Source organism: Erythrolamprus reginae, chromosome 8 (genome assembly GCF_031021105.1).
Source record: "Erythrolamprus reginae isolate rEryReg1 chromosome 8, rEryReg1.hap1, whole genome shotgun sequence".
NCBI lineage: Eukaryota > Metazoa > Chordata > Lepidosauria > Squamata > Dipsadidae > Erythrolamprus > Erythrolamprus reginae.
The window spans coordinates 4,133,932-4,191,677 of record NC_091957.1 but is presented as its reverse complement, the minus strand read 5'-3'; the positions used below and the strand labels follow the sequence as shown (position 1 = coordinate 4,191,677).

At 44.5% G+C, this 57,746-nt stretch overlaps 1 protein-coding gene across 1 annotated transcript; it reads right to left on the bottom strand.

Moving 5' to 3' along the window:
• Positions 1-2,039: 2,039 nt before the first annotated feature.
• On the bottom strand, positions 2,040-46,007 carry SCAI (suppressor of cancer cell invasion). The gene is made up of 15 exons (XM_070759564.1): positions 45,911-46,007; positions 29,940-30,072; positions 27,003-27,098; positions 26,443-26,529; positions 25,034-25,132; positions 22,344-22,440; positions 22,150-22,248; positions 21,276-21,428; positions 19,994-20,095; positions 17,113-17,229; positions 14,829-14,907; positions 7,751-7,850; positions 6,144-6,225; positions 2,954-3,026; positions 2,040-2,083 (listed from the first exon to the last, which is right to left on the bottom strand). Exons 2-15 carry the CDS (start codon positions 30,044-30,046, stop codon positions 2,040-2,042), a joined length of 1,335 nt encoding a protein of 444 aa, XP_070615665.1. The 5' UTR covers positions 30,047-30,072; positions 45,911-46,007.
• Between the last annotated feature and the right edge of the window lie 11,739 nt (positions 46,008-57,746).

Sequence of the window (57,746 nt, the reverse complement as noted above, 5' to 3'; positions counted from 1 at the left end):
CTTGAAACAAAACAGCTGTTAATACATGGCGCAACCCGCTTGTATATCCAATTTTCCCCCCCAATGACATCATCACTAAATGAACTATGTAAGTTGAGGACTGTGTGTAACCAGGATTTTGCTTTTTTTCCCTTCTTTCCAGCAAGTTTTGATAAGAGGACCTCGCAGTTTTTAAATTCTAACCCTGTCTCTAATTTTTAAAAAACCCTCATTGGAGAGGCCTGGAAAACTACATGCCAAGGGAAAATTTATGGGACTCCCCTTCCAAATTAAGCTACATTCCTGGGCTCCATCCAAGTGTTTCTTCTTAGTTTTCTCTCCTCCTGTCTGATTAGAAGTCTCCAGGAATTGTGCAACAGGCAGAGGGTTTTGCAGCTGTGCAATTTTTCCAGGCGAAAGGAATTTTTAATCATCGTCAGAATACACTAAGAATCCAGCCGACTTCTTTCGGGCTTCCTTGTTCCTGAAACAGACGACATGCCTTAAATTCCAAAACCCCACGGGATGGGAGCTGTTGGCAGGTCACACTGCACTCAAATGCTTGTGTGTTTTCCAAAAGCTCTGTCCTATACAACCGCAGAAACAACAGGTCGCTTGTAGGCGGTGCTGTTCTCCTGCCTAACTGGGTTTATCCACCTTTCTTCAGCCAGCAAAAAAAGATGCTCCTTTGCATGATTATTGCTCGTTCCTTTTTAAAAATTTATCCTGATATCCTGGTCTCTTTAATGCAACATCAGCCCTTCATGGCGCCGGACCAGAATATCTGCGAGACCGCCTTCTGCCTCACAAATCCCAAGTTCCGTCTAGAAGACTGACGGCAGAAAAAGACCTCATGGTCCATCTAGTCTGCCCTTATACTATTTCCTGTATTTTATCTTAGGATGGATCTATGTTTATCCAGGCATGTTTAAATTCAGTTACTGTGGATTTACCAACCACGTCTGCTGGAAGTTTGTTCCAAGGATCTACTACTCTTTCAGTGAAATAATATTTTCTCACGTTGCTTTTGATCTTTCCCCCAACTAACTTCAGATTGTGTCCCCTTGTTTTTGTGTTCACTTTCCTATTAAAAACACTTCCCTCCTGAACCTTATTTAACCCTTTAACTTATTTAAATGTTTCGATCATGTCCCCCCTTTTCCTTCTGTCCTCCAGACTATACAGATTGAGTTCATTAAGTCTTTCCTGATACGTTTTATGCTTAAGACCTTCCACCATTCTTGTAGCCCGTCTTTGGACCGTTCAATTTTGTCAATATCTTTTTGTAGGTGAGGTCACAGAACTGAACACAGTACTCCAAATGTGGTCTCACCAGCGCTCTATATAAGGGGATCACAATCTCCCTCTTCCTGCTTGTTATACCTCTAGCTATGCAGCCAAGCATCCTACTTGCTTTTCCTACTGCCCAACCACACTGCTCATCCATTTTGAGACTGTCAGAATCACTACCCCTAAATCCTTCTCTTCTGAAGTTTTGCTAACACAGAACTGCCAATGCAATACTCAGATTGAGGATTCCTTTTCCCCAAGTGCATTATTTTACATTTGGAAACATTAAACTGCAGTTTCCATTGCTTTGACCATTTATCTAGTAAAGCTAAATCATTTACCATATTACAGACCCTCCAGGAATATCAACCCTATTGCACACTTTAGAATCATCGGCAAATAGGCAAACCTTCCCTACAAACCTTCCCCTATGTCACTCACAAACATATTAAAAAGAATAGGACCCAGAACAGACATAAGTGAGTCTAATACAATTTTACTAGTAGCTGATACCCATGCTTCGCTACAAACTGAACTCCTTAGAATGAAGTAGAATGTCCTAGTCTAGATGAGCCACACCACTGGCAGTGGAACAGAGTTATTTTCAGGTGGGGAGAGGGAGTAGAACATCTAACTCCTTAGCCTCAGAGCGTGTTAATAATAATATAAGAAATAACTAATGATCTAATGATCATTTTAGAAAAATCCTTTCTTAGCGAGGACCTAAGAAGCCAAGAGGAACACATTTGACAAATTTCAAGTTTGTAGGTTTACGATTCTGGAGATTTTGTGATTAACGTGTGAATGGTTTTGTCTTTTATGTAGAGAGAGAAAATAAGGGATCAGGCTTGAGTATATTTGTACAGACTCAGCGTTTATTCTTCATGCCGAGCTGAGCGGCTGGCTTGCCGACGTTTCGTTGCCTGACAGGGAAACGTCATCAGTGCACTTACAAATAGTCCCAGACTTACAACAGTCATGAGCCGTGCCTGATTTTACAACCTTAGTAAGTGAGCATGACGGTCGTTAGGCAAATTCATTGTCCACAATGGATTTTTTGGGTGGGAGGGGGCAGAAACCAGAAGTACAGGTAGTCCTCTACTTACGACCACAATGAAGCCAACAATTGTTGCGAGGCGAGAAAGTTGTTAAGGGAGTTGAGTCCCATTTTGCAACCTTTCTTTGTGAATCCCTTAAGTCAGTGTTTCCCAACTTTGGCAACTTGAAGATATCTGGACTTCAACTCCCAGAATTCCCCAGCCAGCATTCGTTGGCTGGGGAATTCTGGGAGTTGAAGTTCAAATATCTTCAAGTTGCCAAAGTTGGGAAACACTGCCTTAAGTGAATCCTGAAACTTGGTCATTAAGCGAATCTGGCTTTCCTGTTTGACTTCGCTGGTCAGACGGTCACCAAAGAGGCTCACGTGACCACCACTCCCCCCCCCCCCCAGAGACACTGCGACCCGTCGTAAACAGAAGTCCATGGCCAAGCGTGACTAGGAAGCAGCTGCAACAGCCGTCAGTTTGAAGAAACCGCTCCCAAGTCCCGTTTCTTTCAGTGCCGTTGTAACTTCAAACAGTCGCTAAATGAACCGTCATATGTCGAGGACCGTCTGCAAACACCTTCCCAACGGGGGGGGGGGAGAGGGGGGGAAATAAAACCTCGCAATCTTGTGACTGCCTACCTTGCAACGCTTTGGGATACGTGGTCGGAGAAAGCAAGCAGACCAGCGGCTGACCGAACAAATTGGTGAAATTCTAGAAGGGAAGAAGAAAAAGACATCTGGGAGACAGTTCCAATAATAATAATGATGGTGATGATGATGATGATGATGATGATAAGGAAGAGGAGGAGGAGAAGCAGAAGAAGGAGAAGAATGAGGAGGAGGAGGAGGAGAAGAAAGAAGAAGAGGAAGGAAGAGGAGGAGGAGAATGAGGAGGAGAAGAAGGAGGACAAGAAGAAAGAAGAAGGAGGAGGAGGAGGAGAAGAAGAAGAGGAAGGAGAAGGAGAAGGGGAAGAAGAAGGAGGAGGAGGAGGAGAAAGAAGAAGAGTAAAGAAGAGGAGGAGGAGAATGAGGAGGAGGAGAAGGAGGACAAGAAGAAAGAAGAAGGAGGAGGAGAAGGGGAAGAAGAAGGAGGAGGAGGAGGAGAAGAAAGAAGAAGAGGAAGGAAGAGGAGGAGGAGAATGAGGAGAAGAAGGAGGACAAGAAGAAAGAAGAAGGAGGAGGAGAAGAAGAAGGAGAAGGGGAAGAAGAAGGAGGAGGAGGAGGAGGAGAAGGAAGACAAGAAGAAAGAATAAGAAAGAGGAGGAGGAGGAAGAGGAGAATGAGGAGGAGGAGGAGAAGAAGAAGAAGAAGAAGAAGAAGCAGAAGAAGGAGAAGAATGAGGAGGAGGAGGAGGAGAAAGAAGAAGAGGAAGGAGAAGGGGAAGAAGAAGGAGGAGGAGAATGAGGAGGAGAAGAAGGAGGACAAGAAGAAAGAAGAAGGAGGAGGAGGAGAAAAAGAAGAGGAAGGAGAAGGGGAAGAAGAAGGAGGAGGAGAAGGAAGACAAGAAGAAAGAATAAGAAAGAGGAGGAGGAGGAGGAGGAAGAGGAGAATGAGGAGGAGGAGGAGGAGGAGGAGGAGAAGGAAGACAAGAAGAAAGAATAAGAAAGAGGAGGAGGAGGAGGAGGAAGAGGAGAATGAGGAGGAGGAGGAGGAGGAGGAGGAGGAGGAGGAGGAGGAGAAGGAAGACAAGAAGAAAGAATAAGAAAGAGGAGGAGGAGGAGGAGGAGGAGGAGGAGAAGAAGGAGAAGAAGAAGAAGAAGAAGAAGAAGAAGAAGAAGAAGAAGAAGAAGAAGAAGAAGAAGAAGAAGAAGAAGAAGAAAGCACAGCAGACAAAGAATCAACTTTGCAAGAAAAATGCTCCATTGGAACCGGTGCCACAACTGCCACCTACCAGTGGTAAAGAACTGGTGGGACCATAAACCTGAGAAAGCAGTTGAAAACAAGCATGCCAAAAGACTTTGGGACTTTTGAATCCAAACTGGCAAGGATTTGGAACACAATACAGCAGACCTCACAATTGTGGAAAAGAGAAAAGTGTGAACTGTTGATGTCACCATGCCAGGTGACAGCCCAATGGATGAAAAACAACAAGGAAAAGTTAGGAGGAGGAGGAGGAGGCATCTGTAATCAAATCCACGCCACCAGTTCCATACGAGAAACATGTGTTTTCCGTACGAGAAACATGTGTTCAATCAGTTGGACCCAGGAATCCCAAAACAGGAGTTTACGTTGTGCATCAGGAAATCATATGGACGACACAACGGGGTATTTCTCCCAGCGTGGAAGGTCCTGCTGAGAAGCAAAATTGCTTTTTTTCCCCCTTGCCAAAGAAGATTTTCTTCTTCTTATCATATTCCTCGCGACGGGAATGATGGGGGAGGAGGCTGTGAATTTTAGCAGAGGGTAAATGGGGGGGGGGGAGGGGGAGAGACAGAGGTAGTCCCCGACTTACGACCGCGCTTGAATTTAGGCCACCTGAAAAACAGCCAATTTTAGCAGTAACTTCAAACAGTCAACTAAAAGAATGGTTGTTAAGTCGAGGGCTACCTGGGTACCGGCAACTGCACTGGGTTTGCACTTCCTGCCTAATATTGAGGAACTAACCTATAAAACAACAATTCCTTTCCAATATGTTTCGTGAAACTAAGCCCTCCTAAAGGGATTTATTAAAAACCAGCAGTGTTTAGTCAGAATAATACTAATCTCCCCAGCCCGGCATCCTCTCTCTCTCTCATTCCCCCTCCCTCTTTCTCTCTTTTCTTTCTCTCTCTCCCTCTTTCTTTCTCTCTCTCTCTTTTCTCTTTATTTTCTCTCTTCTGTCTTATTTTTCTCTCTCGCTTTCTTTCTCTTTCTCTTCTTTCTTTCTCTCTCCCTTTCTTTTCTTTTTCTTTCTCGCTGCCCTCTCTTTCTCCCTTTCTCTTTTCTTTCTCTCTTTCTTTTCTTTCTACTCTCTTATTCCCTCTCTCCCTTTCTATTTCTCTCTCTCCTATCTTTCTTTTCTTTTTATCTTTCTTTTTTATCTTTCTTTTCTCTTTACTTCTCTCTCTTCTAACTTATTTTTCTCTCCCTTTTTTTCTCTTTTCTTTCTTTCTACTCTCTCTCTTCTCTCTTCTTTCTTTCTCTTTTCTCTCTTTCTCTATTCTTTCTCTCCCCCCTTTCTTTCTCCCTTTCTCTTTTCTTTCTCTTTTCTTTCTCCTCTCTCTTATTCCCTCTCTCTTTCTCTCTCTTTTTTCTTTCTTTCTCTCCTATCTTTCTTTTTTCTCTCCCCCTTTCTTTCTATTTTCTGTCTATTTTCTCTCTTCTCTCTTTCTCTTCTCTTTCTTTCTCTCCCTTTCTCTTTCTTTCTTTTCTTTCTTCTCTTTCTCTTTCCTTCTCCCGTTCTTTCTCTTTTCTCTTTCTCTCTCTTTTCTCTTTCTTTCTTCCTCAGTCTTTCAGCAATGTGCTGATTAAGCACAATGGCCCTGTCTGAGACTAGAGGCAGCTCAAGCAGATTTATGAGTTGAAAAGCTTAGGGGTGGGGGTGGGGGGAATTTCCTGTCTGCAGGTTTGTGCAAAACAGCAGCCAGGGCAGAGTTGCTGGCCTTAGCGAAAAAGGAAGAAAATATATGAACCACGTGGTAGAAATAAATAAGGAATAGCTGCCAAAAAGTGCTCCAGCCAGCTCCATTGGCCAGCTTCAGCAATTCGCAACAGGCCAATCTATCAAGCAGGCTTTGTGAATGAGAAGAAGTTAGGCTAACTTCCTCCTCTTCCTTCCATTCCATACGTAAGCCCGATATTATCCCTGGATATTATGCTCAAGAGGACTAGTAACTCTAAACAGGCTTACCTTGTAGGCGACGCTGTTCGATGAATCCACTATGACAAACAGAGGCTTCCTGGTGAAAGGATAGAGGTCACCAGGGTGCAAGCTGTGGGGGGAAAAGGAGAAAAATTTATACCCCCCCTAAAAAGAATGTGTAAGAAAGAGACTGTCAGGCCGAAGCCAACGTGGACTTGGAGACTTTGGCCCCGCCACTCTTTATAGAAACATAGAAGATTGACGGCAGAAAAAGACCTCCTGGTCCATCTAGTCTGCCCTTATACTATTTTCTGTATTTTATCTTAGGATGGATCTATGTTTATCCCAGGCACGTTTGAATTCAGTTACTGTGGATTTACCAACCACATCTGCTGAAAGTTTGTTCCAAACATCTACTCTCTTTCAGTAAAATAATATTTTCTCACGTTGCTTCTGATTTTTTGCCCAACTAACCTCAGATTGTGCCCCCCTTATTGTTGTGTTCACTTTCCTGTTAAAAAAACCCCACTTCCCTCCTGAACCTTATTTAACCCTTTAACATATTTAAATATTTTGATCATGCCCCTCCCTTTCCCTTCTGTCCTCCAGACTATACAGATTGAATTCATGAAGTCTTTCACTACCCCACTGCGGGAGGGAGACTGTGGGAGATTGTGATCCCGCTGTATAGAGCGCTGGTGAGACCACATTTGGAATACTGTGTTCAGTTCTGGAGACCTCACCTACAAAAAGATATGGATAAAATTGAACCGGTCCAAAGACGGGCGACAAAAATGGTGGAAGGTCTTAGGCATAAAACGTATCAGGAAAGACTTCATGAATTCAATCTGTATGTCTGAAGGACAGAAGGGAAAGGGGGGACACGATCAAAACATTTAAATATGTGAAAGGGTTAAATAAGGTTCAGGAACGGATGTTTTTAATAGGAAAGTGAACACAAGAACAAGGGGGTTAGTTGGGGGAAAGATCAGAAGCAACGTGAGAAAATATTATTTTACTGAAAGAGCAGTAGATGCTTGGTACAAACTTCCAGCAGGCGTGGTTGGTAAATCCACAGCAACTGAATTTAAACGTGCCTGGAATAAACATATACAGTACTGCTAAAAAAAAATAAAGGGAACACTTAAACAACACAACGTAACTCCAAGTAAATCAAACTCCTTTGAAATCAAACTGTCCACTTAGGAAGCAACACTGATTGACAATCAATTTCACATGTTGTCAGCACATTCAACTTTGTACAGAACAAAGTTTTCAAGGAGAACATTTCATTCATTCAGATGTAGGATGTGTTCTTTGAGGTTTCCCTTTATTTTTTTCCGAGCAGTGTATATCCATCGTAAAATAAAATACAGGAAATAGTATAAGGGCAGACTAGATGGACCGTGAGGTCTTTTTCTGCTGTCAATCTTCTATGTTTCTATGTTTACTATATAATTTGACATCTACGGCCCTCAGTCTTGTAGAACAACCTTGGCAACTTAGAGATATCTGGACTTCAACTCCCAGAATTCCCCAGCCAGCGTTTGCTGGCTGGGGAATTCTGGGAGTTGAAGTCCAGATATCTTCAAGTTGCCAAGGTTGGGAAACACTGTTGTAGAGGACAACCGTTTTCCCAGGAGCAAACAACTCACCAATGCATTTCCTTGTACAACTGGTTCCGTTTGTGGATTCCGTCTCCATTTATGATATCCCGGTTGCTATTCGTCAAGACACCCCCAAAATCGTAGGGACCTGCAGGGAGTAAATAGGAGGTAAGGACAGCAGCTGGCTTGGCGATGAGCTAAACACCAGAATAGAAGGACCCCAAAAATCCCAGGAGGAAGAGCCAACAGTAGTTGAAAAGAGTTAAGAGATGACTAGCTGGACAACAAATCTTGGGTTGCAATCAGGGGTGGTCTTCTGCCCAGGCGGTGGGGATGGGACACAGTGGGGTAGCAAAAATGGAGCTCCACCCCAGAGCACCCAATTTGCACAGAAAGATGTTGAAAGAAAATGTATGGTGTCCTCTTTGGGCAGCCTCTGCGTTCTTCTCGAAAGCGTTTAAAAACCCCAAAGCTGGCGATTCTGCTACAAAAAAGATTGTCTAGGAAAATTATCAGGAGATAAGATCTGGGATTAATTCTATGTGATCTGGGTTTCTACCTCTCCCTCCTTTCCGAATGGCTATACAGTGATATTATTATTATTATTATTATTATTATTATTATTATTATTATTATTATTATTAATTGGATTTGTATGCCGCCCCTCTCCGCAGACTCGGGGCGGCTAACAACAGTGGTAAAACAACATGAACAATCCAATTAATAAAAACAACTAAAAAACCCTTATTATAAAAAACCAAACATACACACAAACATACCATGCATAACTTGTAATGGCCTAGGGGAAGGAGTATCCTAACTCCCCCATGCCTGGCGACAAAGGTGGGTCTTAAGTAGTTTGCAAAAGACAAGGAGGGTGTGGGCAGTTCTAATCTCTGGGGGGAGTTGGTTCCAGAGGGCTGGGGCCGCCACAGAGAAGACTCTTCCCCGGGGCCCACCAAACGACATTGTTTGGTCTACGGAACCCGGAGAAGGCCAACTCTGTGGGACCTTATCGGCCGCTGGGATTCGTGCAGTAGAAGGCGGTTCCGGATGTATTCTGGCCCAATGCCATGTAGGGCTTTAAAGGTCATTACCAACACTTTGAATTGTGACCGGAAACCGATCGGCAGCCAGTGCAGGCCGGGGAGTGTTGCAGAAACGTGGGCGAATCTAGGAAGCCCCACGATGGCTCTCGCGGCCGCATTCTGCACGATCTGAAGTTTCCGAACACTTTTCAGAGGTAGCCCCATGTAGAGAGCATTGCAGTAATCCAACCTCGAGGTGATGAGGGCATGAGTGTGACCAATGACTCCCTGTTCAAACAGGGCCGCAACTGGTGCACCAGGCGAACCTGGGCAAACGCCCCCCTCGCCACAGCCGAAAGATGATGTTCCAATGTCAGCTGTGGATCGAGGAGGACACCCAAGTTGCGGACCCTCTCTGACGAGATGAATTGGTTCCAGGACGAGGTTTGTAAGGTGAAAAGTTTGTAAGATGAAACAATGTTTCCCATAGGAATCAATGGAAAAGCGATTAATGCATGCAAACCCAAAACTCAACCCTTTTGCCAGCCAAAGAGCCCGTTTTTGCGCTACTGGGATTCCCCTGAGGCTCCCCTCCATGGGAAACCCCACCTCTGGACTTCTGTGTTTTTGCGATGCTGCAGGGGCAACGGAAGTCCGGAGGTGGGGTTTCCCAGCGAAGGGAGCCTCGGAAATTGCAGCATCGCAAAAACACGGAAGTCCTCGAAACCCCACCTTTGGACTTCCGTGTTTTTGCGATGCTGCGATTTCGCTGAGGGCTCCCCTCGCTGGGAAACCCCATCTCAGGGGAATCCCAGTAGCGCAAAAACGGGCGCTTCGGCTGGCGAAAGGGGTGAGTTTTGGGCTTGCACGCATTAATCGCTTTTCCATTGATTCCTATGGGAAACATTGCTTCATCTTACAAACTTTTCACCTTATGAACCTCGTCCCGGCAACAAAAGTCCGGAGACCTGGGAATCCCAGTGGCGGCGGCTTGGGTTTGTAAGGTGAAAATAGTTTGGAAGAAGAGGCAAAAAAATCTTAAACCCCGGGTTTGTATCTCGAAAAGTTTGTATGACGAGGGGTTTGTATCACTGTATAGTATTCCCTAGAACAGAGGTCTTCATAGCTGGCTGGAGAATTCTGGGAGTTGAATTTCAATTCACGAGTCTTAAAGTTGCCAAGTTTGGGGAATCCCTGCTCTAGAAAAATAAAATGAATAATACTTGAAACTTAAATGTTTTGCCAGGAACCTTGATTTTGTTTGGTTAGTCTGCAGGAAGGAGGGTGAATACTGTTATGTGGAATGGAGCATTTTGAGATGTTCACAGGGTAAAGTCCCATTATTTGAATGATAGACAGCATTATGCCCTCATCACCTCGAGGTTCGACTACTGTAATGCTCTCTACATGGGGCTACCTTTGAAAAGTGTTCGGAAACTTCAGATCGTGCAGAATGCAGCTGCGAGAGCAGTCATGGGTTTCCCCAGGTATGCCCATGTTTCACCATCACTCCGCAGTCTGCATTGGTTGCCGATCAACTTCTGGTCACAATTCAAAGTGTTGGTTATGACCTTTAAAGCCCTTCATGGCACTGGACCAGAATATCTCCGAGACCGCCTGCTGCCGCATGAATCCCAGCGACCGATTAGGTCCCACAGAGTGGGCCTTCTCCGAGTCCCGTCAACTAAACAATGTCGGTTGGCGGGCCCCAGGGGAAGAGCCTTCTCTGTGGCGGCCCCGACCCCCTGGAACCAACTCCCCCCGGAGATTAGAACTGCCCCTACCCTCCTTGCCTTTGGTAAGCTCCTTAAGACCCACCTTTGTCGTCAGGCATGGGGGAACTGAGACATCTTCCCCGGGCATATACAATTTATGAATGGTATGTTTGTAAGTATGTGTGTTTAGAAAATGGGGTCTTTTAAATATTTTTAAATAGTAATTTAGATTTGTTGTAAATTGTTTTCACTTTGTTGTGAGCCGCCCCGAGTCTGCGGAGAGGGGCGGCATACAAATCTAAATAATAAATAATAAATTATTTGTCCAGGAGCATAGTAACATTTTAAGGTTGTGTACTGAACCCACAAGTCTCGGTATGAAAACCGATTAGGCAAGTAGCTCGATTTTCTTGAATTGCTATAAAAGTTAAAAGTTCTAGATCACGATTAAATCATTTAGGGGTAAAAACATACTATTTAATTATTTCCTGTTTTAAAAGCAACCAAGGATCATACTAAGGTTCTAGGGAAGGAAGGACAATCAAAAAACTATTAAGTGAATAGTGTTTCTTTTTTTCCTTTCCTTCCTGGGTTTTAAAGAGAAGTAAATTTGGATATTTCTTTTGTTTAGGGCAGCTACGATAAAATGAGGGTTTTTAAATAAAAGCAGGAATGAGTTTAGTAAGAAGGCTACAAATGGACTGAAGAACGATGGCATAGTTATGAAAAACAGCATAAAACCTAGCCGGCCGAAACGTGGACTCCAGGAAGGACATCTTTGTGACGTCAAAGCTCCGCCCCTGGAATTCCCTATTGGGATTCCCCACCTCCGTTTGAGCCTCCCGACCGGCCGACAGCTCCATGGATCTTCTGCAAAGGTGACAGCCGGGCAGTGGCGCTTATCGGCGGCCTCCCGAACCCAAACGCCGAACCCGAACTTTTGCCGAACTTCTGGGTTCGGCGTTCGGGAGAACGCCGAAAAGCGCCTGGCTGTTTCAAAAGGTGACAGACGGGCAGCGGCGCTTCTCGGCGGCCTCCCGAACCCAAACTTTTGCCAAACCTCCAGGTTCAGCATTCGGGAAAATGCCGAGAAGCCCCCCGGCTGTTTCGGGAGGTGACAGACAGGCGCCACCGCTTCTCGGCGGCCTCCCGAACCCGAACTTAGACCGAACTTCCGGGTTCGGGTGAACACCGAGAAGCACCCGGCTGTTTCAAAAGGTGACAGCCGGGCGATGGCGCCCAGCGGAGCACCGTTTTTGCGATTGTTTTTTTTTTGCTTGCACCCATTAATCGGTTTTACATTGTTTCCTATGGGAAACATTGTTTTGTCTTACGAGCTTTTCGCCTTACAAACCTCCTCCTGGAACCAATTAAGTTCGTAAGACGAGGTATCACTGTATATGGAAAGGAGGTAGCACAGGATGAATGATATATACCAGAATAAATTGGATAAATAATGAGAAAAATTTGATTAATTTGACTAAGAATTTGGCATCTGATATTATATTGTGTTATATTTTAATTTGAGGTATGTCAATTGGAATCTCTGTAAGGTGGGAAAAACAATACCCCAAAACCCCCACCTATTAAGTGTTGTGTTTGGGCCTGAGAGACGCGGCACAAAGTGAATGCGAAAGTCTGGCATGGCAGACAGCCAGGAGGACGAGGCCACTGGGACGCAGGATTCAGCAGACAGCCCAGGGGATTTAGCCTGCAGTCCCTCAGACAGTCTTTCATCCCTGGGTTCTTCTGCAGATCAATATATTGATCTGCGTAGCCGAAGAGCTATGCAAAGAAGGGATCGCTTTAAGGAGTATTACAAGTCATTATAGGAGCACCTGGGCTGGGTGTGGTTCTTATACTGAGGGCTGGGTGTAGTTCCCTTAATGAGGGCTAAAGGGAATAAAGGCCAAGGCAAACTGTGGCTGTTTATCTGTGTTATTTTGTGGTTCCTTCTCTGAAGTTTCTGTTCCGTGCCGTTGGAGTTTTCAACCCAGCTATTTCAGACACTCTGGGACTTGCTGTTTGCTCCAAAGATTCAAAAGGACTCCTGAAACGTCTTTGCTCATTCCAGGTTGTCTTTGTTTGTTTTTTCCTGTGTTTTTGTATGCGGCTGAAGTAAGCCTTGCACTCTCATTGTTTTCGGACACTAAGAACTATTTTTGAGTAACCCTTTTTTGTTTATCTAATACAAGTTTGCTGATTAGCAGAGCACGTGTGTGTTTGATTTCTTTTCCTTGGACTGTTACGCATTGCCTGAGCCCAGTCAGGCAGAACATTAAGTATTCAATAAATAGTGCATAAAATTACTACCACCACTGTGCTCCGGCCACCCCTGTGGGGACAGCAGCCCATCACTGGTAAGGTGGACATTTCAAAGACATTCCCAAAAGCTAGAGGTAGAAAGTATCAACTAGCAGAAGACAGGATCTCACAAAACATAGACGACAAGAGAACAGAAATCGGAAGGGACCTTGGAGGTCTTCTAGCTAGCCCAGTGTTTCCCAACCTTGGCAACTTGAAGGTATTTGGACTGCGAATGCTGGCTGGGGAATTCTGGGAGTTGAAGTCCAGATATCTCCAAGTTGCCAAGGTTGGGAAACACTGTTGTAGCCCAACCTCTTGCTCTAGCTAGCAGGACGAGGCAAAACAAAAAACGACCCAGCACACATAAAAATATCACACATTGCAAATCTTGTTAACAGCTTTTCCAAAGCTATTTTGCGGGGGAAGGATGGGAGGGGAGGGGACAGGACCCACAATCTTTACATCTTATTATTTCATAGGGGAGAAAATGAGTTGAGGAAGACTCTGGAAAAGTTTATGATTCGTGCAAGGAGGATGCTGACAAGCATGCGTTTTTATAAAGGAATGCAAATCTCAAATGGGATGGAATGAAGTGGGTACAACGGTCAAGTGTCCAGCAGGGGTTGGGGTGATTCCACCTAATTTTCTCCAAGGATTCAGAAGCAATTTTTTTTTTTTTTAAATGGAGGGTGGGTGGGTGAAGGAGAGGCTGGGAGGGGAAGGGGTGAGCAACGGATAGTCCTTGAGCCATGGAAGGACACACAGAGGTGAGAATTGAAGGAGGGGAACTACAGAGGTCATGAAAAAGGCTTGAATTGTCACCAAGGGAACAGCCACCACGTTCACCCCAAGCCCAAGTTGGAAAGCTGTCAAAGGGCTGGTTTTTTTAAAAAAAGATAGAAGAAAAAACAGGAAAAACATTAGAATTTGAGACAATTTCCAGGATCGACAATGGTCCACCTCTGCAACCTCTACTGGTTGTTCTCCATAAGAAGCCCTGGAGCAGTGATGGCGAAGCTATGGCATGGGGGCCACTGGTGGCACGCGGAGCCATATCTGCTGGCACGCGAGCCGTTGCCCAAGCTCAGCTCCAACGTTCATGTGTGTGTGCCGGCCAACTGAATTTTGGCTTGTACAGAAAGCCTCCTTCCTTCTTGTACTCCCTCCCTCCCTCTTTCTTTCTTTCCTTCTTTCTTCTTTCCTGTTCACCGTTTCTTTCTTCTTCCTGTTCTTCCTTCCTTTTTTCCTTCTTGTTCTCCTTCCCTCCCTCTCTTCCTTCCTTCCCTCTCTCCTTTCCTTCCTCCCTCCCTCCTTTCCTTCCTTCCTTCCTCCCTCCTTTCCTTTCCTCCCTCCCTCCTTTCCATTCCCCCTCCCTCCTTTCCTTTCCTCCCTCCCTCCTTTCCTTCCTCCCTTCCTCCTTTCCTCCCTCCCTCCCTCCTTTCCTTCCTCCCTTCCTCCTTTCCTCCCTCCTTTCCTTCCTTCCTCCCTCCCTCCCTTCTTCCGTTCCTTCTTTCCTTTGGAGCCTGGGGAGGGCAAAACACGAGCCTACTGGGCCCACCGGAAGTTGGGAAACAGGCCGTTTCCGGCCTCCAGAGGGCCTCCGGGGGTAGGGGAAGCTGTTTTTGCCCTCTTCTGGCATTGAATTATGGGTGTGGGCACTTGTACATGCGCGATAGCGCGCATGCATGCTTTTTCGGCACCTGAAGGAAAAAAGGTTCGCCATCACTGCCCTGGAGCATCTCAGTGGCTTCTTCAACCCGTTTTCTCCCAATTTTACACGTCCCTGGTTGACGGGACCCGATCAGTGGTAGGGTAAAAAAAGGTTCCAGCTGAGGTCTTCGCCCCACACACAAAAAGTTTTGTTGGAACCGGGAAGGACCAGAATTAAGTCGTGCTCTTTCGTGGCTCTGGATGGTGCGGCCCAGAGAGTGGGAGACCCACCTGAGACCCAAATGAAGGAGAACCTCAGCTTCCCTGGAGAGCAGGCTTGGGGTTAGGGTGGAGGCTGCTCTTGACCTAACCGTAAAGAGAGAATTCAAGCCCTGTTCACGCCCAGAAGCATTCCTTTATTTGTACCTTCACTATCCGAACGACCTGAAGGGAAGACCCCGGTGGCTGACAGGTAGATCAACAGCACGCTATTGGCAGGCAGCTCCTGAAAAGGAGACCGGGAGAGAGAGAGAGAGAGAGAGAGGGAGAAGGAGGGAGGGAAGAGAGGAGGGAAGGAGGCAGGAAGGAAGGGGAAGAGGGAGGCAGGCAGGATTTGGGAGGGAGGCAGGAAGGAAGGAAGGAAGGAAGGAAGGAAGGAAGGAAGGAAGGAAGGAAAGAAAGAAGGGGAAGAGGGAGGGAGGAAGATAGGAAAGAAGGAAGGAAGGAAGGTAGAAGGAAGGAGGGAGGGAAGGAGGGAAGAAAGGAAGGAAGGTGGAAGGAAGGAAGGAGGGAAGGAAGGAAGGGAGGGAGGAAGAAAGGAAGGAAGGAGGAATGAAGGAAGGAAGGGAAAGAGGGAGGCAGGGAGGCAGGACAAGAGAGGGAGGAAGAAAGGAAGGAAGGTGGAAGGAAGGAAGGAGGGAAGGAAGGAAGGAGGGAAGGAAGGTGGAAGGAAGGAAGGAGGGAGGGAGGGAGGGAGGAAGGATGGTAGATGTATTTGGGAAGAGAGACATGTTTGAAGAGCTGTTGTCACAGGTTAACCAAAACCCAAACAGATAAATTCTAGGGGAGAACAAACAACATCAAACCCAAAGCTAATTCTCTCAAGTGAAAACAATTCTTTCTGTAAAACAAAGTGAAACCTTCATAGAGAGTTATATATGCTGACTCTGCAAACGGCTTAGAGAGGGCTGTAAAACACTGTGAAGTGGTATATAAGTCTAAGTGCTACTGCTAGAGTCTGTTTGTACCCACAGAGGAAAACTTTTTGCAGCTCAGGGTTGAACTGTGGGGTCCTTGGTACTTTTCTGAGCTTGGCTGTTTGCAGATGTTTCATGATCCAAGTACATAATACAGTGGGACCTCTACCTACGAACGCCTCTACTTACGGACTTTTCTAGATAAGAACTGGGTGTTCAAGATTTTTTCCCCTCTTCTCAAGAACCATTTTCCACTTACAAATCCGACCCTCCCAAACTGTAACTGGAAATGGCAGGGAGAAGCCTCCGTGGGGCCTCTCTAGGAATCTCCTGGGAGGAAACAGGGCCGGAAAAGGCGGGGAGAAGCCTCTTTGGGGCCTCTCTAGGAATCTCCTGGGAGGAAACAGGGCCGGAAAAGGCAGGGAGAAGCCTCCGTGGGGTCTCTCTAGGAATCCCCTGGGAGGAAACAGGGCCGGAAAAGGCAGGGAGAAGCCTCCGTGGGGCCTCTCTAGGAATCCCCTGGGAGGAAACAGGGCCGAAAAAGGCAGGGAGAAGCCTCCGTTGGGCCTCTCTAGGAATTTCCTGGGAGGAAACAGGGCCGGAAAAGGCAGGGAGAAGCCTCCGTGGGGCCTCTCTAGGAATTTCCTGGGAGGAAACAGGGCCGGAAAAGGCGGGGAGAAGCCTCTGTGGGGCCTCTTTAGGAATCTCCTGGGAGGAAACAGGGCTGGAAAAGGCGGGGAGAAGCCTCCGTGGGGCCTCTCTAGGAATCCCCTGGGAGGAAACAGGGCCGAAAAAGGCAGGGAGAAGCCTCCGTGGGGCCTCTCTAGGAATCTCCTGGGAGAAACAGGGCTGGAAATGGCAGGGAGAAGCCTCCGTGGGGCCTCTCTAGGAATTTCCTGGGAGGAAACAGGGCCGGAAAAGGCAGGGAGAAGCCTCCATGGGGCCTCTCTAGGAATCTCCTGGGAGGAAGTTATAACCAGAAAAGGCAGGGAGAAGCCTCCATGGGGCCTCTCTAGGAATCTCCTGGGGAAAAACATGGCCGGAAAAAGTAAGGAGAAGCCTCCGTGAGGCCTCCCTAGGAATCTCCTGGGAGGAAGTTATAACCAGAAAAGGCAGGGAGAAGCCTCCATGGGGCCTCTCTAGGAATCTCCTGGGGAAAAACAGGGCCGGAAAAAGTAAGGAGAAGCCTCCGTGAGGCCTCTCTAGGAATCTCTGGGAGGAAACAGGGCCTCCACCCTTCCTGTGGTTTCCCCAATCGCACACATTATTTGCTTTTACATCGATTCCTATGGGGAGAATTGCTTCTCCTTACAAACTTTTTCTACTTAGGAACCTGGTCACGGAAGGAATTAAGTTCGTAAGTAGAGGTACCACTGTATCATCCATCCGTCCGTTTCCCTATCCAGGGTTGCCCTCACCTGCCCTGGGTGACACCTTGATCTCACTTAGGACGGCTGCCTCCAGTCGGGACGGGTGAGAGTGAACCTCCTACCAGAAGATGGGCCCAGCCTCACCTCTGCTTCACAAACCTTAAATGAGGCTGCGAGGAAGGTGTAGAGCTGGCTGAAAGTTGGCTTGTACAACAGGTATTTGTGGGGGTTTTCTCTTCTGGCTGGTTTTTCGGTGCTCTCCTGCAGAAAGACAGAGAAGACGTCCCCTTAAAGAAGGGCCACGTTGTTGCGGTGGCTGTTTTCCAAACAACAGAGCAAATGGCAAACTGCAGTTTAACGTTTCCAAATGTAAAATAATGCACTTGGGGAAAAGGAATCCTCAATCTGAGTATTGCATTGGCAGTTCTGTGTTAGCAAAAACTTCAGAAGAGAAGGATTTAGGGGTAGTGATTTCTGACAGTCTCAAAATGGGTGAGCAGTGTGGTTGGGCGGTAGGAAAAGCAAGTAGGATGCTTGGCTGCATAGCTAGAGGTATCACAAGCAGGAAGAGGGAGATTGTGATCCGCTTATATAGAGCGCTGGTGAGACCACATTTGGAGTACTGTGTTCAGTTCTGGAGACCTCACCTACAAAAAGATATTGACAAAATTGAATGGGTCCAAAGACGGGCTACAAGAATGGTGGAAGGTCTTAAGCATAAACCGTATCAGGAAAGACTTCATGACCTCAATCTGTATAGTCTGGAGGACAGAAGGAAAAGGGGGGACATGATCGAAACATTTAAATATGTTAAAGGGTTAAATAAGGTCCAGGAGGGAAGTGTTTTTAATAGGAAAGTGAACACAAGAACAAGAGGACACAATCTGAAGTTAGTTGGGGGAAGGATCCAAAGCAACATGAGAAAATATTATTTCACTGAAAGAGTAGTAGATCCTTGGAACAAACTTCCAGCAGACGTGGTTGGTAAATCCACAGTCGCTGAATTTAAACATGCCTGGGATAAATATATATCCATCCTAAGATAAAACACAGGAAATAGTATCAGGGCAGACTAGATGGACCATGAGGTCTTTTTCTGCCGTCAGTCTTCTATGTTTCTATGGCTTTCTTTGATCTGGTTTCATGCAGATTCGTAGTTTCTTCTCTTGTTATTTTTTTAAAGATTTATTTATAGTTTTCAACGACATAAAAGAAAAAGCATCTTGATAGTCTTTTACAGATCGTGTCCCGTTTCAAATACAATTTATATAAATATTTACTATTCAATATAGAATATAATCATTTCAATATGAAAAAGATAGAAAGAGAAGAGACGTAAGTGAATTTATGTATATATATACGTCACTTTTTTTGCTGAATTTGAAAATTAAGGGAGACTAGGATAGATCTATTTCGGCCTTATTTTGGCCTCATCAGCTAGCCATACCCACTGGGACTTGAACCTGCAAACCTTTGCCTTGTAAGGCACAGAATTATCCTCTAGGCTACAGTATCCAATCCCTTAAGGTCTGCTGAAAAAAATATATATTTTCACAAAAATGACACAATTATATATCTCAATATACCAGGGTGATTCGACACAAGTAACATGTAACCCTTCCTGGTACAGAGCTGAAGGGATTGGATACTGTAGCTTAGAGGTTGATTCTCTGCCTTACAAGGCAAAGGTTGCAAGTTCAAGTCCCAGTGAGGGTATGGCTAGCTGATGAGGCCAAAATAAGGCCGAAATAGATCTATCCTAGTCTCCCTTAATTTTCAAATTCAGCAAAAACATGTGTCATACACACACACACACATATATACACACACAAATTATTTTCTTCTTTTGTTAATTTCTTTGTTCAAACAAATGTATGTGGCTGCCCAAGTCACATATAGAATACAATCCCATAACATTTTTTTTTAAAAAGATAAAAAAACCACCACTCTCTCTCTCACACACACACACTGCATGGTCACAGCACGACCATCAAAGAGAGCCTGGGTGGCTCAGTGGTTAGAGTGCAGCACTGCAGGCTATTTCAGCTAACTGCCAGCTGTAGTTCAGTGGTTCAGATCTCACCACCGGCTCAAGGTTGACTCAGCCTTCCATCCTTCGGAGGTGGGTCAAATGAGGACCCAGATTGTTGGGGGCAAGAGGCTGATTCTGTAAACTGCTTAGAGAGGGCTGCAAAAGCACTACGAAGCAGTATATAAGTCTAAGGGCTATATGCTATCAAATCAACCACGTGATCATGTCCAGCATGGACCACAACAGCATTGAGAAAAATCACATCTTTTGGGGAAAGAAAGGAAGGAAGGAAGGAGAGAGGGAGGAAGGAGGGAGGGAGGGAAGAGAGAGAAAGAAAGAAAGAGGAAGTAAGGAAGGAAAGAAGGAGGGAGGGAAGGAAGGAAGGAAGGAGGAGGGAGGAAGAAATGAGGGAGGGAGGGAGGAAAGCGAGAGAGAGAAAGAAAGAAAAAGAAGGAAGGAAGGAAGGAAAGAAAGAGGAAGGAAGGGAGGAAAGAAGGAGGGGGGGAGGGAAGGAAAGAGGGAGGGAGGAAAGCGAGAGAGAGAAAGAAACAAAGAAAGTAAGAAAAAGAAAAAGAAGGAAGGAAGGAAAGAAAGAAGGAAGGAAGGAAGGAAGGAAGAAAGAAAGAAAGAAAGAAAGAAAGAGGAAGGAAAGAAGGAGGAAGGGAGGGAGGGAAGGAAGGAGGAGGGAGGAAGAAAGGAAGGAGGGAGGGAGGGAAGCGAGAGAGAAAGAAACAAAGAAAGTAAGAAAGAAAAAGAAGGAAGGAAGGAAGGAAGAGAGAGAGAGAGAGAAAGAAAGAAAGAAAGACCTCCAGGGGTGCCCAACACTGAGAATCCCTGGAGTAATTGCAGGATGTGTAAATTCGGAGTAAGACAGGACGTTGGGAGAGGAATAACTACAAGCCTCGGGATGAGAGCTCTAAAAGCGCCTGCCACGCCGCTGACCCCAATTCCAAGGAAAGCCAAAACCCTGACAACGTTACACGGAAGACTTGCCTGCAGCCCCGGCTTGTTCATTTGCGTCGCGAGGTTCATGGGCTCCCGTTCCAGCGCCTGCAGCATCCGGAACATGTCGATTGTCAGTTCACTGAACTTCACCTAGCAAAGAACCAAAGGGGGCACCTTTAAACTGGGTTGGAGAAGCTCGCGAAGGCTTGACGCCCGGAAATTTAGCCCCGCTGCTTGAGACGTTGCTCTCCCACAAAATGTGAGAGGAGCTTAAGACTGAAAGAAGATTCGGAATACAGCGGTACCTCTACTTACGAACTTAATTCGTTCCACGACCAGGTTGTTAAGTAGAAAAGTTTGTAAGAAGAAGCCATTTTTCCCATAGGAATCAATGTAAAAGCAAATAATGCGTGCAGTTGGGGAAACCACAGGGAGGGTGGAGGCCCTGTTTCCTCCCAGGAGATTCCTAGAGAGGCCCCACAGAGGCTTCTCCCTGCCTTTTCCAGCCCTGTTTCCTCCCAGGAGATTCCTAGAGAGGCCCCACAGAGGCTTCTCCCTGCCTTTTCTGGCCCTGTTTCCTCCCAGGAGATTCCTAGAGAGGTCCCACGGAGGCTTCTCCTTGCCTGTTCCAGCCCTCTTTCCTCCCATGAGATTCCTAGAGAGGCCCCACGGAGGCTTCTCCCTGCTTTTTCTAGCCCTCTTTCCTCCCACGAGATTCCTAGAGAGGCCCCATGGAGGCTTCTCCCTGCCTTTTTCGGCCCTGTTTCCTCCCAGGATATTCCTAGAGGCCCCACGGAGGCTTCTCCCTGCCTTTTCCAGCCCTCTTTCCTCCCACGAGATTCCTAGAGAGGCCCCACGGAGGCTTCTCCCTGCTTTTTCCGGCCCTCTTTCCTCCCAGATTTCTAGAGAGGCCCCACGGAGGCTTCTCCCCGCCTGTTCCGGTTAGCTCGGGTTTGTAAGTGGAAAATGGTTCTTGAGAAGAGGCTAAAAAAATCTTGAACACCCGGTTTTTATCTAGAAAAGTTCATAAGTAGAGGCACTCTTAGGCAGAGGTACCACTGTACTTAAAACCATGACATTATTTACTACTGACACATTTATATTATTACTTATCAGTTACGTTACATTGTTAAATTCTGTATGGTATTCTTTTTTCTAACCATTTCTCCCATACTTTATAATACTCTGTTTCCCCCCTTTTTTTCCACCCAACTTTGAACATTCACTAAACAGAACGGTTGTTAAGTCGAAGACCGGGTGTACACCAGCTAATGTCATGGTGTCATATGCAGGCACGTATGGGAGCACGTGGAGGGAGAGAGAAACCCACCTGATTGTTGCAATTGCCGATAATGAGAACGTCGGCCAGCGTTAACTGCCCCACGATCATGCCTTGTTCGAGCAGAGGGGCCCCTGTATCAGACAGGCGGTTGGACAGGATAACCAGGGTGTTGTCATCGTTCAAGACCATGACTGGGTCTGCCTAGAAAGAAGACCGAGAAGGTGAAGAGCAGTTCAAGGCCATCCTAGGCCCACCCACCTGGGCGGAAGCGGAAGGAGGACTGGCACAAGCTGAGTGGGCAACATGACAAGGTTGTGGGTGGGAGGTGGACAAGAGAGGTGAACGTTCAACGGAGTGGGAAACTCAGGCTTCCCAGTGTAGGTGCCAGGACGGCTCCGGAAATAAATTGGAGCTTTGAGGAGTACCGTATTTTTCGGTGTATAAGACGCACCCGTTTCCTCCCTAAAAGAGGCTGATAATTAGGGTGTGTCTTATAGGGTGTGCCTTCTCTGTGGCGGCCCCGGCCCTCTGGAACCAATTCCCCCCCCCGGAGATTAGAACGGCCCCCACCCTCTTTGTCTTTCGCAAGTTACTCAAGACCCACCTATATTGCCAGGCATGGGGGAACTAAGACATCTCCCCCAGGGTAGAACAAGAAGCAATGGGTGGAAACTAAACAAGGAGAGAAGCAACTTAGAACTAAGGGGAAATTTCCTGAGAGTCAGAACAGTTAATTAGTGGAACAGAAGTTGCCTCCAGAAGTTGTGAATGCCCCAACACTGGAAGTTTTTAAGATGATATTGGATAACCGTCTGTCTGAAGTAGTGTAGGGTTTCCTGTTTAAGCAGGGGGTTGGACTAGAAGACCTCCAAGGTCCCTTCCAACTCTGTTGTTATTATTAACAACAATTCTGGGATCTTACCTCAATGAAAGCGGCCACTTCTTGTAGGACCAGGTTCCACTCGACTTGATCTTCGGTGTTGAAACGGTGGGTGTAATCTTCAATCTCATCCGATAGTTCCTGCGCAAAGAACCAGGCGTGACTTGCAAAAGGTCTTCTCTGAGACCGCCACCAGCAGTCAACCCAGAAGGTGGTCACCCCAAGAGGAGACTCACCTTTACAAGATCCTTGACCACAACCATTTTGTTGAGCAAGAGGCAAACCACGATGAACCGGGCGTAATAACGCAGTTTCTTAACTACCAGCTCAGGCCTATGAAAAGAGGAAAACGGATGGGAGAACTATTTAACTCTATATACAGTATATATATCTTATACTCCAAAAATACGGTAAATATGGTGTTTATTTATTTTATTTATTTTATTAATCAGATTTGTATGCCGCCCCTCTCCGCAGACTCGGGGCGGCTCACAGCAATAATAATACAATGTAAACAAATCTAATATTTAAGTTAATTTAAAAAACCCCAATTTAGAAACCAATCATACATACTAACATACCATGCATAAATTTTATAAGCCTAGGGGGAGGGAAAGTCTCAATTCCCCCATGCCTGACGACAGAGGTGGGTTTTAAGGAGCTTACGAAAGGCAAGGAGGGTGGGGGCAACTCTGATATCTGGGGGAAGTTGGTTCCAAAGGGTCGGGGCCGCCACAGAGAAGGCTCTTCCCCTGGGTCCCGCCAAACGACACTGTTTAGTTGACGGAGAAGGGCAACTCTGTGGGACCTAACTGGTCGCTGGGATTTGTGCAGCAGAAGGCGGTCCCGGAGATATTCTGGTCCGGTGCCATGAAGGGCTTTATAGGTCATAACCAACACTTTGAATTGTGACCGGAAACTCATCGGCAACCAATGCAGACTGCGGAGTGTTGGTGTGACATGGGCGTATTTAGGAATGTGTTCCTCAACATTCCTCTCTAGAAGCAATATATATATTGCTTGTTTTTGCTGAATTTTTAAAATTAAGGGAGACTAGGATAGCACTATTTCGGCCTTGTTCTGGCCTCATCAGCTAGCCATACCTTTACTGGGATTTGATCCGGCAGTTTCTGCCTTGTAAGGCAGAGAATTAACCTCTATATATATGTGTGTGTGTGCGTGTGTGTGTGTAGACTGTTCTGAGTTCGGGTTTTGCCCTGTGTAATATTTTGAGTGTCTATGTGACGTTTCGGTGAAATCACATTCACCATCATCAGGCTGACGTTGTTAGCTTTGTGCTGCTGTAAATATAGTTTATATTTATATAGTTTATATATTTACTATACAGTGTAGTCCCTCACCTATCGCTGGTGTTACGTTCCAGACCCAGCCGCGATAGGTGAAATCCGCGATGGGGAATTTCTCCTCCTTCCCAGCTCTTTCTACAACCCCAAGCACACCGCCGCCGCCGCCAACCACTAAGCGCGCCTCCAAAGACTGCCTTCTCGGCACTGGCGAGGCGGGTTGAACGAGGGGACGGGCTTTCGCCGGAGCTCAGTCCCTGCCCCGCTCATCATTCGCCCAGCCGCGGGCTGCTTGGCTTGTCCTGCCCTTCCAAACTTCTAAGCGCCGTATCTGTGCCAACGCTGACTTCAAAACCCGCGATGAAGTGAAGCCGTGGTGGGTGAAGCACGATATAGTGAGGGACTACTGTATTTACAGCAGCACGAAACTAACAACGTCAGCCTGATGATGGTGAATGTGATTTCACTGAAACGTCGCATAGACACTCAAAATATTACACGGGGCAAAACCCGAACTTAGAACAATCTACATACATATACCCGTGAAAATCTACGAAAACATATATATATATACATTTATATATTTATACAGTGGTACCTCTACCTAAGAATGCCTCTACTTACGAACTTTTCTAGATAAGAACCAGGTGTTCAAGATTATTTTGCCTCTTCTTAAGAACCATTTTCTACTTAAAAACCTGAGCCCGGAAAAATTTCCCAAGAAATTTGAGAGCGGCACGAAGGCCCGGCCAGTTTCCTGCCATCCCCCCTTTAATCCCGGCCATCTCGGGCTACAAGAATGGTGGAAGGTCTTAAGCATAAAACGCATCAGGAAAGACTTCATGAACTCAATCTGTAGAGTCTGGAGGACAGAAGGAAAAGTGAGGACATGATCGAAACATTTAAATATGTGAAAGGGTTACATAAGGTCCAGGAGGGAAGTGTTTTTAATAGGAAAGTGAACACAAGAACAAGGGGACACAATCCGAAGTTAGTTGGGGGAAAGATCAAAAGCAACATGAGAAAATATTATTTTACTGAAAGAGTAGTAGATCCTTGGAGCAAACTTCCAGCAGACGTGGTTGGTAAATCCACAGTAACTGAATTTAAACATGCCTGGGATAAACATATATCCATTGTAAGATAAAATACAGGAAATAGTGTAAGGGCAGACTAGATGGACCATCTGGTCTTTTTCTGCCGTCAGTCTTCTATGTTTCTATGTTTCTATCTCGGGCTTTTCTGGGCTGCCAGAGGAGCCTTTTGGTGGTGCTTAAGGAGGCTTTGGCAGCCCAGAGCGAACAGGGGGAGGCGTTTGCTCCACCTCGCTGTCTCAGAGTCCCTCGGTTTTTTTTTAAAGCCTTAAAGTTTTGATTTTGATTCTGTCCTCCTCCTCCTCTTCTTCCTCCTCCTCCCACCCAAATTCCGAGCTTTTATTTCTTTCCTAATGGGTTTGCACACATTATTTGCTTTTACATTGATTCCTATGGGAAAAATTGCTTCCTCTTAAGAATGGTCACGGAACGAATGAAGTTCTTAAGTAGAGGTAAGTAAGTAGAGGTACCCCTGTAGTGACAATCCAACACTTTTCAAATAAATAAAAGTAAACTCACAAGCCTGACCTGTCTTCCTTGTTGACCTGAGAGTAGTAGGATCTCTGGCGGATCGCAGAATAGAAGGAGAAGGCTTCGTTCAGATAGCTGGTTTCAGAGGTGCGAAGGCTGTGGAGTAAAGAGGTGTGAAATAGACCTCCCTGCTTCAACTTCAAACAATTTCTCCTCTGGGCGCAATCTGGAGAGATTATTGCCACTATTGTATTCCTTTCTGTTCTGAGATTATTACCACTATTCCTTTCTGTTCTGATCAGATAAGAGAAATGCCTGGGATAAACATAGATCCATCCTAAGATAAAATAGAGGAAATAGTATAAGGGCAGACTAGATGGACCAGGAGGTCTTTTTCTGCCGCTAATCTTCTATGTAAGTGTGCACTACTATTACTACTATTTTTTTCTCATCGTTCTTATCACCCATCTCCTCCCACTTATGACTATATGACTGTAACTTGTTGCTTTTACCCTTAGGATTTTTATTAATATTGATTGTTTTCTGATTGCTTATTTGACCCCTGTGACAATCATTAAGTGTTGGACCTCATGATTCTTGACACATGTACACTGAGAGCATCTGCACTGAAGACAAATTCCTTGTGTGTCCAATCACCCTTGGCCAGTAAAGAATTCTATTCTATTTTATTTATTTTATTTTATTACTTGGATTTGTATGCCGCCCCTCTCCGAAGACTCGAAGACTCCGAAGACTATTCTATTCTATTCTACTCCTATTCTATATTCTGTTCTGTTCTATTCTATTCTATTCTACTCTACTCTACTCCTATTCTATATTCTGTTCTGTTCTATTCTATTCTACTGTACTCTACTCCTATTCTATATTCTGTTCTGTTCTATTCTATTCTACTCTACTCCTATTCTATATTCTGTTCTGTTCTATTCTATTCTACTGTACTCTACTCCTATTCTATATTCTGTTCTGTTCTATTCTATTCTATTCTACTCCTATTCTATATTCTGTTCTGTTCTATTCTATTCTACTGTACTCTACTCCTATTCTATATTCTGTTCTGTTCTATTCTATTCTATTCTACTCTACTCCTATTCTATATTCTGTTCTGTTCTATTCTATTCTACTGTACTCTACTCCTATTCTATATTCTGTTCTGTTCTGTTCTATTCTATTCTACTCTACTCCTATTCTATATTCTGTTCTGTTCTATTCTATTCTATTCTACTCTACTCCTATTCTATATTCTGTTCTGTTCTGTTCTATTCTACTCTACTCTATTCTATTCTTCAGGTGCTTTGGAAAATAGGTACCAGGTATCTAGTAGATATCCAGGGACTAAGGGACTAAGACTGAACCCACGCATTTGCAAAAATGGGAATTTCTGCTTTTGTTAGCTTTTCCCCCCCTTCCCACCGCAAACCTTCTCTTTCACATATGTAATTACTTACTAGTAGTGGTAATAAAGCTGCCCGATCTTGGAGGCGATCTCTCCGATCTGCCAGCGCTTCAGGCCGTACCGATTGTCCAGAACTTGTCTTCGTTGGTGACCAAAAAAAGAAAGAAAACAAAACCGCGGGTCAGACTTATCTTCAATGTACAACCGCCGTACTTTAAGTCTTTCGGATTTTACTGCGTATTTTCTCATTGATATGATTTTTGTGGTATTTGTAATATTTTTTAAAGATGTAGCAACATTTCTGAGAAATACTTCAAAATTAACAAAAAATATTGATACATTGTGTTATTGTTATTTCTTTATTGATTTTTTCAAACTTTAAAAATCACAATAAATCTTTCAGCAATTCTAAAAAAAAAAAAAAAAAAATCTGCTGAACAAAACTCCACATCGGTGACAGGAAGGGCAATGGGCAAGTAAAACACTCTACTAGCTCCATTCAGTTCCCCAGACTCCACCCCGCCAAGGAATTATTGTTAAATGATGATGATGATAATGATGATGGTGATGATGATGGAGAGGATTTTTAGCTGCTGGAAACAGTTCTCTTACCGATGCTGCTGTTGGAATTTCCAGAGCTTGGTGTAAACGTCAAAGGTCCTGCCGAAATAAGATTGCCACTGCTTCTGCCCATATTGGGGCAAATCTCTGTAAAATAGCAAAATTATATATTTTAAAAAAAATACCTTTACCCACCAGGAAGAAGAGAAGTGACAGCCGGAGGGACATCATTGTTCTGATGAAGCTGAAGTGAAGGCTTTGATTTGCAAACTAGTGTTGTGGTTAGCTGTGGCCCAGCTCCTGCCCCAAGGACTGTGGATGTGGGGGAGACATCCACATGCTGCAGGCCTGTTTTGCCCCCGGTGGAATCTGCTGATGAAGGCTCCTCTGACCAAGAAGACATGAATGACAGGGAGGAGGAGAGTGTGGCAGACAGCTCAGAAGGAGATCAATTCTCTAGCTCCTCCTTGGATTCAGAACAAGATTTAATGATACAGCCACGCATGCGGAGAGCGATGCATAGGCAGCAACAACTGAGAGATTATTATCAAAGAAAATGAGGCCACCTATGGTTGGGTGGGGCTGTGGTCATTAGTGAGGCTGCTATAAAGAGCAGCCTGTGGGTTTGGCCATTGTGGAGGATTATCTGATCGTGGTGTTTCGTGCCTGCTTTACTGACTTTGACCTTTTGTGTGCTGATTTTTCCCCGCTTTGAAACTAAACCAGAGCAAAGTGTGTGTCACTTTGTGAAAGAAGAAGGACTGTGAATTGCCTCACAGCTGCAAGCTAAGTATCACCGAACTGATCAGGGACTTGTACAAATTACCAGTTTGTTTGGAGACGAGTGCTCTTGGCTATACCAAAAGAGGGCTTGGTTTAAGGGAATTTTCATTATAAAGAACATTGTTTTGAATTTTCAAACGTGTGTGTGTCTGAAATTTGTACCTGTGAATTTGTGGGAGGAGTCTACCAGAGAGCCCGACAGAACAACTAGTAAATCTTTATTTCTCTTCTTACACTGGGAAGATTATCAGGGTTACAATGCTGCTATGTGAAAAGCACCTTCCAAATCTAACGAGCTGAGTTTGCAAAGCTATAAATCCATTTTAATGAGCTGAGGAGGACCCTCCTGGCTAACTGCTTATCTCTGAATCGTTTCAAGTCTAAATTGGTACAGTTTATCATAATTATATCAAAAGCTTACTTCTCGGAAGCGAGGAACGCCGCCCATATTTCAACACGCAGTTTGCACGAAAGCCGCTTCATTTCCGCTACCTTTCACGACATGACGCATTGGTTCATTTACAAAGTTCCAAACTGCAGATTCAAAACTTTTTCCCAAACAATACAGTGTTCCCTCGATTTTAACGGGGGATGCGTTCCGACACCGCCCGCGAAAGTTGAATTTCCGCGAAGTAGAGATGCGAAAGTAAATACACCATTTTTGGCTATGGACAGTATCACAAGCCATCCCGTAACACTTTAAACCCCTAAATTACCATTTCCCATTCCCTTAACAACCATTTACTCACCATTATTACTGGTACTCACCATTGAATAAGACACTTAGTGATCCTGATATTTATAAACATAATTATTTATTAACAATAATTATTTTTTTTGTTATTTATTTGCAAAAATTATTCGTTTGGCGATGACGTATGACGTCGTCGGACGGGAAAAACCATGGTATAGAAAAAAAAACCGCAAAGTATTTTTTAATTAATATTTTTTGAAAAACCTGGTATAGGCCATTTGCGAAGTTCGAACCCGCGAAAATTGAGGGAACACTGTAATCAGAGATGCTTCAATTATAAGAAGCCAGCGAGCCTTATGAGAAGCTAGAATAACAGGGTTGGAAGGGACCTTGGAGGTCTTCTAGTCTCACCTCCTGTTTAAGTAGGAGACCCTGTTGATGTATGAGCAGAGCAATCCTTGCTTATATGGAGGATCAGTTGTGAATAAGTCCTCAGCCACACACAGATGTGCTAACTTGAATTAAAGTTTTATTTGAGAAATAACAGATCCACAATTGGAAAATGACAAAATCAGTGTCTCTAAAAGAAAACCAAATTAAAATGTTTTATAGGTGGCATCTCCCACCAAATAGGATAGCAAAAATGTTTCCCAAAACCTCTCCGTTATGTTGGAAATGCAAGAAGGAAATAGGGTCCTATTACCATCAATGGTGGACGTGCAGCAAAGCTAGACTCTATTGGAAAATGATAGAAAAAATAATAAAAGGAATAGTAATGCAAGATATAGAAACAACCCCGGAATTTTATTTATTAGGAATTACTAACCAGACCTATAAGAAAGAAATTTTATATTTAGTTATACATATTTTAACTGCGGCTAGGATAATATTTGCGCAAAATTGGAAAGGGGAGAATATCCCCAAAGAGGAAGAAGTTATTACAAAAATATTAGACTGCGCTGAAATGGATATGATGACAAGACGCTTAAATGATCAAGAAGATACGGAATTTTATGATACATGGAACAAAGTTTATATATGGATAAATAGGAAGAAACAATAGAAGGTTAAGAAAACAATTAAATAAATGAGTGAATTGTTTCGGCAAAGATAAGATTTATGTGTTACAATAGAATTAGTTAGAATATGTTTGTTTTTAGAAATATATTAGAATTAGTTTATATATGAAGAATTATTATGAGATGAATTTTGAATTTATATTAGAATAAGCTTAAATATGAAAAATTATAATGAGAAGTTTAACAAATTATTTCTCAACATTTATAATAATGAACTGTATTTAAATGTGTATTCTTTTTTCTGTATTCAAATTTATACTTTTGAGATAAGCGGGGAAATACAACCCCAATTTTGTGTTAAATGTATGTGTGTCTGTTCGTCTATTTTATGAAAATTTAATAAAAATATTTTAAAAAAAGAAAAAGAGAAATAACAGATGAACAATCTAAAGTCATACACATAATAAGTTCGAATAACAATCCAAATACAACCTTAAGCCATTGAAAAGCTGTTTCGATTTATCCAGCAGGTAACAAAAATCCGTAACGGTTTTCCTCTCCCCCTGTGGAATGTCGTCATCAATCCCACACGTTGACATGGTCTCCGATCGAAATAAACTCCGTACTGCGGGGTGGGTGGGAAATAAAATAAAGAGACTTACAATCTACAGGCCGACTTAAGAATACCTCCGGAATCGCCTTCTACCGCACGAATCCCAGCGGCCGATAAGGTCCCACAGAGTTGGCCTTCTCCGGGTCCCGTCGACCAAGCAATGTCGTTTGGCGGGCCCCAGGGGAACAGCCTTCTCTGTGGCGGCCCCAGCCCTCTGGAATCAACTCCCCCCCGGAGATTAGAACGGCCCACACCCTCCTTGTCTTTCGCAAGTTACTCAAGACCCACCTTTGTCGCCAGGCATGGGGGAGTTAGGATATTCCTTCCCCTAGGCCATTAGAAGTTATGCATGGTATGTTTGTGTGTATATTTGGGTTTTATAATAAGGGTTTTTAGTTGTTTTATTAAATTGGATTGTTACATGTTGTTTTTTATCATTGTTGTTAGCCGCCCAGAGTCTGCGGAGAGGGGCGGCATACAAATCCAATAAATAATAATAATATTAAAAACTCTAATAAGATTTAAAATCATTCATTTTTATCTTTCCCTGCCACACTCCTGGAGAAGTTCAGAGGTTTTGCAACCACACCCCGGTGCGAGGGTGATGAAGACTCTGTTGTGCTCTAATTACCGAGACCCAACGGGCTAATAATTATTTTCCTCTCGTCACCCCCGTGGAAAATTGCAATGTGTACGAGAGGAAGCGTTGGCCTTCTCTGGGTCCCGTCGACCAAGCAATGTCGTTCGGCGGGCCCCAGGGGAAGAGCCTTCTCTGTGGCGGCCCCAGCCCTCTGGAATCAACTCCCCCCGGAGATTAGAAGGGCCCCCACCCTCCTTGTCTTTCGCAAGTTACTCAAGACCCACCTATATCGCCAGGCATGGGGGAATTAAGACATCTCCCCCAGACTTTCTTATATTTTATGTTTGGTATGTATGTGTTGTATGGTTTTTAAATTGTTGGGGTTTTTTAATGTAATTTTATTATTAGATTTGTTCCATGGTTATACTGTTTTTATTGTTGTTGTGAGCCGCCCCGAGTCTTCGGAGAGGGGCGGCATACAAATCTAATAAATTGAATTGAATTGAATTAACGACCGTAATTAAGCCCCCCCCCCCCCCCCCCCCAATTTAAGCGACACGTTTTGCTAAGTCATTTTTTGGCTTCATTTTAAGACTTTTCTTGCCACGGTGGTAACGAAGCAGATCGCTGCGGTTCTTAAGTTTATTAACCTGTTTTTGGCCCAGCATTTCTTTTGACCGTGTTTTAATAGTCGTTTTATAATTCCTTTCCCAAAGTTGCTGCCATTTCCCCAATTCTATCGTGTGCCCAACGTGTCTCATCCGTCTTATCATAGTCTCTTTCATCTGTTCAAATTCTAGATCAACGCTAAGTAGATTAGAAGTAACGTGAGAAAATATTATGTTACTGAAGGAGTAGTAGATACTTGGAACAAACTTCCAGCAGACGTGGTTGGTAAATCCACAGTAACTGAATTTAAACATGCCTAGGATAAACATACAGTGTTCCCTCAATTTTCGCGGGGGATGTGTTCCGATACTGCCCGCGAAAGTTGAATTTCCGCAAAGTAGAGATGCGGAAGTAAATACACTATTTTTGGCTATGAACAGTATCACAAGCCTTCCCTTAACACTTTAAACCCCTAAATTGCAATTTCCCATTCCCTTAGCAACTATTTAAGATTATTACTCAACATGTTTATTTATTAAAGTTTATTAAAAATATTTATGAAAGGCAGACGAAAGTTGGGCGACGACATATGACGTCATCGGGCGGGGAAAACCGTGGTATAGGGGGGAAACCCGCGAAGTATTTTTTAATTAATATTTTTGAAAAACCGTGGTATGGACTTTTCGCGAAGTTTGAACCCGCGAAAATCGAGGGAACACTGTATATCCATCCTAAGATAAAATACAGGGAATAGTATAAGGGCAGACTAGATGGACCATGAGGTCTTTTTCTGCCGTCAATCTTCTATGTTTCTATAATCATAGTTTCTTTATCAATTTTTCATTTTTCCCTAATAAGATTTCATCTAGTTCAGTCGCTTCTAGATTAATACCTTCTACTTTTTGCTCCCTATCTAATCTCGATTAGTTTATACATATTTTAATTCAACATTCTTTGTTAAAATGTCCTTACACCTTGAGACATAATAACCTGGTTGTTAAGGGAATCGGGGTTCCCTTGTGAGGAGGTGGCAAACAGGTTATCGCATGACCTTGGAGACGTTGCAGTGATCATAAATATGAACCGGTGGCCAAGCATAGGCATCTGGACATGGGGGGTGCTAGGGGGGGGACATAACTGTGAAAAACTGATTCTAAGTCTCACTTTTTCACTACCATTGTAACTTTGAATGGTCACTAAACAAACTGTTGTAAGTCAAGGACTTCATATATATATATTGGTCAACTGTCTCATTTGCCTCCCAACTCCAGGGGGAAGGATACTGCAAAATCCCCATTCCATTATTTCCTTCCATTCTATTCTATTCTATTCTATTCTATTCTATTCTATTCCATTCCATACAAATCCAATAAATAATAATAAAATAATAATAATTCCATTCCAGTCCAGTCCACTCCACTCTATTAATTCCAATATTCGATTCCTTTTTCCCCACAGGTGTCGAAAAAGTGTGTGCATGCGCTATTGCGCATGCGCGAGTGCCCACGCCCATAATTCAAGGCCTGGGAAGGGCGACAACAGCTTCCCCTGCCGCCCGGATGCTCCCTCTGGAGGCTGGAAACGGCCTGTATCCCAACTTCTGGTGGACCCAGTAGGCTCGTGTTTTCCTTCCCCAGGCTCCATTCCACGGAGGTTCTCTGGAAGCCAAAACTGCCCTTCCAGAGCCTCTGTGCCAGCCAAAATTCAGCTGGCTGGCACACACATTGGAGCTGAGCTAGGGCAACGGCTCACGTGCCAGCAGATATTCTATTCTATATTCTATTCTATATTCTATTCTATTCTATATTCTATTCTATTCTTTATTCTATTCTAGTCTATATTCTATTCTAGTCTATATTCTATTCTATATTCTATTCTATCCTAGTTTATTCTATTCTATTCTATTCTAGTTTATTCTATTCTATTCTAGATTATTCTAGTTTATACTATTCTATTCTATTCTATTCTATTTTATTCTAGTCTGGTCTATTATTCTATTCTATTCTAGTCTATGCTAGTCTATTCTAGTCTAGTTTATTCTATTCTATTGTAGTCTATTCTATTCTAGTCTATTCTAGTCTATATTCTAGTTTATTCTATTCTATTCTATTCTAGTTTATTCTAGTCTGGTCTAATCTATTCTATTCTATTCTAGTTTATTCTAGTCTAGTCTACTCTATTCTATTGTAGTCTAGTCTATTCTAGCCTAGCCTAGCCTAATGACCCAAGACATCGGCCTCCTCTTCCAGCCTCCTGGATCTCAAGGCCTCGTGCACCGAGAGGCGAAGGAGGCCAGGTGAACCACCCCACCGGATTGAGTGAGCAAGTAAACAAGGTGGTGTGTGCGGGAGGCATGAAAGCGGAAAACAGATGGAGAGCGTGCAAGGCAGAATACACAGGACTGAAAAATGAGCAAGCTGAGAAAATGCCAGTCTGGCTTCAGACGGATAAAAAAAAATTTGAGGAGTGGGAAGGAGAGAGAGGGAGAGAGAGAGAGAAGGAGACGGGCTAAAAATACCCAGACGCAGCCAAGGGAAGTGGGAGGACGGTGAAAAAAACACAAAAAAAGGTAGAAAGGATTATTATTATTATTTATTTATTTTAATAGCGCAGAGGAACGATTTTGCAGAGCGACGGTTAAAAAGGAAGAGGCAGAACCTGCATTTAAGACCCATTAGCGGCAAACGTTTTGATCTACGGTTGTAAGCTTCGCTTGCATACAATGGGGATGGTTTTTTTTTTAAAGGCAAGGCATTAATAAAAGGGCATTTCCTCCTGTCTTTACATCGTCAAACTTTAAAAACGTGAGGTTTATTTTTTTTAAAGAGATTGGACAGCCCTTTGTCAAGAAGGAAGGAAGGGAGGGAGGGGAAGGGGTGGGAGCAAATGGAAAGGAGGGAGGGAAGGGAAGGAGAGGGGAGAGGAGAGAAGGAAGAAGGAAAGGACAGGGAGGAAGGGAACAGAAGGAAAAGAAAGGAAAGGAAGGGAAGGGAAGGAAGGGAAGGGAAGGAAGGAAGGGAATGGAGGAAAGAAGAAAGGAAGGAAGGATGCAAGGAAGAGGAAGGGGTGAGAGTAAATGGAAAGAAGGGAGGGAAGGAAAGGGGAGAGAAGAGGAGAAGGAAGGAAGAAGGAAAGAACAGGGAGGAAGGGAATGGAAGGAAAAGAAAGGAACAGAAAGGAAAAGAAAGCAAATGAAGGGAAGGGAAGGAGGGAGGGAGGGAAGGAAGGAAAGGAAGGGAGGAAAGAAGAAAGAAAGGAAGGAAGGATGAAAGGAAGAGGAAGGGGTGAGAGTAAATGGAAAGAAGGGAGGGAAGGAAAGGGGAGAGAAGAGGAGAAGGAAGGAAGAAGGGAAGGACAGGGAGGAAGGGAATGGAAGGAAAAGAAAGGAATAGAAAGGAAAAGAAAGCAAATGAAGGGAAGGGAAGGAGGGAAGGGAAGGAAGGAAAGGAAGGGAGGAAAGAAGAAAGAAAGGAAGGAAGGATGAAAGGAAGAGGAAGGGGTGAGAGTAAATGGAAAGAAGGGAGGGAAGGAAAGGGAAGAGGACAGGAGAAGGAAGGAAGAAGGGAAGGACAGGGAGGAAGGGAACGGAAGGAAAAGAAAGGAATAGAAAGGAAAAGAATGGAAGGGAAGGAAGGAAGGAAGGGAAGGAAGGGAATGGAGGAAAGAAGAAAGGAAGGAAGGATGCAAGGAAGAGGAAGGGGTGAGAGTAAATGGAAAGAAGGGAGGGAAGGAAAGGGGAGAGAAGAGGAGAAGGAAGGAAGAAGGGAAGGACAGGGAGGAAGGGAATGGAAAGAAAGGGAAGGGAGGGAGGAAGAAAAGGGGAAGGAGTGAGAGTAAATGAAAGAAGGGATGGAGGGAGGGAAAGGAAAGGAGATGGGAGAGGAGAAGGAAGGGAGGGAAGAAAGAAAGAAGAGGGAGGAAGGGAAGGAAAAGAAAAGAAAGGAAGAGAAAGGGAAGGGAAGGAGGAAGGAAGGAACTATCATAGCAATTATTTCTTTTCAAAAGCCTTACATAAATCCGAACAATAACATTCTCCCGCCTGTCTTCCTTGAGATCATCAGATACACAGATTAGCTCTCACCCGCCAGGGACCGAGTTCTCTAATTGCTATTAACAAACAAATTAGGATTTAAAGGCAGGGGAGAGCCACATGGGCCGATCGGATGGACCGCGCCAGGTCTTGCACGCTACGCTAACTTTGACCGAGAGCCTAGATTTGAACCCTCCTGCCTTAATTCCATTCCACAGTCTAGTTTAGTCTACTCTACTCTTATTCTATTCTTATTATTTATATTCTATTCCAGATTCTACTCTGTTCTTCCAACCCATTCTCCACCCAGCCAAGGAGGAATAAATCAATCCATTAGGAGGGATTAACACCCTCCTAATCCAAGGAGTAAATTCTCTGGCAGATTGATTGACAGATTAAAAGAACCCCAAAGCCCCCTTGTCCTTTGATGTCCAGAAAAATAAATAATGACACTCTGCATATCACAGGAAGAAACAGACTTTTTCACTCATTTTCTTTTCTTTCCCTGGTTTAATTAGCAGGCAAATTATGTCCCCAAGTTCCGGTCAAGATTTGGACAGCGATAAGGGCTGAAGCAAAACAATCAGGTTTTGATCCTCAACTAAAATTAGAAAAAAGTCCAATTAAATGCAAAACCTCCCAGTTTTCTCCAGCAGTTTTAATTGCTTTGCTTCTTGGCTTACCTTTTAATAATCTGCTGGAACATCCGCGCGAGAGAACAACAATTCTGAAGAGAGGTGACGAGTGGTTTAGTTAGACCTGTAAGATCACAAACGGTCCCAGAGGAACAGGAAGAGTTTCCAGACCGATGAGGAGCAGATGTTTGAATGTACCTCTACCTAAGAAGGCCTCTACTTACGAACTTTTCTAGATAAGAACTGGGTGTTCGAGATTTTTTTTTGCCTCTTCTCAAAAACCATTTTCCACTTGCAAACCTGAGCCTCCAAAACTGTAACCGGAAAAGGCAGGGAGGAGCCTCCGTGGGGCCTCTATAGGAATCTCCTGGGAGGAAACAGGGCCGGAAAAGGCAGGGAGAAGCCTCCGTAGGGCCTCTCTAGGAATCTGAAAGGAAACAGGGCTGGAAAAGGCGGGGAGAAGCCTCTGTGGGGCCTCTCTAGGAATCTCATGGGAGGAAACTATAACCAGAAAAGGCAGGGAGAAGCCTCCATGGGGCCTCTCTAGGAATCTCCTGGGAGGAAGCTATAACCAGAAAAGGCAGGGAGAATCCTCCATGGGGCCTCTCTAGGAATATCCTGGGAGGAAACAGGGCCGGAAAAGGTGGGGAGAAGCCTCTGTGGGGCCTCTCTAGGAATCTCCTGGGAGGAAACAGGGCCTCCACCCACCCTGTGGTTTCCCCAATCGCACACATTATTTGCTTTTACATTGATTCCTATGGGGAAAGAAGAAGAGGAAGAGGAAGAGGAAGAGGAAGAGGAAGAAGAAGAAGAAGAAGAAGAAGAAGAAGAAGAAGAAGAAGAAGAAGAAGAAGAAGAAGAAGAAGAAGAAAGAAGAAGTTGAAGTCCACAAGTCATAGAAGAGCCAACTTTGCCTACCCTTGATTTGGGGCATGTTGACTGGGGAATTCTGGGAGTCGAAGTCCACCCATCTTAACGTTGATAGCATTGAGCCTTTAGATCAGATGACAAAACTCTGTTGTACAGAGACAAACAAGGGCGCCGAAGCCTATCACACCAAAAAACACTCTCCCAGGTGGGTACTGAAAGCAAACCATCATCAACATGCCTTCGAGGCTTTGTGACGGGTCCACGGGAGCTTCAGCCAATCCCAGCCCAGAAGGGACTCTTCCCAAGAGGTCGCCGAAAAAAGAAAGGGAAAATTTGCCAGGCGACAATCCCAAAAGAGTTGCCTGGGAGCGAGACACAAAAGGCACACAAGGGGAGAGAAATTAAAGAGCCAAGGCCTGGGGATGCGTGAACAAAAGCGAAATGAAATCCTTGTTATTTTGGGATTGGTGGGGCTGGGTGAAAATAGCAGAACCCAATTAAGACAGCAAGGGCAAATCCAAGGTTTAGCCCAACTTTTAGAAACAACTGTTAGGCCTACCTTGAGGAGGGGGGGGGGGCTGGAGGAGCTTTTAATTCTATACTTGTCAAAAAAAAAAAAGGGGAACACTTAAACAACACAATATAACTCCAAGTCAATCAAACTTCTGCGAAATCAAACTGTCCATTTAGGAAGCAACGCTGATTAACAATCAATTGTTATGCTCTCTACATGGGGCTACCTTTGAAAAGTGTTCGGAAACTTCAGATCGTGCAGAATGCAGCTGCGAGAGCAGTCATGGGCCTACCTAGCTATGCCCATGTTTCAACATCACTCCGCAGCTTGCATTGGCTGCCGATCAATTTCCGGTCACAATTCAAAGTGTTGGTCATGACCTTTAAAGCCCTTCATGGCACTGGACCAGAATATCTCCGAGACCGCCTTCTACCGCACGAATCCCAGCGACCAATTAGGTCCCACAGAGTGGGCCTTCTCCGGGTCCCGTCAACTAAACAATGTCGGTTGGCGGGCCCCAGGGGAAGAGCCTTCTCTGTGGCGGCCCCGACTCTCTGGAACCAACTCCCCCCAGAGATTAGAACTGCCCCTACTCTCCCTGCCTTCCGTAAACTTCTTAAAACCCACCTCTGTCGTCAGGCATGGGGGAACTGAAACACCTCCCCCGGGCATGCACATTTTATGTATGGGATGTTTGAGTGTATGCTTGTTAACAAAATGGGGTTCTTTTAAATGTTTTAAATTATATTTGGATTTGTTACAAACTGTTATGTTATGCTGTGAGCCGCCCCGAGTCTGCGGAGAGGGGCGGCATACAAATCTAAATAAATAAATAAATAATAAATTTCACAGGTTGTGGTGCACATTCAACTTTGTACGGAACAAAGTATTCAATGAGAATATTCCATTCATTCAAATCTAGGATGGGTTCTTTGAGTGTTCCCTTTAATTTTTTGAGCAGTGTACATAAAGATAAATGTGATTTATCTGCATGTCCGTCTATTTTTTCTTTTTCTTTCTATTTTTCTTCCTTTTCTCTCTTTTCTCTTTCTGTTCTATTGTGCAGATTGTTTTGTTTTAAATGTATATGTTTAATAAAGAGTTAATATATAAAGATCAATGGGATTTATCCATATGTCCATCTATTTTTTCCTTTTCTCTTTCTTTCTATTTTTCTTCCCTTTCTCTTCTCTCTTTTCTCTTTCTGTTCTATTGTGCAGATTGTATTGTTTTAAATGTATATATTTAATAAAGAGTTAATATATAAAGATGAATGCGATTTATCCGTATGTCCATCTATTTTTTCCTTTTCTTTATATTTTTCTTCCCTTTCTCTCTTTTCTCTTTCTGTTCTATTGTGCAGATTGTATTATTTTTAATGTATATATTTAATAAAGATTAAATATCTAAAGATAAATGTGATTTATCCGTATGTCCATCTATTTTTTCTTTTGTCTTTCTATTTTTCTTCCCTTTCTCTTCTCTCTTTTCTCTTTCTGTTGTATTGTATGTATTGTATTGTTTTTAATGTGTATGCACTGCTCAAAAAATAAAGGTTTATAAAAATAAACACTTAAACAACACAATAGAACTCCAAGTCAAATCAAACTTCTGTGAAATCAAACTGTCCACTTAGGAAGCAACACTGATGGACAATCCATTTCACATGCTGTACAAAATGAAGTATTCAATGAGAATATTTCATTCATTCAGATCTAGGATGGGTTCTTTGAGTGTTCCCTTTATTTTTTTGGAGCAGTGTATTTATTTCCCGTGCTTTCTTCCTAGCCTTTCTGATTTGTTTGTGTCTAACGGGACCAGAACATCCTATGATCCAAATATACAAAGTAGTTTTGGCCAAGCGCCCACACACAGGCAGGACTCACCCCAAAATAGCCATCTCTTTCTCACGATTCTATCTTTAAAATATACCGTATTTTTTCAGAGTATAAGAGGCACCTTAGGTTTTTGGGGAGAGGAAAATAGGGAAAAAATAATCCGCCTATCAAGGAGAGAAGTGACTTAGAACTTAAGAGGAATCTCCTGACGGTGAGAACAATTAATCCGTGGAACAGCTTGCCACTGGAAGTTGTGGATGCTCCAACACTGGAGGTTTTTAAGAAGAGGTTGGAAAACCATCTGTCTGAAGTAGTGTAGGGGTTCCAGCCTAAGCAGCGGGTTGGAAGGTCCCTTCCAACTCCTACTCCTACTCTTCTTTTTCTTCTTCTTCTTCTTCTCCTCTTCCTCCTCCTTCTTCTTCTCATCCTCCTCTTCTTCCTTCTTCCTTTTCTCCTCCTCCTCCTTCTTTTTCTTTCTTCTGTTCTGTTCCTGCCCAAGAATAGAATCGGGTCTTCAAACTTACAACAGTTTCTCCTCCTCCACTTCCTCTACCTCTCCTCCTCCTCCTCTTCTTCCTCCCCCTCCTTCCTCTTCCTCTTCTTCTTCCTCTTCTTCCTTCTCCTTCTCCTCTTCCTCCTCCTCTTCTTCTTCTCCTCCTCCTCTTCTTCCTTCTCCTTCCTCTTCTTCTCATCCTCCTCTTCTTCCTTCTTCTTCTCCTCTTCCTCCTCATCTTCTTCTTCTCCTCCTCCTCCTCTTCTTCCTCCTCCTCCTCCCTCTTCTTCTTCTCATCCTCATCTTCTTCTCCTCCTCCTCCTCTTCTTCCTTCTTCCTCCTCCTCCTCCTTCCTCTTCTTCTTCTCATCCTCCTCTTCTTCCTTCTTCTTCTTCTCCTCTTCCTCATCTTCTTCTTCTTCTCCTCTTCTTCCTCCTTCCTCTTCTTCTTCCTCCTCTTCCTCTTCTTCTTCTCATCCTCTTCTTCCTTCTTCCTCCTCCTTCCTCTTCTTCTTCCTCTTCTTCCTCGTCTCCTCCTCTTCTTCCTTCTCCTTCTCCTCTTCCTCATCTTCTCCTCCTCCTCCTCCTCTCTTCTTTCTTCCTCTTCTTCCTCGTCTCCTCCTCTTCTTCCTTCTCCTTCTCCTCTTCCTCATCTTCTTCTCCTCCTCCTCCTCTCTTCTTTCTTCCTCTTCTTCCTCGTCTCCTCCTCTTCTTCCTTCTCCTTCTCCTCTTCCTCATCTTCTTCTCCTCCTCCTCCTCTCTTCTTTCTTCTTCTCCTCCTCCTCCTCTTCTTCCTTCTTTTTCTCCTCCTCCTCTTCCTCTCCTCCTCCTCCTCTTCCTCCTCCTCTTCTTGTTATGCCTCAGATCCGTTCCCATAGTGTGGTTTACCCTCCTCTGGACAAACACCTCCTTGCTTTCTTTGGAAAGGCCACCATCTGAAAGGTGTGAACTTCATCGCGCCTCTGGGAAGGTTTTTAAAAATAACAAAGAGCAGAGGAGGGAGGTGTGTGTGTGTGGTGCGCTTGCGCATGTGTGTATTTCCTTCTTTTCGCTTGCCAAATAAACCAGCTGCAGATCCCTTCAAATGTGCAGTATTGTGTTGTTGGGTTATTTGGTCTCTTGCGGTGATTAATGGATGCGTTCGATGAATAGCCACCCGGAGTCCTTTGGGAGTTGGGCAGCATATATAAATTTAATAAAATAAAATAAAATAAAACCAATAAAATTATTGGACGCTTCCCCAAAACGGACCTCCGTAGCTCTCTCCATTGGGTCATTGTTTGTCCACTGGGCCAGGTGAAATTGAAGCCTTGTTTGAAAAGAAACCATCACAAAAGCAACACGTGTGATAGGAAAAAAAGGTCTCCTTTCTGGTGAGATAAAAATGAAGGTGATTGAAGGTGAGAAAACAGAGGGCGATAGAAAAATCTTGCCCTTCCTAATGAAGGTGATTGAAGGTGAGCAGTGTGGTCGGGCAGTAGGAAAAGCAAGTAGGATGCTTGGCTGCATAGCTAGAGGTATAACAAGCAGGAAGAGGGAGATTGTGATCCCCTTATATAGAATGCTGGTGAGACCCCATTTGGAATAATACTGTGTTCAGTTCTGGAGACCTCACCTACAAAAAGATATTGACAAAATTGAAGGGGTCCAAAGACGGGCTACAAGAATGGTGGAAGGTCTTAAGCATAAAACGTATCAGGAAAGACTTCATGAACTCAATCTGTAGAGTCTGGAGGACAGAAGGGAAAGGGGGGACATGATCGAAGCATTTAAATATGTTAAAGGGTTAAATAAGGTTCAGGAGGGAAGTGTTTTTAATAGGAAAGTGAACACAAGAACAAGGGGACACAATCTGAAGTTAGTTGGGGGAAAGATCAAAAGCAACGCGAGGAAATATTATTTCACTGAAAGAGTGGTAGATCCTTGGAACAAACTTCCAGCAGACGTGGTAGATAAATCCACAGTGACTGAATTTAAACATGCCTGGGATAAACATATATCCATTGTAAGATAAAATACAGGGAATAGTATAAGGGCAGACTAGATGGACCAGGAGGTCTTTTTCTGCTGTCAGTCTTCTATGTTTCTATGATGAAACAGAGCTCTCTGTTTTCTCACCTTCAATCATTTTCATTTTGATTTCATTAGGAAGAGAACTTTTTTTCCCTATCATATATGTTGTTTTTGTGATGGTTTCTTTTCAAATAAGGCTGCAAAAATCAGACAAGTGGCACCTGGTCCACTTGACAAAGAATGACCCCATTCCATTTTTAACAGGGCTTGTTTTTACTGCAAGAAAAAGATCAGTTGCCTTTTGGGAAGTGGGAGGGAAAACCCCTCTGAAATGAGATACGTGACAGAGACACAATCCCAAATTGTGTTAGACCTTGCAAGTTGTTGTTGTTGTTTTTAAAAAGGTGGCCTTTCTCCTCCACCTGAACCAACAAGCAAAATCTCCATACTTACTACGAGTTGCCAGCTTTTTAAATTCTTCGAAAGCTACTCAAGAAAAACAGCTGGCCCAGGAAGATATGATTACAAACCCAATTCCTTTTTATTTTGTGCACGCGATATACGATCCACTCTCTCTCTTTCTCTCCTCCAGGCCTTTTCTGCAAAGCTAGGGAATCCCTCCAGCTTGGGTCAATATGATTTGGACCTAGGATAGTTCCTCCGATCGCAATAGCGTTTAGACTTATATACCGCTTCACAGTGCCCTCTCTATACGGTTTACAGAATCAGCCTTATTGCCCCCAACAATCGGGGTTCTCATTTGACCCACCTCGGAAGGAAGGAAGGAAGGAAGGAAGGAAGGAAGGAAGGAAGGAAGGAAGGAAGAGATGAAAAGAAGGAAGGAATAGCAATTGCATTTAGACTTATATACCACTTCACAGTACTTTTACAGTCCTCTCTAAGCAGTTTACAGAATCAGCCTCTTGCCCCCAACAATCTGGGTCCTCATTTTACGAAGGAAAGAAGGAAGGAAGGAAGGAGGGAGGGAGGGAGGGAGGGAGGGAGGGAGGGAGGGAAGGAAGGAAGGAATCAGTGGTTTACAGAATCAGCCTCTTGCCCCCAACAATCTGGGTCCTTGTTTTACCCACCTTGGAAGGATGGAAGGTTGAGTCAACCTTGAGCCAGTGGTGAGATTTGAACCGCTGAACTACAGCTAGCAGTTAGCGGAAGCAGCCTGCAGTGCTGCACGCTAACCCCAGCGCCACCCCAGCTTCCTTCCTTCCTTCCTAACTTTCCTTTCTTTTCTCCTTCTCTGTCTCTTTGTCTCTTTCTTTCTTTCTCTCTTTCTTTCTTTCCCTTCCTTCCTTCCTTTCTTCTTTCCTTCCTTCCTTTCTTTCTTGCAATTGCATTTAGACATATATACCACTTTGTAGTGCTTTTTCAGCCGTAAGTGGTTTACAGAATCAGCCTCTTGCCCCCAACAATCCAGGTCCTCATTTGACCCACCTCGGAAGGATGGAGTCAACCTGGAGCCGGTGGTGAGATTTGAACTGCTGACCTACCGATCTAGCAGTTAGCTCAAGTAGTCTGCAGATGAAGAAAAACGACTCCGGGATTTAGACTAATCCTATCAAAGGCCTTCGGATGAGCTAGGGGACCTCTTCAGCTCCGGATTGTCACTGAACCACAATTCCCAGAAATCCAAAGACCTAGCAAAGGAGGGGGGCTGGGAGTTGGGGGTCCAGCTCATACATCCTTCACCCCATCATCTTCCAGTTCATTAACCTAGTCCAGGTAGTCCTTGACTTACAACATTTCATTTAGTGACTGCTCAAAGTTACAACGGCACCTAAAAGTCTTCGGAGAGTGGCGGCATACAAAAGTAATAAATTATTATTAAATTATTATTAAAAGTGGCTTGTGACCATTTTCCACACTTTTTCACACACATTTGACACTTTTTCACACTCCCTCAACACCTGCCAAACTATTCCCTAAGTCTGCACTACTATGACTACCAGTTTTTCTTATCATTCCTATCACCCATCTCCTCCCACTTATGACTGTAACTTGTTGCTTGTATCCCTACGATTTCTATTTATTATTATTATTATTATTATTATTATTATTATATTATTATTATATTATTATTATTTTTATTATTAATTAGACTTGTATGCCGCCCCTCTCCGAGTCACAACATACAATACAAAACAATATGAATACAAATCTAATAGTTAAAACAGTAAGCTAAAATCCCATTATGTTAAAAAACTGTCAGTCTACTTAATCACATCCATACATAACATTTAATGGTCAGAGAAGAAGGGGGCATGATCTAGCTGCCCCATGCCTGGCAACACAGATGGGTCTTAAGGCGAGGAGGATGAGGTCAGTATGAATCTTCGGGGGGAGCTAATTCCAGAGGGCAGGGGTGTTTCCTGATAGCTTATTTGTACCTAACACTCCGTGGCCTACATTGCCTGCCGATCAGTTTCCGGTCACAATTCAACGTGTTGGTTATGACCTTTAAAGCCCTACATGGCATTGGACCAGAGTACCTCCGGAACCGCCTGCTACCGCACGAATCCCAGTGACTGATAAGGTCCCACAGAGTTGGCCTTCTCCGGGTCCCGTCGACTAAGCAATGTCGTTTGGCGGGCCCCAGGGGAAGAGCCTTCTCTGTGGCGGCCTCGGCCCTCTGGAATCAACTCCCCCCCCGGAGATTAGAACTGCCCCCACCCTCCTTGTCTTTCGTAAACTACTCAAGACCCACCTATACCGCCAGGCATGGGGGAGTTGAGACACCTTTCCCCCAGGCTCTTTATATTTTATGTTTGGTATGTATGTGTTGTTTGGTTTTTAAATATGATAGGGTTTTTGTATGCTTCTTTTTAATATTAGATTTGTTTCACTATAATATTGTTTTTTATTATTGTTGTGAGCCGCCTCGAGTCTTCGGAGAGGGGCGGCATACAAATCTAATAAATTATTATTATTATTATGATGATGATGATGATGATGACGATCATTAAATGTTGGATGACATGATTCTTGACAAATGTGTCTTTTTCTTTTATGTACACTGAGAGCATCTGCACCAAAGACAAATTCCTTATGTGTCCAATCACTCTTAGCCAATAAAGAATTTTATTCTATTCTATTCTATTCTCCCCAAGCCTGGAGACTTAAAATGAGTCTTAAGACTCTTACAAAAAGCCAGGAGGGTGGGGGCAGTACGAATCTCTAGGGGAAGCTGATTCCAGAGGGCCGGGGCCCCCACAGAAAAGGCTCTTCCCCTAGGCCCCGCCAAGCGACATTGTCTAGGCGACAGGACCTGGAGAAGGCCGACTCTGTGGGACCTGACTGGTCGCTGGGACTCATGCGGCAGAAGGCGGCCCCGGAGGTAACCTTTATTTTATTTTTATTTATTTTTATTTATTGGATTTGTATGCTGCCCCTCTCCGAGACCTCAGGGCGGATCACGACATGTCAAAAACAATATACCGTATACATATCTAAAAATCTAATTAATATAACTAAAAAACCTATACATCCGGAACCGCCTTCTACCGCACGAATCCCAGCGGCCGATAAGGCCCCACAGAGTTGGCCTTCTCTGGGTCCCGTTGACCAAACAATGTCGCTTGGCGGGCCCCAGGGGAAGAGCCTTCTCTGTGGCGGCCCCGGCCCTCTGGAATCAACTCCCCCCGGAGATTAGAACGGCCCCCACCCTCCTTGTCTTTCGCAAACTACTCAAGACCCACCTTTGTCGCCAGGCATGGGGGAGTTAGGATATTCCTTCCCCTAGGCCATTACAAGTTATGTATGGTATGTTTGTGTGTATGTTTGGTTTTTATAATAAGGGTTTCTGGTTGTTTTATTAAATTGGATTGTTACATGTTTTATTAAATTACATGTTACATGTTGTTTTTTATCATTGTTGTTAGCCGCCCCGAGTCTGCGGAGAGGGGCGGCATACAAATCCAATAAATAATAATAAATAATAATAATATTAAAAACTCTAATAAGATTTAAAATCATTCATTTTTATCTTTCCCTGCCTCACTCCTGGAGAAGTTCAGAGGTTTTGCAACCCCACCCCGGTGCGAGGGTGATGAAGACTCTGTTGTGTTCTAATTACCGAGACCCAACAGGCTAATAATTATTTTCCTCTCGTCACCCACGTGGAAAATTGCAATGTGTACGAGAGGAAGCGTTTTTAAAATTAGCGAGGCGCCCACGGCACAACGAACGGGGTGAAGATAACAAGAAGACGGGGAGAGGAGGGCTTGGTCTGGTGCAAGAATAGGGCTTCCAAGAACCTACCTTAACTCATGAAAGCCGCTCCCCCGATCGGTGACCATCAATTTTTACAGACCCATCTGGCGTGCCCAGTTTCTGATGGAGACACACTGGTGTGAACTGCAAGGGACACAACGGATGGGCAGATTATAAAGACTGGCAAGAAATACCATTACGACTCTATCTATCTATCTATCTATCTATCTATCTATCTATCTATCTATCTATCTATCTATCTATCTAATCTAATCTAATCTAATCTAATCTAATCTATCTATCCATCTATCTATCTAACTATCTCTTCTGCCGGCGTGTCCCAACCGCCTGTAATTACAGGGTAATTAGTCCAGAAAGACACACACCACACAATAGAAGGAAAACCAAAAGTCTTTATCAACAGAAAAGCAGAAAAAACTCCCTTTTAAAATGTCATTGGAGTCTTCGGAGGGGGCGGCATACAAATCTAATAAATTATTATTATTATTATTAAAGTATCCAAACCTAAAATCAAAGTTTCATTCCCTTCCTCTCCCCCGTTCCAAGCAAAAGTCCAGAAGTGGAAACCAAACCAGAACTTGATGCAGTCCGTTTCCCCATCTCAGTTCAACCTAGCACGAAGCGGGTTAACTAAGCCAGGATCGCCATCCCTACCGGAACTATCAAGATAATCCTTGAAGAAGGGAGTGAGGGGGGCTACTCGGGGGCGGGGGGGGGAGGGAGGAACAAACCCGCCAGCAGCAACAGGCTCGGATAGTTTTATGAGACAGGTTGTCACATCCCGAAGGCGCCACGTCGCCAACCCCCAGGTAAGCCGAGGAAACACCTGGGAACAGGAAACCTGAGAATTAACGTTTCTCCTGCAAACGTTAACAAGGGGGGTTTGTTTGGTTTCAGGGGAAGGCTTATCTTGGGGAGAGGGTTTATTTTGAGTGGAGGGTTTATTTTGGGGGGAGGGCTTATTTGGGGGAAGGGTTTATTTTGAGCAGAGGGTTTATTTGGGGGGAGGGCTGATTTTGGGGGAAGGGTTTATTTTGAGCAGAGGGTTTATTTGGGGGGAGGGCTGATTTTGGGGGAAGGGTTTATTTTGACCAGAGGGTTTATTTGGGGGGAGGGCTGATTTTGGGGGAAGGGTTTATTTTGACCAGAGGGTTTATTTGGGGGGAGGGCTGATTTTGGGAGAAGGGTTTATTTTGAGCAGAGGGTTTATTTGGGGGAGGGCTGATTTTGGGGGAAGGGTTTATTTTAAGCAGAGGGTTTATTTGGGGGGAGGGCTGATTTTGGGGGAAGGGTTTATTTTGACCAGAGGGTTTATTTGGGGGGAGGGCTGATTTTGGGGCAAGGGTTTATTTTGAGCAGAGGGTTTATTTGGGGGAGGGCTGATTTTGGGGGAAGGGTTTATTTTGAGCAGAGGGTTTATTTGGGGGGAGGGCTGATTTTGGGGGAAGGGTTTATTTTGAGCAGAGGGTTTATTTTGGGGAAACACCTTGTTTAGGGGGAAGGGTTTATTTTCAGCGGAGGGTTTATTTTTGGAGAGGGCTTATTTTGGGGAGGGTTTATTTTGAGCGGACGGTTTATTTGGGGAAAACGCCTTATTTTGGGGGAAGGGTTTACTTTCAGCGGAAAGTTTATTTTTGGGAGAGGGCTTATTTTGGGGGAAGGGTTTATTTTGGGAAAAGGCTTTTTTGGGGAGAGAGTTTATTTTCAGTGGAGGGTTTATTTTGGGGGTGGGGTTATTTGGGGGAAGGGCTTATTTGGGGGGAAGGGTTTATTTGGGGGGTGGGGTTATTTGGGGGAAGGGCTTATTTGGGGGGAAGGGTTTATTTGGGGGGAAGGATTTATTACCAGGGCAAGGCTTATTTTGGGGAGAGGGTTTATTTTGAGCAGAGGGTTTATTTTGGGGAAAACGCCTTATTTTGGGGGGAGGGCTTATTTGAGAGAAGGGTTTATTTTCAGGGAAAGGCTTATTTTTGGGAGGTTTATTTTTTAGCAGAGGGTTTATTTTGGGGGAGGGCTTATTTTGGGACAAGGGGTTATTTTCAGCAGAGGGATTATTTTCTGGGGGGAGGGCTTATGAAAATAAGCCCTCCTCTGAAAATATGAAAATAAAACCCTTCTCTGAAAATAAACCCTTCCCCCCAAAATGCTTTATTTAGGGTTTATTTTCAGAGGAGGGCTTATTTTCAGGGGACGTCTTCTATTTAGTGCAACACAGTAGGAGAAAGAGAGGGGGGGGTTCAGAGAAATGCCTTCCAAATACCCCAAAGCCAGCTCTTGGTTTGCATTACGTTTCTCCTGCAAACGTTATGGAGGTGGGCTTTGTAGGAAGCTGCAAGGACAAAGGAAACATGGAACCGACACCGGCGACCGAAAAGCAAGGGAAGGCAGCCAGCGCTCGCGCTCTCTAAAGGCACATCGGGTGGCGGCGTGCCAGCTTTGCTCCGATACCCAGCCAAGTCCTGCCCCGCTACCTCAAGGAGTCAGGAAATGCGATTCTACTACAGCCAAGTTCCTGGAGAGCACCGACGTCTAGCGTCTGCAGATGTAAAACAACAACAACAACAACAACAATTCCACCCTCTGGGAGCGAAGAACCCGTTAAGGGAAACAGCGAGGCCTGTCGTTCCAAGGGAAAGGCCCCAGGGCCACACGGCTGCGCCGCTGATGGGCCGTTCCCAGCGCAACGGAGTGGTAGAAAATTCTGGGATGCGTGCGCAGCTGCGTGCCCTCGGCTGGCACCCCCGCCTGAGATTTGGCTTCTGCGCATGCACCTGAAGCCAAATCTCATACGAGGACGCTCACGAGATTTCAGCGATTTCCACCGGTTTTTTTCCTTCCGCGCATACGCGGAAACAAAAATAACAGTGAAAATCACCCAAATCTCGCTCGTGCGCGCATCCTCACGTGAGATTTGGTTTTTTGCTTACGCGTAGGAAGCTGAATCTCATACCGGATGTGCATGTGCCCACGCCCGCCACTGGGAACACACCAATATCTATCTATCTATCTATCTATCTATCTATCTATCTATCTATCTATCTATCTATCTATCTATCTATCTATCTATCTATCTATCTATTGGATTTGTATGCCGCCCCTCTCCGTAGACTCAGGGGGCTAACAACAGTAACAAAAAACAGCATGTAAATCCAATACTAAAACAACTAAAAACCCTTATTGTAAAACCAAACATACATACAGACATACCATGCAAAAAATTGTAAAGGCCTAGGGGGAAGGAGTATCTCAGTTCCCCCATGCCTGGCGGCAGAGGTGGGTTTTAAGCAGCTTACGAAAGGCAAGGAGGGTGGGGGCAATTCTAATCTCTGGGGGGAGTTGGTTCCAGAGGGCCGGGGCCGCCACAGAGAAGGCTCTTCCCCTGGGTCCCGCCAAGCGACATTGTTTGGTTGACGGGACCCGGAGAAGGCCAACTCTGTGGGACCTAACCGGTCGCTGGGATTCGTGCGGCAGAAGGCGGTCCCGGAGATAATCTGGTCCGGTGCCATGAAGGGCTTTATAGGTCATAACCAACACTTTGAATTGTGACCGGGAACTGATTGGCAACCAATGCAGACTGCAGAGTGTTGGTGTAACATGGGCATATTTGGGAAAGCCAATGATTGCTCTCGCAGCTGCATTCTGCACGATCTGAAGTTTCCGAACACTCTTCAAAGGTGGCCCCATGTAGAGAGCGTTACAGTAGTCAAGTTAGGGCTTGAGTACTTATTTCCTCCAAAATAAGACTCTGGACTTATTTTTTTTCAACCCGAAAATAAGTGCATGGCCTTATTTTTGGGGAGGTCTTATTTATTTGGGGGGCGCGTGGAGAAAGACGGGACTCCTCTTCCTGTCTTGCCCGATTTCCAGTTCTGTCCCCCTAACCCTAACTAGAGGAAATAGCAGGGGCTGGCTGCGCATGCATTTAAATATTTTGGGGAAGGGTTTATTTTGGGGGAGGGCTTATGTTTTTTGGGGGGAAGAGTTTGTGGAGAACGGCTCTGGAGCAGCATGTGGCTCCCTGTTGCCAGTTGGCTCCACAATCGATAGGGTTTTCGGTTAGGACAGGTAGAAGAAAAAACGATGCCGCTGTCAGGCCGAAACCATTTTAGTTTGGGGAGGGTCTTTGGCCTGCCGCTCTTGATGCAATTTTAAAATGCGTTCTTAGCTGTGGGAAACGAATTCTTTCGGGATGGTCAAGGTCACCCTTTGTGCCTGCACTCCTGCACCTGCACGGAAGGAGATGGGAATTGTTGCAAAGTTGGCAGATGTAGATTAGGGCTTAAATTTTCAACAGAGGGGATTCAGGCTTGGGATTCTTCCAGATGTGCCAACAGGGCTCTGCTAATAAATTGGAACTTTGAGGAATAAGTTGCCTCGGACTCGGATTTACGAAGGTCGCCCAGAAAGTATTGCACCATTTCCCCCCCCCCCCTCGGCCTACACTAATGGTACAAATGCAAAACTTTGGGTATACAGTACGTTACTTTAATTGTCAGGAGTGCATGTGTAAATTTTGTGTTGCTTCAGACAGATAGCGTAGCTGCAGCCATGTTTCGAAACGGCGCCTGTAAGCGATGTACGTTACAAGTAGTGTGTCGTCATTGAATTTTTCACCGCGGGAGATAGAAACTGTTGGGAACATTCACAAACGTTTGTGTAGAGTTTATGGAGAATCTGCAGTCGACAGAAGTACGGTTAGTCGCTGGGCACAGAGGGAGAGGCCACGACAGTGCAGAAATGGCTTCGTGGACAGAACTAGGAGTGGTACCGACAGGGCATACACACCCTTGTGTCTTGCTGGAGGAAGGCCATAGAATGGGATGGAGATTTCATGGAAAAATAGGGAGTGCAGAAGACACTTCATTCTTTCTTGCGTGTAAGTTTTGTTGTGTTCAATAAATAATTGTGGAAGAAAAAAAATGTGTAACTTTTTCCTTCAACAACAACGGTGCATTATGTTTTGGGTGAACCTCGTGGAGGATATGGGGGGCGTGGACTTCCAGTCAGCAGAGGCAAAAGGACGCCATGCTAGGAAGAGACTCTATGGCGGGGGAAGTGGACTTCCGGTCGGCTCCGGAACTGAACAGGGAGCTTCCGGTTAGGGCTTTTATTAGTTTAATTTATATGCCGCAAGGACTCTAGGCCAAGGGTAGGCAAAGTGGGCTCTTCTATGACTTGTGGACTTCAACTCCCAGAATTCCTGAGCAAATCATGCTAGCTTGGGAATTCTGGGAGCTGAGGTCCACATGTCATAGAAGAGCCAACTTTGCCTATCCGTGCTCTAGACGGCTCTTTGAGTGTTTAACGTTGCCAACCCCTGCCCTAACCAACATCAAAAGATAAAAAAGAGACGCTGGCGGAGTAGGAAATTTTTAAAAAGGGACATTAATAATCTCTGTTTTTGTTTATTTTTAAACTTTACTTGAAGTCCACACGCCACGAACTTCTCAAGATTGGGAAACATATGTGTAGGTCTAATTCATCCTATTAAGTCGTATGCAGAATTTAGAGAGCTGCCTCCTGCCAATTTTGTTTTTTTAAAATTTAAGCCAAAAATAGATTCTCTAGGATTCTATTCCTCAATGACCCTGTTGAAACTTTGCTCAAGAGAGTCAAAGACTAGAGAGGCCTTTGCAAGACCTTGTCATAAAAACAAAGAAAGCCACATGTTTAGAGATATGGACAGAAAATAAAAAACATTCCTTATTTTGGGGCAAAACCTCAGACCCCAATGCCAAAGGCCAAAAATGCCTTATAACGGAAGAATTATAGGGCTAGAAATGGACTTTAAATGTCTTCTAGACCTGTCCTTATACCACCCTGGACAAATGGCTCTTTTTGAAAATGTCCAGTGATGGACCACTCACTATTGTTCTCGCGGTCAGGAAATTTCTGGTTGGGTTTCTCTTTAATTCCCTTCCACCCCTTACTTCTCGTCCTGTCCTCAGCTAATTAATTCCTGCCTGGACATAATTTGATTGACCCTGTTTGACGGCATGATTGTTTTGATAATATTTAAGGGTTTTATATTTTATTAATTGTTATTTTATATTGTTTTTATTCTTGCTGTAAGCCGCCCTGAGTCTCTCTCAAGGATGGCATACAAATCTAAATTATTATTATTAATAATAATAATAAATGATAATCTTTCGGCTGTGGCGAGGAGGGCGTTTGGCCAGGTTCGCCTGGTGCACCTGTTGCGGCCCTACTTGGACAGTGAGTCATTGCTCACAGTCGCTCATGCCCTCATCACCTCGAGGTTCGATTACTGCAACACTCTCTACATGGGGCTACCTTTGAAGAGTGTTCAGAAACTTCAGATCGTGCAGAATGCGGCCACAAGAGCCAACGTGGGGCTTCCTAGATTTGCCCACGTTTCTACAACACTTTGTGGCCTGCACTGGCTGTTGATCAGTTTCCAGTCACAATTCAAAGTGTTGGTAATACAGTAATGACCTTAAAAGCCCTAAGTGGCATTGGAGCAGAATACCTCCAGAACGACCTTCTACCGCACGAATCCCAGCGGCCGATAAGATCCCACAGAGTTGGCCTTCTCCGGGTGCCGTCGACCAAACAATGTCGCTTGGCGGGCCCCAGGGGAAGAGCCTTCTTTGTGGCGGCCCCGGCCCTCTGGAACCAACTCCCCCCAGAGATTAGAACGTCCCCCACCCTCCTTGTCTTTCGCAAATTACTCAAGACCCACCTTTGTCGCCAGGCATGGGGGAGTTAGGATATTCCTTCCCCTAGGCCATTACAAGTTATGCATGGTATGTTTGTGCGTATGTTTGGTTTTTTATAATAAGGGTTTTTAGTTGTTTTATTAAACTGGATTGTTACATGTTTTTTTTTTTATCATTGTTGTTAGCCGCCCACCTGTATCGCCGGGCATGGGGGAACTAAGACATCTCCCCCAGGCTTTTTATATTTCATGTTTGGTATGCATGTGTTGTATGGTTTTTAATTGTTGGGGTTTTTATATATATTTTTATTATTAGATTTGTCCCATTGTTACACTGTTACACTGTTTCTTATTACTGTTGTGAGCTGCTCCGAGTCTTCGGAGAGGGGCGGCATGCAAATCTAATAAATAATAATAATAATAATAATAATAAATAATAATAATAAACATAATTTGCTGCTACATCACACAGTCCCAGGTGCTTGGGAAGCGCCCGACTGGTGATGAAATACGAAATCCAGCATAGTGATCTCGTTTGCTGTGTTGTATTGTTGAAATAGCAACAACAACAATGATATCAATAAGAACAACAACTATTATTATTGTTGTTGTTGTTGTTATTATTATTATTATTATTATTATTATTATTATTATTATTATTATCCCACCCCCCATTTTCCTCTGCAACAGTATTAAAAGACTATCATAGTCCTCTTTTTCTTCATTATACTACATTACACGTTCCAGGAATTGGGCATGACTAGTTTAATGAAAAGAAGACGTAGCTAGCGGTGGCATAATATCAATCTTCCAATATTTGAAGGGTTGCCACAAAGAAGAAGGAGTCAAACTATTCTCCAAAGTACCTGAGGGTAGAACAAGAAGCAATGGGTGGAAACTAAACTCAACAGTAGTTACTTTGTGAGAGGGATCCTGGAGTCCTGGTGGACGACCATTTAAATAGGAGCCAGCCGTGTGCAGCAGCTGCCAAAAAAGCCTACACAGTTCTGGGCTGCATTGTCAGAGGGAGAGAATCAAGATCACATGGAGTGTTAATACCACTTTATAAGGCCACACGTGGAATACTGCATTCAGTTTTGGTCACGATGCAAAAAGGATGTGGAGACTCTAGAAAGAGTGCAGAGAAGAGCAACCAAGATGATTAGGGGTCTGGAGGCTAAAACATACGAAGAAACATAGAAACATAGAAGACTGACGGCAGAAAAAGACCTCCTGGTCCATCTAGTCTGCCCTTATACTATTTCCTGTGTTTTATCTTAGGATGGATATATGTTTATCCCAGGCATGTTTAAATTCAGTTACTGTGGATTTATCTACCATGTCTGCTGGAAGTTTGTTCCAAGGATCTACTACTCTTTCAGTAAAATAATATTTTCTCATGTTGCTTTTGATCTTTCCCCCAACTAACTTCAGATTGTGTCCCCTTGTTCTTGTGTTCACTTTCCTATTAAAAACACTTCCCTCCTGGACCTTATTTAACCCTTTAACATATTTAAATGCTTCGATCATGTCCCCCCTTTTCCTTCTGTCCTCCAGACTACACAGATTGAGTTCATGAAGTCTTTCCTGATACGTTTTATGCTTAAGACCTTCCACCATTCTTGTAGCCCGTCTTTGGACCCGTTCAATTTTGTCAATATCTTTTTGTAGGTGAGGTCTCCAGAACTGAACACAGTATTCCCAATGTTGTCTCACCAGCACGGTTGCAGGAACTGGGCATAGTTAGTTTAATGAAAAGAAGGACCAGCGGAGACATGATAGCAGTGTTGCAATATCTCAGGGGTTGCCCCAAAGAAGAAGGAGTCAAGCTATTCTCCAAGGGTAGGACAAGAAGCAATGGGTGGAAACTAAACAAGGAGAGAAGCAACTTAGAACTAAGGAGGAATTTCCTGACAGTTAGAACAATTAACCAGTGGAACAGAAGTTGCCTCCAGAAGTTGTGGATGCTCCAACACTGGAAGTTTTTAAGATTATGTTGGATAACCATCTGTCTGAAGTAGTGTAGGGTTTTCTGCCCAAGCAGGGGGTTGGACTAGAAGACCTCCAAGGTCCCTTCCAACTCTGTTATTAGCAAATGAAGACATGATTCACCAGCCCCAGACCACAAATCAGATGGAAACTTGAGTTCCACCAAGGTCACCTTTAGCATAACTGTCTGTGAAAAAGGACCTCTTAAATAACCATAACCAGACTAGGATTATTATACCTCCATGAAGGACCAACCAGACCAAGAAGACATTAAGAAAAAGTGCCTGCTGTCATTGGCTCTAATAATCTAGCAACATCTCTGACCCATCAAAGATCATTCCTAGGAAATGCAAAGGAGTCCTCGACTTCCCATCACAATCAGCCACCCCCCCAAGCGGTCAGTAAACAAACCGTTGTAAGTTTGAAGACATGGTTCTATTCTAGGGCAGAAGCACAACAGAAAAGAAGAAGAGGAGGAGGAGGAGAAGGAAAAGGAGGAGAAGGAGGAGAAGAAGAAAGAAGAAGAAGAAAGAAGAAGAGGAAGAAGAAGAAGATAGAGGAAGAAGAACAAGATGGAGAAAGAGAAGGAGAAGGAGAAGAAGAAGAAGAAAGATGGAAGAAGGGAAGAAGAAGAAGAAGAAGAAAGAAAGAAAGAAGAAGAAAGAAAGAAGAAAGAAGAAGAAAGACCCAAGCTATAAATATCCTTTCGGAAAAAGCTGGTAGTAACAAGAATATGAAGGGAGGGAATGAAAACAGAAACCAGTCTATTTTCTAAAGACTAACTTTGACACCTTGGCGGGATCCTCTTGTTAAAAAGCAAAAAGGGGTGTTAGGTGTGGTGTGTAGTGGTTTTTTGTTTTTTTGGTATTGATTTTCAATTTAATTCCCTTTGGGAGAAATTAAAAGATTACAGGGGGAAAACGTCTGCCTCTCTCTCCTTCCCCCCAAGCAAACATCACACAACTCCAGGGTGTGTATGTGTGTGAAAGAGAGAGAGAGGGGGGTAGGGAGAAAAAGAAAGGGAAGGAAGGAAGGAAGGAAGCAGAGGAAGGGAGGGAGAGAGAGACTCCTTTTCCAAATGAAACTATCTGGACCACTAGACAGAAAATAATACTGAAAGGAAACATCACACAACTCCAGTGTGTGTGTGTGTGTGTGAGAGAGAGAGAGAGAGAGAGGAGGGGAGAGGAAAGGAAGGAAGGAATTAAGGAAGGGAGAGAGAGAGAGAGAGAGATTCCTTTTCCAAATGAACATATATGGCCCATTAGACAGAAAACAATACTGAAAGCAAGCATCACACAACTCCAGGGTGTGTGTGCATGTGTGTGAGAGAGGGAGGGGAGAGAAGGAAGGAAGGAAGGAAGGAAGGAAGGAAGGAGAGAGAGATTCCTTTTCCAAATGTATATATATGGACCAGTAGACAGAAAACAATACTGAAAACAAGCATCACACAACTCCAGTGTGTGTGTGAGAGAGAGAGAGAAGGGAAGGAGAGAAGGAAGGAAGGAAGGAAGGAAGGAAGGAAGGAAGGAAGGAAGGAAGGAAGGAGAGAGATTCCTTTTCCAAATGAATCTATCTGGACCACTAGACAGAAAACAATACTGAAAGCAAGCATCCCACAACTCCAGTGTGTGTGTTTGTGTGTGAGAGAGAGAGAGAATGAGAATCACAACACATCCACCAAACTACTGCAAGATTAATGGGGAGATACACAACATTTGTGTAGTGGGAAAGAAGGAGAGAGCAAAGGAGAGAGAAGGCAGCAACAGGGCAGAGGGAGAAGCAAGGACATCCCCCCCTCCCCGTGCACACACACACACACACAATATCCACAAACCTTCCTCATAAAACGCTTCCATTGCACATCTCCCGAAAACCCTCCAAAGGCAGCCAGAGCTCTGCAGAGCGAGAGACTCAAAAGCCACACATGCTAACACCCCCCCCCAATACACACACACACTTACACACACAATTTTAGGACTCCAGAATGCTCAGGGCTTCTCTGAGGATGGGGGGGGGGGCTGTCCCCCATTCACACACATACACAAAAGCCAACCAAAAAAACCCAAACCCATCCATTGTCTTGATAGATCCTTGTGGAACATCAAGCCATGGAATTGGGCAGCATATACAAACCTTGTTAAATGCATAAATAAATAACCCCCCTTCACCCCAAATTTTAGAACACCCCCACAAAAATGCCTTATTTTGCAAACCGCCTCCCCCCCCACAGACACATAATATTCTCCCACCCACCCTTGTGTTCCGAATAACACAACATTCTTTTTTCTTCGCAACCCCCAAATGACAACAACTTGGCTTGACATCCAATCCAACTCACTCGCCTCCTATATGTCCCCCTCCCCATTTCCAGATGGAAGACCCCTCCCCATATCTTCTTGCAAGAGAACAAACCCCCCCATTTCTCCTCTGCTCATCTTGGCACCCCCCAATCCGTCTCCCAGCCCCCCACCCCTTCCTTTCTCATCCAGAGATCTGTGGTCCCCCCACCCCAAAACTGCCCCCCTTTGTCCTTCCACACGGTCAATTCTCCCCCCCCCACCTCATTTCGAGACCTCAGCGTCTCAAGGCAAAGCTTCCCTCCAGGGTGGGGGACCTTCCCATCCGCATGGAGGGTGGGGGGTCAGCTGACACCCGACTTGGGGGAGGGGAGGTCCAAGCAGAGGATGGAGAAGACCTTTGGCTGTCCTTCCAGAGCTCCAGAGGAGACCCCTCACCCAATTCTTCTTCTCCGATCTCCCCCCAACTCTTCATCGGGCATCAATTGATGCTGCTTTTTCTGCCCCCACCCTCAATTGATATCTCCCTCCCCTCTCCCTATTGCCCCCACCTCAATGGCAGGTTCAACCGCCCTCTCAAGGCTGCTCTCTTTCCCCGAAACCCTCCCAATGCCCCCCACCCATCATTGGGATCTGTCATTGAGCTTCGATGACCCCCCCATGGCCCCTCCAGTCCCCACCTCAATGGCAGGCTTAACCTTCCCTCTCAATGCTCCCCCCCATTTCCCTAAACTCTCCCAATGCCCTCCAACCCTCACTGGGATTCATTATTCAGCTTGGATGCCCCCCCACCCATCCCTAATTAGCCCCTCCAGCCCCCTCCCCAATGACAGGCTCAACCTTCTCTCTCTCTCAATGCTCCCCCCCTTCCCCAAAAGTTTCCAAATGAAATGAA

Coding starts and splice junctions, on each gene's coding strand:
- SCAI (XM_070759564.1), bottom strand. CDS start 30,046: ATGTCAACGTGTGGGATTGATGACGACATTCCACAGGGGGAGAGGAAA. Junction 27,099..29,939: donor CAGCTTTTCAATGGCTTAAG/GTTGTATTTGGA, acceptor GCTATTTTACAG/AGATTTGCCCCAATATGGGC. Junction 6,226..7,750: donor TTGTACAAGGAAATGCATTG/GTGAGTTGTTTG, acceptor TTCCCCCCACAG/CTTGCACCCTGGTGACCTCT.